The sequence below is a fragment of the Lycium ferocissimum genome, chromosome 10 (assembly GCF_029784015.1).
Source record: "Lycium ferocissimum isolate CSIRO_LF1 chromosome 10, AGI_CSIRO_Lferr_CH_V1, whole genome shotgun sequence".
NCBI lineage: Eukaryota > Viridiplantae > Streptophyta > Magnoliopsida > Solanales > Solanaceae > Lycium > Lycium ferocissimum.
This window is the reverse complement of record NC_081351.1, coordinates 38,893,202-38,965,290: the sequence shown is the minus strand read 5'-3', so window position 1 is coordinate 38,965,290 and position 72,089 is coordinate 38,893,202. Positions and strand designations below refer to the sequence as shown.

Genomic DNA, 72,089 nt, shown 5'->3' with positions numbered 1-72,089 from the left:
CAACACAGAAATGAAACGACCTTGAAAGTGTGCATGTTATAATCATATGAAGATTGATGGGGACTCAACAAAATTTGATTGCAAAGGATGGAAAAAAATAATAACGTTTATTGAGGAGAAGTGAAGAGCGCTAGACAGTTTTTGGAGAAGAAGGTATTTCACTGCTCATTTGGTCAAGTTTTTTTTTTTTTTTTTTTTTTTGGCGAGATTGTCTTCTGTCTTCCATTTGTTCTTCGTAGCATGAGGTGAAACCAAGAAAAGAAACTTAAAGGATGTTTTTAAGTTATATGGAACATTATAAGGATGTAATGAAAACTGAGGTAAAATAAGAAGGATAAATTTGATTGAAAACTCAAACCCAGTCCATCTTCGACTTTCTTATGCTCTTCCACCAAGCAATTTTCGTGAAACACATTCTCTGCAAGCCTGCAACAAATTTGATCGAAAACTCAGACTCAGTCCATCTTCAACTTTCTTATGCTCTTCCACCAAGCAATTTTCATGAAAGACATTCTCCGCAAGCCTGCAACTTTCTAACTTCCTCGCTTTTATCTCCATGCCCAAATCACAATAAGCAAATCGCACAATCAAGTGATTCTGTAGCAGAATAAATTTCGCGTGATTGTTTAGGATCACTTTCTCTTGGATTAGTGAGAACGTAAAAACAAATTTACACTATCAATCATTTCCATAATAGTAAATATAAAAACAGAGAATGCAACTCCAATTACTCTGGGTATAATAAAGTATCTACAGTAAGCAGAGATGTAAGAAATGTCACATCGAGCCACATTCTGAGGCCTGTGTAACCTTAGGAATATAACCAACACATTTCAAACAATTATTTTGCAAAACACAGACTACTATCATATGGTGATATCAATATATCATCAAAACAGGTCAAATAGGAGTCAAGATTAAGGGGTAACACAACAATTTTTTTTTTTTTCATTCACTGGTACCGAAGAGTAAGGAAACGACAGCTAAGCTTTAATAATGTTGAACGTAATGCAACATTTTCAGGACATACATCAAGGACTAGCAAACAATTAAGATGCAATCAATGAACAACAGAGATATACTTTGATCCCAATACTACCTGAAACTTCTGTGAAGTTCTTAAATTGGTCCTTTCTCATGTTTGATGAATTTTCTACAGCAATATATCCCGTTCAACCAAACGTAGTGATTCTATCAGAACAAAGTGAAAACAGCAACCACATTATTTCACACTAAATCTGTCAAGAGAGCTGTTGTTCCACAAAATCTTTTTAAACCTTTTGTAAGCTGTCCCAGCCAAATAAACTATGCCAGAACAATGGAGATATCAGGCGAATAAATAGATAGATCTAATCAAATATTCTTATTATAATCTTAACTTCAAATGGAAAGATTCAATACAATGGAAAAATATGAGGTAAACACACAAGGCATACCTCTTTTCTTCCGGGAAAAGGCCAAGGAGAACCATTTCGCAATCATAGGACCTTAATGCTATTGACGAAGCAAGATAGTAAAACACAGCATTCTAAGGCGAATTATCATAAAAGTCTGGCAAGGAAATCACGATGTGAGTGTACAACACCTCAATTGCACAAAAACCCACTACAAGAAGCTAAGATACCATAATGGGATGCGAGAAGGGTTAGTTCAAAGGAATAGTAATTAATTACATGGAGATCTATGATTGCATAAGAAGTTAACCGAAAACTCAATATAAGGCGACATTTCTTGTATCCTGTAACAGAAAGCTCAACATAGTCGAGACATGGAGAGCTCAGTCCTGGAAGATAATCTGAGAATTGATGGAAGATCTTGGGCAACCTATCAGTTTCTCGGCCAATCGAAATAAACATTCCGACACACAGTTCATCGAACACTTCTTGCACTTCATTCTCTTCGATATGATAACAAACTTCTCCAAAACAGTTGCAGTTTTTACTAGGAATTCTGAAAGTTTGAAAAGATTGTCGAACTTCCATACGAATTGATCCTTCAAACACGCCTCAAAGGAGATGACAATCTTAACTTTCTTGAGGTTGGGAAACTTAAAGCTGGAAATACAACTCTGCAAATCTATATTATCTCCTTCGGCCAAATATCTTAACTCAAAGTGGCAGATGGATTTATATAACTGGAGACAGATAATATAATCAGTACCAAATGAAGGTTATCCTGATGAAATTGCACAAATGTGACTACATGATTTCACAGTGCAAGTGTCTATTATGGAAAAAATTCTGAATCAGCAAATGTTAATGGTATATGGAAAATGATTATGATGGCTTTCCTATCATAAAGATTCATGGCATATGTAAACTAAGTAAAGAGTTATAGCACAAGAATCATTTTTCTTTCGGAGCTCATTAAAGAAAACTACAGCACCAACCATAATAAGGTGAAGCATTACAGTGAGATAAGCAAGGCATCATACTGATAATTAAGGATATATTTGCATTATCCTTCAGCAACTTCCTATATGAGGGGGCGGGGGATTAAAACTTCATAAAATGAACAGATGTAGAAAGAAAAGAGAGAGTTCCAAGAAGTTACAGGAGTAGTTGCCATGTCTCTGTTTAGTATCTCCACATGAGGCGAGACTCGCAAAAGGCCAGCTACTCCATACAAATTAAACCTTTTCAGATGCAGCTCTAGTATTAGATATTTGCATTTCAATTCTGGAAATGGCACCCCTTTGAACTGCAACTCTTCAATTCTGGAAACCTTTTCAGATGCAGCTCTAGCATCCATTTCTTAGTTATTGTGTCTGCAGACTATTTAGAGGGATTAAATTGAAAAAGGCTTATATCGGAAAATTGATTTGACTTTTCTTGACTAATGATTCATGTCTTCGTTAGGCAACAAACTATGCCATGAAAATACAATACCACACTCTTCTAAATCATACGCAAAGCCATCGATTTAAACCATTCAAGAACTTTTACGTATCTAATTCTGCCTTCTATTTTCACCAGATCATTGCCACCGAGTCAAAACAATTCTTCTCTATATTCCATAGATGCTGGAAAGATCGTTGAATGTGTTTGTTGTTGGCGAAAGTGAAGAACGTAACTCACTAGAGGTTACAATTGTCAATTGAGTGTCAAATCCCCTAATAAGGTGTTCCAAAAACTCAAATCCGTCTTGAGGAGTGAAGATTTAATTCAAGCAATAGGATGCAATCAAACTGTCTTCTTCTGAGCATAACTTCAAGTAAAAGCATTCAACACTAACAGCATTCTAAGCCTCAACTACAACAGCTACAAATTATTTGCTTCAACAAACAGTCTGCAGACAAACTTAAGGTGACACCACAAGTTCGAAAACTACATCATGATGCCTAGGTACAACAAACAAAGATCAGAAGCTACAATATAAGGTGACATTTCTAGCATGCCAAAACATTACTGCCTACAGTCTAGTCAGGCAAAAGACTCTTTATAAGTAATCATGAGATTCCTAGATGATCTTGGGCTGTCTAATAATTTCTTATCCAATCGTGATAAATATTGGGACACGCATTTCTCTGAACATTTCCTGCAGCTACTCGTCTCTGATACTATAACAAACTTCTTCAAAGCCATTGTACTCTTTAGTAGAAACTCTGAAAGTTCGAAAAGCTTATCATTGCCCTCTTCAAGCCGCCCCTTCAAACAATTTGTCATGAAGCAGTAAAACTTAACATTCTTGAGATTGAAAAACACAATGTTTGACATCCAACTCTGCAAATTGAGAGTATCTCCTTTGGCCAAATAGCTTTGTTCAATTTGGCAGTTGAAGTCACCAGACTGTAGCAAATAATATAAGCAGGATCAATTGCAGGTCTACAACTTAATGGGATTATTCCACAGAAGACAAATTGGGGGAAAAAGTACATTCCAGTAGTGTATGATATAATACAGTTTCCAGAAGCCATGAATCTTGAACAATCCTCAGCAAATGATTATATGCCAGTAAAATATAGACCGCTTCAGTTATTTTATTTTATTTTATTTTATTTTATTTGGTGTTATATTGGTATGAGGCGAGTTTAAATTGAGCAACATGGTCGTTGAGCAAAGATTTAAGGAAAAAGGCTCAAATATGCCATCGAACTATTAGAAATGACTCATTTATATCACTCGTTAATAGTTGCACTCATTTATGCCATCGCCGTGACCGAAATGGCTCATCCATGCCACTTACCATTAACAACTCAAATTGATGGTTTTAAAATACCATATTTTACACGTGGCCTCCAATCAGAGGTCCACGTCGCCAAATTAAACCACCCAAATTAAATTACAACCAATCCCAAATAAAACTAAAACCCCACCCACCCAGAACCCTTTTTATCCGAATCCCAATTCTTATTACCCTCATCGACATTATACGATCATAACAAAAAAGCCTAACAGAACCTGAACTCATAAATAAAATTCAACTAAAGATTGCTTTAAAATGGTGGGGACGAATCAGCAAACACATTTGAGTTAGGGAAGATCTTCTTCCAACTAAACTATAACACTCAGAATAGTAGAATATTTAAACATGAGGTAGCGTTCTGAGCCTACTGAAGAACTGAGTAGTTGTGTTTGCTGTTTCAAAACCTTGGCTTGACTCTTGGTGTGGTAGTAATGGATTATCCTCACAAACTGATAAGACAAAGTACATTCTATGTTTTGATGATTGTCAAACTACTGAAATAATAGAGAGAGACTTGGTTCGCTATCTGCTCCGTCGCACGACCAACAAAGACCGTAAAGTCGCACTGCCAATTGCACAACCGTGACAAAGCAGTTGTCATGCCCATACTTTAAGTCAAACATGGGATGAGTGGTCTTTATCTCACCCACATGTTCCCCAATATATATACAACTTGTTACAACATATTGTGCATCACTTGAAAAACCTAAACCATCTTTTGCAAATCCTAGCCGCCACAAGTTCTCAAGTGCTCTCAAGAACAAAGCCACTTACAAGCTGAAGAACCTAATCCAGACACCAGATTATGTCTATGTTCTTTAGGTTATTGTGAGTCTTTGTTCATTTGTTATTTAAACTGTAAACCTACTCATCTTTCAAGAAGCTATTGTAGGTAGCTTAAATTCTCAGTAGTTGTTAGGCAGTTTACCTATTCAATCTATTGAGTGGTACCCTAGGCTAGAGTTAGTCAAGTGTATTAGTTGGTTTGGCTAGAGTTAGTCAAACGTGGTTGTGTGCTTGGCTAAGAGTAGTCAAGAGTTGTAGCTTACAATAGGTGTATTGTAAGGGTGAGGGATTTATGTGAGTTAAATTCTTAGATTGCAAGAGGTTGTAATTTGAAGTTGCTTAGTGTAGTGAAGTGAAATCCTACGTGGTAGGTGGTAATTTTTAATCCCTCGAGCAAAAAGTTTTTCACGATAAAATCTTATGTTATTTACCTACTGCACTGTCTGAGAGAACTCGTAGATAACCAGGTCTCTCCATCTACTGTTTGGTGAACGCACTGCTACCAACACAAATCTATTCAGATCAAGACAATAGAGTGATTTCTTGCTGGTGATTCATTTGGCTATAAACTATTGGCTTTCATTACTCTCTAGGATTTTTATCATCAATGTTCACTTGTGTACACACGGTGCAAATCATTAGCCAAGGAATAATGTGTGTATGCTTACGGAAACTCTGAGCTGAATTTTGCGTTATTCCGAATATCAGGCAGTACCCAAAAGGAGCTAGAGAACGAATAGAAATTGAACCAAAATCTGGTTTTGATTTAATTTGGGCTGGTTTTAGTTGGCGACGTGGGCTTCTAATTGGAGGCCATGTATAAAATCTGGTATTTTAAAACCAACCATTTGAGCTGTTAACGGTAAGTAGAACGGATGAGTCATTTTAGTCACAGCGATGGCATAAATGAGACTAACTATTAATGAATGACATAAATGAGCCATTTCGGATAGTTTGATGGCATATTTGAGACTTTCCCCTCTTTTTAAACACCCCGACTTGTCTAGGATTAAAGCGTAGTAATTGTTGATTAAGATTCTCAATGGTAATTAAAGATATATTTGCATCCTCCTTAAGAAAAAAATTCCAGCCACGGGGTTGGGGGAATTAAAACTTCAAAAATCGAATGGATGTAAAAAGAAAGAGCGTCGATTGAGAGAAATTATGACCCAATCACCCATTTCTACGTTCAGTGTCTCCAAAAAACTCGAGGCGCAAAAGGCAAGCTACTCCATAAGGATTATACTTCGTATGCATCTCTAGTGTTAGACATTTTCATCTCAACTCTGGAAGTTGCACTCCTTTGAGTTGCAACATGAACACAACCTGGTCAAATAATCTCAATGCAATCAGTAAAGAATAGAGAAAGAAGCAACAACAAAGAAAAAGTAATCCGCAACAATAAGATAGCGCTATGACAAATCTAACCATTTAACCACTTTCAAGAAACAACAATGTAAAATAAGCCAGTTACTAAAATAATCAATTGCCAGAAAAGAAATATCTAACTTCAGAAAGTAGACAAGAAGATCATAAAAGCTAACATAAGGCAAAGAGAAGATCATCCTTTATGCATTAAAAAAATTCCTTTTAATTATTTGACCAAAACACTTTTTTCGCAGAAACTTTTCTATACAAAACTTCATAACAGTAATAGATTCTGAAGGCTTTATTCTCTTCTCAGTTTTACATCCTGCTATTCTTTGCTAAAATCAAACAGAGAATAAGGTCTTTGACACAAAAACAAACCTTAGCAAACCAACTTCCAATTATTAGCTCAGTTGCATAAGTCAACTTTTGAAGATAGTCCAGAACAAGGTTTCGGAAAACTTGATGAAATTCACGACAATTTTCTTCCTCATCAACAACTTCATCCAAATTGAAACAGCAAACTTTAAAAGTGAGGCTGGCAGTAACCAAAGAGGAGACATTTACTGGCCTACACTCGAGATATCCAAAATCTCCTGTAAGCTCCAAATGTTGAAGATGTGGGGCGAAAATTTCCAAAACACCATGTCCTTCACACGAACAGGTACGCAAATTTAGTCTCTTTAAATTTGAAGAATTGATTTCTAGGCAACGAAAACCCCCGAACATTGACAACTCCAGAGTTTCCAAAGCAGGACAACTTGACAGTAATATCACAATATCCTCATCGTCTAACTCTGTTGAGTACAGCTTTAGACTCTTCAGAGAGTTCCAAGCCATGATCCGTTCTTTATCAAACACCCAATGGCTCAAACGCAACATAATCAGTGACGAACACGTGCACAGAGATCGAGGCAATTCGAAAGTGAGGTCTTTATCATCATGTGAATTTAACAGTAGAACATTTTCCACTTTGTTTTCCGCAGCAAAACTGAGCCATTGGCTGATTTTCGAATCAAATTCCCAGTCTATGTGATGAAAATCGTGTTGGAATTTTTTGATTTTGGAACAAGTCGAATGAGTTAAAACATGGTCCACGAAGGATATAAAGTTTTCTGCAGTCTTGAAAGTTTCAGCAACGAAAAGGAAGTTATAAATTGAAGTCCATAGATAACTCCAGCTCTTTGAAAGTACACATGATGCGACGGCATCTTCGGTCGGCAAAAGAGAGAGAATTTTTACCAGGAGTGCGTCAGGCAATTGACTGATACGATCTAGGGTTTCTTCTTCACCTCCAGTGACTCCATTCTTTTGTCCATTCGACATTGAACATGTCAAAAAGCCACCATTTTTTATGGAATAGCGTGAATCCATATGAGATATCAAGAGAGAAAAGGGTTTTGGAAATTGATGGGATGATTGAAGTACACCACAAGTTTGAACTGATCGATGGAAGAGACCTTGTATTTGAAAGTGAATCTCATTGATAGATAAAGAGGTTCTGTAGTTCTTAGGAGCTAGCAGGTTATGGTGGGGCTGTGTCCAAACCTGTTGTTTCCTTTCATTGCTCTGTATAGTTTACTTGATTAATATTAGAGAAATAAATAACTTGAAGTCCAGAGACCAGCAACTAACAATAATAAGTATTTTGTTATAAATTATTTAGTCTAGTTTTGTTTTGGATGTATTATTAATAATTATACAACTAGAAGTGTAAATTGTAAGACTTGACTTAAAATGATAAATACAACTTATTACCGCCAAAAAAAAAAAAAAAAAGATAAATACAACTTGCACTTGCATCTTGCAAGAGTTGGGGCAACACCAAGAGTTGTGGTTGATACGTTGCTAGCTGATTTGGGGCAGAAACTGATCGATACAGGTGATTGAAGCTGCTAAAAATTCTACGCAGAGTAAGGCCAATTTTGCTGGACAGGGCAGCGATGAACAAGGGAAGCTAACAACTGAGAAATCTACTAATATGCAAGCTGAAAATTCTCGTGGTCTCAAGAAGAAGTTTGCTTCAAAACCCGGTGACTTGAAAGCTGAAAATTCCAGCAATGAAGAAGATAATGTGTCAGGAAATTGGACCGTGATTGCAAACAAAAATCAATTGGAAGTCATATTGTTTCCTCAGCTAGTCGAAGTAATTCTCCAATTGGGGAAAAGCGTGCGACTAGGAATGTTCAGTTGTGCGTCGATCCTAATTTAATTCTACCAACTCAAAATGTTTTTGAACCATTGTCCACTATTGGAAAAATTCAGCTGGATCATTGTATGGAGAAAAATATTGATAATCAAGGGATTGAGTTCTTGAATTCTATAGAAAAACAAGGGGAAATGAGTGCTCCTAGGTGGGCAGATTTAGTTGAGGAAGAGGAGCATATTACTTCACCTCCTAGGAGTAAGTTAAGTCCTCAAGCACCTGCATTTGTGCCTTCAAGTAAGGCAAATTCATCTATGGCAGTAACATGTACTTCTTCTAATTTAAGCGCTACAAAAGTAAGCTTGACTAATAGAGATATCCTTCATGCTCTTGTTTCGCATGATATGGATACATCAATTGCAATTGATAACTCTAATTAAGAAGAGCTTGGTTAGTATCACAAAGGATATGGGAGTATTGACAAAGAGCCATGAGTCAGATGCCGTAGTTTCAGGACGTAGTCCAACTACGACGAATGGTATTGACTTGGGCGATAACATGTTCGATGGAGATGATGAGGATGATATGTTGGACATATGCTTTGCTAAGGTGGCCAAGAATGGAGATTTCTCACCTAGGCAACAAAGAAGTGGAAGCAACAAAAGTAAAAGAGAAGACACATAGAAGGTAGCATAGTGGGGATGGTAAGGTGGTAGGAATTTGTTCCAAGACACATACCGATGCGACTGGAAAAGCAAAATCATCTGACAATGTCAACAACTTTAACAAGATCCAATAAATCCAAGAAGTGATGAACTGTCAAGTGTTGTTGGACAAATTTGAAGAAGAAGAAAAAAAGAAAATACTTCAGCTTACTTTAGACGAGCAAGTTATATATATTTTTTTTGTTCATACGTATATAAAATGAATTTTGAGACTGATAACTCAACTTTATTCTTGACTTTTATATTTTTACATTATTTAAGCATCCTCCTTTGTAATATCATCATAGAGTGTATTATAAATTCTGTGATGATCATAGAATACCTGGTTTTCTCTAGCTCTTATTTTCTTTATGCTTGTTACGTAGTAGAGGTTCGTTACCTAATTAGGATTAGTAAGGTAAGGTCTAGGCCCCCTCAATTGTACTCTTCTATTTGAGGTTCGTTTTGTTATTAATAAAAAAACTAGCCCTAGGCACGTGCCTAGCAGATTCACTTAAAAAAAAAAAAAAAACTTGCATCTTATTTGTATCTTTGTTGTACCAAGTTGTATCCAAGTTAAGCTTGCACAAGTTATAGATCATCACAGAGTTTATAATGGAAGCCTTGTCTTCTCATTTGTAACACCAAGAAAAGTGATAATACAATCTCTCCCTTCTCTCGACAGAGTTACTAGTTTGCTTCTCTTATTTATTTGCGATTATATAGTTTTATAACACGTTGGCACGTGACTGCCATTTCGAGCTTGATTATCACGGTAAGTTGTATTAAATTATTGCATTTAATGGAATCTCTACCTTGGATGCAGTAGCCAGATGAATGGTATTCCTTTGGGGATATTGATTCCTTTCAATATTAGCAAAATATGATTGAAGTGGATATGATTTCAAGATTGGCAAGTTAGTACCTTTATATTTGATACTTTTGTCTTTGCTATGAAAGGTATCAATTTTGGTTATTGAATCTGAGGACCTTAATTGTTTTTTTTTTGGCAGTTCATGTCTTAATATTATTTCTAAAGAACAATATTATGAAAAGGGATGATAATATTGTTTTCATCCATTAATGGGTAATGCTATTTAGTTACTGTTTATTTATTATATTTATAGAATTTATTCTACAACAATCTCATAAATTGGATATCTCACATTGGGGAATATACTTGAACACCTGTAGAGGTAGCAAGCAATATATGGCCACTAATAGTTGTAATTTTTCATAATTAAATTGTGTTAGGACTAAATTATATTTACGCCTATAACCATCAAAAGTGGTAATATTTTCATAAGCGTATTGTGATTACAACTAAAGATATATTAAAGAAATATTTTCTACATTATGTTTATGCCTCGATTTGCTCATGAAGTAGCAATATCCTAAAACAGATCTAAGTTATCATAATTTGATATGCTTAAGGCGCGTTCAGATATGTTCCATCATGAATAGTGAGAACTTTTGATAAATGTTACAAACACAATGCAGGTTAGAAATTCTAATTGAGTATATAACTCAATATCATTCTATAATGAAATAAATGAGAAGAATAAGAATTTTTTTATTAATAATAATCAAAACTCTAATATCTATATTTATACAAGTAAAAATAACATGTAATAATAACTTTATAAATATATTTCAATGCAGGTAATACAAACTAATTAATAAAAATAGAGGTATATTCTATAACAAATTCCCAAAAAGATTATCTATTTATATATGAATCTTAAATTATTATTTAAAAAATATTCCATTAATGACAACCAAAACTCATTTATATATTGACAATATAATAGAGAATAAGAGATAAGTGAAACTTAAACATATATACATACATATATATATATATATATATATATATATATATATATATATATATATATATATATGTATGGCCAAACCCATCGGCGGCCTCCCGTGGTCGTTCAGATTTTTCACTTAGACACCTCAACTAAATGTTGTTTCATTTAGACACCTATCGTAGGGTTATACTGTGTCATTTAGACATTTTTTCTGAGTTGGCAAATTGTGTGATCTTCACACAAAATAGGAGCGTGAAGGACTTAATTTTACAAAAAAAAAAAAAATTGTGTCTTCTTCTTCCTTCTCTTTGCTTCCAACGCTTCCTCCACCATAAAACATCACCTTGCCACCGCAATGCCACCACCGGATAAGTTTTTCGAGCATCATAGTGATAAATAGAGGGGGAGAGGGGGCGTCGTCACTTCAACGGAGAAAGCCGGAGCAATGTCAGAAAACAAACTTTGACCAAACTCACTCGCTAAACTGTCAAGAACATCGGTTTCAGGCCCAACGATAATGAACCAGCTGAAGACTATCATTTCCATTTCAAGCCAAACAATTTCAATTCCAGAGTCAAGCTCTATAACAAATTGTAACAAATTGACAGCAAGAGTTCTGAAATTTGTTTGTACAAATCTTCAAATGAACATTAATGGAGTCTTCTAATTTTCGTATGAACACTCTTCAATCTAAAGTGACAAAACCAGTGTTCTAATCAAGAATTTCGGCACAAATACATGACTACTGTTCATTTCAATTAAAAATTACCCAACAAAATTGAATTCTAAATCTGGGTTTCTACAGCAATCTTCAAAGTGTTTGAATAGTGATAGCCAGCGAGATTCCGACAAAGATAGACTGTTTCTTTCAATTTTTCTTGTTTTGTTCTTTCATATTCTTGTATCGTTTTCCATAATTAGTGTTGTGGTGGGTCTGGTGGATGGTGGTGGAACGTGCTCTAGCCGGAGGTTCTGGGAAGGAAGGTGGAAGGTGGGGTGGGGCAGGTGAGGTTAGGGTTTAGAAAATAGGTATTTTTTTTGTTGCTAAAAAATAGTTTTTTTCCTTTATATTTATTTTAAAATTATTGTTTTGCACTCAAAAGCCACATGTCCTCTTTTAATTAGTCATATGCCACGTCCTAGCAAGTGTATTACACACACTTTATAATTTTAGCTAATTGTCAAAAAAGTGTCTAATTGGAACAAATTTGTTAAAGGCTGAGTGCTCAATTGGTACAAGGTTTAGTTGAGGTATCTAAGTGAGCCATGGTGCTCTCTTTTGTTCGGCAATATCTTTTTATGTTTCCTATTTTACCACACTTGTAACATTTGAGAGTCTTCTTATAGTTATTAGTAGACTCTCCCTCCTTTTCCGGCAAGTTGGAAACACTTTGGCATTGAGAGTATGGCATATCTCTGAATGTTTTTCCTTTGAAGTTCCTCTTGTCGGCTACAAGAGCATTTCCTTCCCTTTCTTTAAAACAGACACTAGCTATCTGTTTGGTTAGTAGGTGATGACAACAAATTCTCAAATTCCTCCAAGGATGGTTGTTGAGCCCATTCTTGAATTGATGTAACAACAGGAATATATTCTGACTTCAAACCACGAATGATAGTTCTTCTCATTCGTGCTTCGGAGATAGCCTCGTCTGGATTTAATAAAGAGATCTCTGAACATAAGTTCTTAATCCTCAAAAAGTACTCGGCAATAGAAAGATTACCTTGAGTGGTGTTCGCTAATTCATTCTCCAATATTTGTAGCCGGGCTTCATGCTTCTTGTTGAACAAACGATCAAGGGTCATCCAAATTTCATGAGCTGATTTGCACCTTACAATATGATCAAACAAGTTGTGCGAGATGGACCTCTTTAGGTTGAACTCCGCCTTCGCATTAATCTGCTTCCACTTCTTTCATGCGCTGCTATATTCCAGTCCGCCAGTAGGAGGACTTGTGTAACTACAATTAACAACATCCCACAAATCCTCTCCCACAAGGTATGACTCCATACATGTCTCCCATACTTTGTAATTTGACTGATTCAACAACTCCATCTCTAGTCTATTATCACAGCCGCTCAAATCCATTTAGAGAAACCAATTGAATCTACCACTAACCTAATCTTGAAATAAAATCCAGAAGCCAACCTGTGGCTATGGCTCTGATACCATATAGAGAAATATAGCAGAAGAAAAGTAAATCGAGGAAACCTTTTGCTAGCCCAAGGTCATTGACTAAGATCGGAAGATTCAACTAAAGAAGAGGAAGCTATGGAAAGGAAGTGTTTACTTGAATTGGCTTGTATTGGAAGTATTAGCTTACAATCAGGGTTGATTACAAATGTACAATACCATCCCTATTTATAGTTGTCTATGGATGATTCTAGATACATCTACAAGAAAATTCTAGCAACCTTTATCTTCTAGTAATATTCTAGAATATCTAGATATTTCTATAAGATAATTATCCAAGATGCTACACTAGACCATTCTAGATATTCTTCTAAATATCTATAATATTTATTCTTCCAAAAAATTAACCTTAAATATTTCACAAGATGTACATTGCCTAATTTTAAATGAAAATGAAAGACCATTTCTGAGGTTTATTACCTTTTATTATTATTATTATTATTTTTTTATTTTTTTTTTTTTTTTTTTGTCTAACTGTTTGAATTTCTAGTAAAGTTGATAGCTTAATTGCATTTAAATAGTTGTAGCAGTAATTACTTTTCGTTTGAACTACTTCAAAATATTACTCATGAAATGGTACACGTTATTGATATATTTAAGTCCTCTTTGAACTTTGTGTATGATCCCTAAGAATGGAAAAAGGACCAATTGTACTACGCAATGCCATTTCTAGACAAAGCCACAAACGACATATAACACAAAAATACTCCACTGACTTTGCCATTTAATGCATATATTTGAACATATTTTGTACTATATATAACCATGCTAAGGGTCTATCAGAGACAGTCTCTCTACCTCCCAAGGTAGGGGTAAGGTCTGCCTACACTCACTGGGTGTGTTGTTGTTGTATATAACCATTTTATACTCATCTATTGAAATAATTAAATGAAGACAATTCATCTAAGCAAAACTTGACATCTTCATAATATTTTAGATTTATAGTATGATACACTGCATTAAACATGTAGCAGTTGCCTCATGTTCAATAATATACTCAACCTGGAAATGTTTCTAAAACTCCACTCCATATTTTATGATTTTATATGTACGGGTATATTTGAATTCATCAGTATAGTCAACAGGTTAGATGAACAAATTAAACCACTATATACTAACTTCTCTTCAAAAAGGGTTTATATTATTATAATCACTGCACAATTTGTTAGTCCCAGAATATATATGTATTTTGCTTCTACTTGTAGATAGTACCTCGTGAGCCAATTTATATGGCAGCTCTCACTAGATGTTTCTCTCTTTTCTATAAAATGTATCCCATTCAAGGGCGGAGCCACCCTATACCAAGGGTGGTCATTCGAACACCCTTCGCCGGGAAATTATATCAAATACATAGGTGAAATTTTATAATATTTGGTTATATAGTGGACAATGAACACCCTTGTACAACTGCGGGCTACAGCTCAGTGGATAAGGGTGTTCAATGATAGCATTGTGCAGCGGGTTCGATTCCAGCTGAAGCAATCGTTTATCTTTTTTAAAATTTTAACAAACTTGTCTCACAAGCACTGCATTTCTTTGTAATAGTACAACTCACAGCAAACTTACGTTGCCAATAGTAGGGGTGGGCGTTCGGTTCTTCGGTTCGGTTTTCTCATACTTCGGTTCAGCTATTTCGGGTTCGGTGTTTTGAAAGTGGACACCAAACACCGAACCAAACTAATTCGGTTCGGTTCTTTCGGTTTCGGTTTTTTGAAGTTTGGTTCGGTTCGGTTTCGGTTTTTTCAATTCGGTGTTTTCAGCGGCAGCTTGTTCTGTTGAGCGGCGTGTAGATGTAGTTGCTCGGTTTCAACAACGACGATTCGGCGGTTCGGCGGCGATTTTCTTTGTTTTCTAATGCGGTAATGTTTGCCATATGGGGCTAAGTATATTAATTATTAACATTCTTTTTATAAGAAGAAATGTCGGTGGATGTGGGTGTCTTTGAAAGCAATAAGAATCATAACTAATTTAGATAAGGTGTCGGCATTTTTTTTAACAAACGGCGAGTTTTCAGTTTGGGGTTGGGTTATTTTCGTTTGATACAAAAGATGAAAAGAATGAAGTGGGCTTGGGTTAGTTTCGTTTGGGCTTAAATTAAATAGGGCATGGGCTTGGACTATTAATAATTTTGGGCTAAGACATAATATTTCGGTTTAAACCGAAAACCCGAAAACCCGAATACTAAACCCCGAACACCGAACCGAATCCCGAATTTTTTGAAAAGTGAAACCGAACCCGAACCGAAAACCCGAACACCGAAAAACTGAATTAATTCGGTTCGGTCCGGTTTTTCGGGTTTCGGTATTTATGCCCAGCCCTAGCCAATAGGCCCTCCCTTTTTTAGTTTCTATTGTTTTAAGTATTCTTTCTAAATGTTTGTCTTATAAAAATAATACTCCCTCCGTTTCAATTTATGTGAACCCATTTGACTGGGCACAATATTTAAGAAAGAGGGAAGACTTTTGAAACTTGTGGTTCAAAATAAGTCTTGAATATTTGTGTAGCTGTAAATCATTTATAAAGTAAATTTGTTTTCAAATTAGGAAAGAGATCATTTATTTTGGCACGGATTAAAAAGAAAATAGGTTCACATAAATTAAAACAGAGGGAGTATATTAAAAAGGTTTCACTCAAACCTTTTAAATATTTTTCTCATATCCCTCCTTTACTTTCTATTGTTTTAAGTAACTTTTCTAAAATTTGTCTTATTTAAATAATAAATCAGAAAGATTTCAATCAAACCTTTTTAATTTATTTCTTATGAGAAAATTTGATAATGAAAATTACAGTTCAATAGAAACTTTAAATCTAAAAAAAAAAAAAAAAAAAAAAAAAAATTATATTTGCTCTATTATATTTAGAAAAATAATATTTTTAGATTTACTAATGTTTTCCACACCGCAAAGCAAAATAAGTTTATTAGTTTTATTTAACAACAGGGTACATTTGGCTTGACTTTTAATTACTCAAGAAGTTTGTTTAAAACCTCGTGTCTGAACTCGTCGGACGCCGTCAAAAGTTGGTTGCATGATTCACCGCTCTCTAATTCTTTTGTTATTCTCTTTTGTTACTTTTAACTTTTTATTTTTATTGGTGCCTGGTCATTATCTTTACTGGATTTCTTGAGTAATTTTCTTTGCTCAACTAAAACTTTAAATGAAAACTCAAAAACACATTTCAAAAATTTTACTGCTCGGATAATACTCTGAGGACAAATTACGAAGGAAATGGCAAAACTAAGAATATTATTTATTTTGATTTAAAAAAATTTGTGCACCCACTCATTGAAAAAAATAAATTACTTTATAGTTTGAACACCTTTAGCCAGATTCCTGGCTCCGCAACTGATCCCATTTTGTTCTGTTCATGGCTTATTTAAGTGCTAAGGTTCATGATATTGGCAGCAATTGTCTTGTGGAACTCATGTAGATATGCGATCGCAAATTACAAGTGCAAGGAAATGTTAAACAAGAAGAGCTATAAATTTGCGTTTGGAAAAAAGAAGCTTGTGGGGTTCATTGGTCAAGGGTCACTTGATTGTGCAATATGCTTATCAGAATTCAACCTCGGAGAAAAGGGGAGAAAGCTGGAAACGCGCCAACATATATTCCATGAAAACTGCTTGGAGAAATGGCTAATGCAGAAGGATAGAAAAGCAACTTGTCCTCTTTGTAGGAGTGTAGTTATATCAGAGAAAATTGAGTGTAGTTATATCAGAGAAAATACACGAACAGTATCGAAAACTAGAAGATGAAGGAAAAAGAGATAATAGCTTTGAGAAAGAGCCAGCTCTTCTCTTGCTATCTTGCTTGAACAGAGGATATTGCCATCATTGTCTTCCAGTTTTTGGCTTTTCCATCCGATGTAGCTTTTCCAACTGATGATGCACAAATAATAGAGCCCATGTCAAACAATTATTTCACAAGAATTTATCAGGTTCATCAAAATTTAGATTCACTTTTACTAGTTTGACCGGTCATAGTATTTTGTGTCATCAAAATAGATCAAATACAAGTTGACATTGAGCGGTAACACGATTTTTCTTTTCACTCACTAGCATTAAAGGGAAGGATTAAAAAACTATAAAGTTTGTAATCTAAGTCAACAGAAGCACACTTTGATTCCAATACCGCCAGCCACTTCTGCAAAATTCACTAGTTTGGTCTTTTATATCAGCAATACACAATCAGAAATGTCAGCAGTATCTTAATGAGCTTATTCAAGTTGCACTCCATTCTTTCATCTTTTTGCTTGATCTTTCCAAATCACCATGAAAATTAAAAAATTGTATTGTTGGTACGTAAATTGTTTCTACGACCTTATTTGGTTATACTATTTCAATTTTGTCATCAAAGTAGAGCAACAAAAGTCAAGATGGAGAGTTAACACTTGAAGACCTTTTCATTATGCGGTACCCCAAAAAAAAAAAAAAAAAAAGTAAAGCAACATCTCAGAGTCTGTATGTCAAGGACTAACAAACTGTAAAAGTTGTATAAAAAATCAGCAGAATACTGACCAATATTGTTTGACACTCACCCAAAATTCAGTATGTTGGTATCATTCCTCACGATTCACAAACAGTGTCCTGTAATATGTCATGTCCAACCAAACTGAGAAAACAGTTATTTCCAAAAAAACAATGGGGATAGAAGATACCAGTAATTCTTTAGCATGGGATTTATCAAGAAAGCAGTTATTCCACAAATTTCTTACAACCCCTAGTAAGCTATTTAAGCCCAACTTGAATCTGCCCGATAAATGAAGATTTCAGGTGAATCAAACAGATGTATCAAAACCAACACTCTTATAATATGAACTTAAGTTCAAAAAATAGCATTCGACCGCATTGCAAGCCTCAACCATATGGCTACGGAATCTTTGAAATAAACAAATAGAACATACCTCTTTCTTCCCAGAAAATGCCTAAAAGGAACTACCTCCCATATCTTGATGCCATCGACAAAGGTTGCAAAACACATCATTTCATGAGCTTAATTATCCTAAAAAGTGCTGCTTGTAGAACGCAAGAAATAAATTAGCTTCAGGAGAAACCAAACAACCATAAAATCTGGTATGCAAAATAAAGGCAAGTTAACAGGAACAATTAGTTAGTATTAGTTACATAAGACAAATTCAAGATTTTCACCAGTAGTAGATCAAAAACTAATTATAAGGTAACATTTCTGGTGTACTGAAAACAGAAAACTACTTGCAAGCTAGTCATGGAAAGCTCCCTCCTGGTAAATAATCACAGAATTGGTCGAGCATTTTGGGCAATTTAACAATTTCTCAGCCAATTGAAATAAATATCGAGAGACACGGTTCATTGAACAGCTATCACACTTTCTTCTCCTTGATATAATTATGAACTTCTCCAAAACCATTGCATTCTCTAGTAGAAATTCTGGAAGTCTGAAAAGCTCATCATAGCCCCATTCAAGATGCTTCTTCACACACATCCCTGAAGAGCTGACAACCTTAACATTCGTGAGGTTGGGAAACCCAAAACTTGACAGGAAATGAATATCATGTCCATTGGCCAAATATCCCAACTCAAATTCGCATCGGGAACGATCCAACTGGAGAAAGAATACAGTTGGAATCAGATGCAGGTTTACAGTCAATGAAAATCGTAATGCATAAAAGTAAAAAACAATGATTTCTAGTAGAGGTGTCTGGTATAGAACAATTTATGAACTGACCAATTTTTAATGGTTCTGGGAAAATGATTACAAAAGCTGTTCCTCTCAGGATGACTCTTAGAATAGGTTGACCAAGCTAAGAATAAAAGCTCTTGAGGTTGTCAACAATTTTTTCCTATCAAAGCCCGTTAACCCCAGTATAAGCAACACCACTAGTCATATTAACATGGAGTTTTCTAGTGAAAAACGTCTCTCGCTGATAATCAAAGATATATTTGCATCCCCTTAAGAAAACCTTTCAGTGTGGTGAAGGGGATGCTAAAACCTCCTAAATGAATGTGCAATAAGAAGAGGTAAAACTCAAGGAAGTTATGGTCATAGTCGCCATAGTTATGTTGAGTGTCTCCACATGAGGAAAGGCTCGCAAAAGGATAGCTGCTCCATTGAAATAAAAACTTGTGAAATCCAAATCTAGAGTTAGATACTTGCATTTCAATTCTGGAAGCTGCTGCCCTCCAAACTGTAACAAGACCTGATGCAGTAATCTCAATGAAACTAGTAAAGGATAGAGAAAGCAAGAACAACCAAAAAGAGAGTAATACACAGCTCATAGATAATGGTATGGAAAACCTGGCCATCTAACGCTTGTGCTGAATGCGTAAAGAAATATCAGACTTTAGAGCATTGGCAGAAAGATTGCAAAAAGTCACAAGGGTTTTATATTTAAAACAGTAGCTTTTTTTAATGTGTGAAAGCTCTCAAATTGTATTACAAACAACAACACAAACCCAGTGTAATCCCACAAGTGGGATCTGGAGAGAGCAGTGTGTATGCAGACTTTAACCCTACTTAGGGAAGGTAGAGAGGCTGTTTAGGCTGTTTCCGAGAGACACTCGGCTCAAAGACAAATGCAATATTCTAAATACTATTCTGTGACTGCTTGCTAAAAATAATGCTAGTATAGAGCAAATAAAGTCATTTTGATTTAATACAAACCTCCGTGAACCATGTTGCGTAACTCAGCTTCTGAAGATAATCTTGGACTAGTTTCCTGATAGCTTGACGATCATCAGGACAAGTGTCATCATCAAAAATATGTTTAGCAACACCAGAACAACAAATTTGGAAAGTAAACCTAGCACTGACCACAGAAAGTGTTGATACATTTAGGCTCAAATCATGTTGAGGCTTCGCCTACACTCAAAGGTGTAATCTAAGACATACTTTTCCTTGCTAATGAGTCTCTCTTGAAGAGGTGATACTAGATAATTGATATTTCACTTTATCGGAATGTTTTTACAGTTTCTTTGTCCGTATATTTGTTATTCATGCTTATTACTTGGACTAAACATACATATACCCGTATTTTTGCACCATTGCGCCTTTTTTTATTAAAGCCCACGCTTTATTTGCGCTTTGCGCTTAAAGCCCCAGCTGACCTTAGAGCTTTTTTGCGCTTTTCGCTTTTGATAACACTGCCACAGAAGATACATTTACTGGCCTACACTTGTAATCATACAGATCTCCAGAGATCTCCAAATGCTGAATGTACGGGGCAACAATTTCCAATGAATGATCACCGGTCTCATTCGGCAACCAATACTCTTTGAACACAAGCTTCTTTAAATGTGAAGAATTAATTTCCAGACGACCGAATCCCTCGACTTTAGAGAATTCGAGAGTTTCCAAAGCAGGACAACCTGAGAGTAAGTTTACAATATCGTCATCATATAATGGAGTTATATATTTCAAGGTTAGTCTCTTTAAAGACTTCCAATCTATGACCAATTCTTTATCAAAATGACAACAGCTCAGATCCAATGTTATCAATGAGGAACAATTGCAGATAGACTGAGGCAACTTCATGGTGTCATACCCATACCATTCTGACCACATAGTCTGATGCAACTTGATGGTGTCATGCTCATACCATTCTGACCACAATACAACATCTTCCACTTTTTTTTCCACAGCAGTACAGAGCCATCGGCTGATTGGGAACAATAATTTCTTTTCAACAGTCTTACAACGATATATGTATGGGGACTCATAATCAGACAGGTAAGTGAAATCCAGTTGGAATTTTTTTTATTTTGGGACAACTGGATTGGGTTAATGCGTAATCCACAAAGGATATAAAGTTTTCCCCATGTCCATTTCTACTGCTGAAATCAAACTTATCAACAGAAGTCCAGAGATACTGCCACCTTTTAGAGAGAATGGAGGTTCGGAATGCTTCCTCTGTGGGTAAAAGAGAAAGAATTTGAGAGAGAAGTGAGTCTGGCAACTGACTGATAGAGTCGTCTAGGGTTTCTTCAACTCCGGTGACTGTCACCTTTTGTTTCTTTGACGCTGGAGTATTACTGGGGGAGCCATCGGAAGCCATAGTTTTTGGTGCAGAAAAGCTAGGGGTGTAATGACCTTACTAAATATAGATATAAATCAACAGCCCAATTCGATAACAAATCAATTAAGCCCAATTGGTTTACAACTCGAGTTCACAGTGTTAACTCAGCAGCACAATCCAATAACCAAAATGAACAGAACTCGAATTCAACTCAACAATAACGGAAACAATTACGAAATTGGAAACTAACTAACTAAGAACAACTCGATCAGATTCCAATTGAGCTAATATCCAACCAACAGCTCGAGTTCATCTCAACATACCTGACATTAAGCGATTATGGATCAGTGACTGAAATCTTGAAGTAACCAGCAATTAGAATAGAAGAAGAGACTTAGAAGAGAAGAGAAATTTAGAGAGAAGGAGAAGAATTCAGATCTGGAAGGAAAAGGGATTTAGGAGAGAAGAGGACACGAGAACATACCAAAATATTTCACACTTTCCTCACCCAAAACATTCTTGTCCTCAAGAATGTGCATTCTTGTCCTCAAGAATGTGCAGCCTGTTGTTGAATGAAATCTGGAAATTGGGCCTTAATAAACGACCAATCCTCCCATGTTGCTTCCCCAGGAGATAAATTCTCCCACTGGATCAACACCTTGACATCCAGAAACATACTTTTTCCTAGAAGCCTGTGAACGCTAAACCTCCAATGGTATAACAGTAAACTCATTGGTTTTTAGCTTTATAAAATGAATTTGTATATCCAATTTTAATGCAATGAGCTAATACTTAATAAGAAATAATTTCAACATTATTAATCCTTGTATTACTAATTATTATATTACCAATTCCACCATTACAAGCAATGAACTAACACTCAACAAGAAGCGATAAAAAACCTTTTCTTCAAAGAACGGATTAGCTAATAATATATATATATATATATGGAAGAGATTTATATTTCTTTCTTAGGAAAAAAAAAAAAACTAATTATGATAAATATTTTTTACTTTCTTAAAGTAAAAGAAAAATCCAAATATATTAAGAAAATCAAGACAAACACCTGGCAGAGGTAACCAATGAATTATGCCATTATAAAACAAATTCATTGATGATCTCACAGAAAGTCTTAACTATGAAAGACAGACCTTTGATTTTATACCCGATCCACTTCCACTGAGATAAACCAAATGAAATTTTAGATCTAGTTTAGCCACATGATGGTACTAGTAACTATTAGCACATGAAAACATTAATACTAACAGTATTCTATACCGGTCATATATAGCATTACTAATTCATGAGCGGGTTCATGATATACTCTTCAAAAAATTTATCTACATAATATTCTTTTAACGGAAAAGGGCCAAAATTACCACGTGCTTTCTGAAATAATTCATATTTACCACTTTATCTTAGCAAGTAATTAAACGTCCCTTCATTTCCCATTAATTAAACCCGATTATACATTTTTCTGAAAAGCAATGGCATCATCCTATAATCATTTCCCCCCAAATAATTATTTACCATTGCATTTAACGCTTCCTATCACATATAATATTTTCACCCAAAATTATCATGACCCAACCATATATCCCTTATTCAAATACCCCTACATTATCGTCTACATTCTCTCTCTCTAAACTACACCGTCTCCGACCTCTCTCCTCACAGTAATCACTGCCGCCGACCTCACAAAACAAAAACATCTACTGAAGGTTTTTCAACAAGTTTTCAAGATATTCACAAAATGCTATGGTGTAGTTGAAATGTGCAGTTTTTTGAAACCAACTATGGATTTCAACTAAACCATAGCATTTCAACACGTTTCAGCAAATCCATAGTTGAAAAAAGCTTGTTTGCTTGATCTACTTAATGACATTTTGTGAGCACCTTGCTTTAGTGTCTTGGTTTATCAACTGTTTGGTTCTGCTTTAGTGTAAATTCTGTTTAGTTATGCTTTAGTGTAAGTTCTTCAGTCAACTGTTTGGTTTTGCCTTAGTGTAAATTCTTGAGTCAACTGTTTGGTTCTGTTTAGTGAGTTTCATCAACTAAGCCACTGGTCTTGCTATGTTAATTCATTTTAGTCTAAGTCAAGTTATAAGAAATATTAAGTGAACCACTGGTCTTGCTATAGTTTCTTCCATTTTGTTAAAGGAGTGTAGTTTAGAGAGAAATTCTGAATAGTTTAGAGAGAGAGAGAGAATGTAGGTCGATAGTGTAAATGATTTCCAAACACACCGAAGGAGTTGACAATCTTAACATTCTTGAGGCTGGGAAACGGGTAAATAATTAATTATTTACCCACCAAATTATTTGGGAGGAAAATGGGGTCCGTCTTGGATGATGCCATCTCAAAGCTGCATTGGTGATTATCCAACTGAAGACAGAATATAGTCGGGATCAAAAGCAGGTCTACAATAGAATGGAACTTTGTTTGGCCCTTTTCCATTCTTTTAATTGTTTGGCCATGTGGTCTTTCCATGTGCTTTATGAATGTAAATACTATTTACCACTTTGTTCGAAGCAAGTAACTAAACGTCCCTTCATTTCCCATTCACACCACTACAAAACCCGACAGATACATTTTTCTGAAAAGAAATGGCAAATGCCATAATACCAAGTGTTGTGACCATTGCAGGTTACGCTTACTATCACAGTTTCCGTATCTCTACTCTCTGCTATAGTTACCCCTTTCTTCCAAGAAAAAAACCTAAAAGGGAACCAATTCACAATCTTAGATCTTGATGCCATTGACATAGCAAGGTAAGCAGAACAGAACATTTCATTAGGCTAATCATCAATAAGAAATGTGGCTTATCTCCTCAGTTTAATATGTCCAAGAAAAAAGGAGTTCCAAGAAATCTAAATGCACATGTAAAACATCTAAAAAGCAAGATACCATAACATTTTGGTATGCCACACAACAGTAAGTCCAAAAGTAAAAGTAGTAGTAATTGGACCAACAAAGTTTCATGATTGCATTAGCATAAAAAATCTAACATAATACAACGCGGCAAAATGTTTTGAGTTTGTCATGAAAGCTCACTCCTCGACGATAATTATCGGGACCCAAAGTTCATTGAACATCTCATGCACTCTCTTGTCTTCGATACGATAACGAACTTCTCCAAAACAGTGGCATTGTTTAACAGAAATTCTGAAAGTTTGAAAAGCTTGTCATAGCCTGATTGAAATGATCCTCCAAACACACCCCGAAGGAGTTGACAATCTTAACATTCTTGAGGCTGGGAAACCCGTAGCTCAACAGAAAATGAGAATCATTTCCTTTCTCAGATGTTGATCTCAGATAGGTGGCATTGGTGGTTATCCAACCGAAACTTAATTAATCGGAATCAAAAGATTCTCCAATCGAACATGGAATTTGTTTTGAACTGGAAAAGCAGGTCTACAGTCGAATGAAACTTGTACTGCACAAAATCACAAACCAATGATTTCATAGCAGAAATGTCTGGTAAAGAACAATTTCTGGACCGACCAATGTTTAATGGTTTCCTCTCTTGAAAAGCTAAGAATGAAAACTGCTGAATTGGTCAGCAGTCTTTTTCTTTTTCTTCCGTTATGAGAAGTTGGTACTGTTGTATTCCTCCAAAGCTAAGCAAGAAAAGGAATAAAAGATATAACTAGTTACAGGGGAATGGACTAGGTAAACCAATGAACCAGCAACTATACAGAATCGGACCCAGTGAAAATAGATAATTAAAAAATATTTGCATCTCCTTCACACGACTGTTCGAAGGGAGGTGGGCATGTAGAATTCATAAGAAGAGCTAAATTGCAGGAAGTTACGTTCATAGTCGCCATAGTTATGTTGAGTGTCTCCACATGAGGTGAGGCTTGCAACAGGATAGCTACTCCATAGGAAGAAAACCTTGTGATATGTACATCAAGAGCTAGACATTTGCATCTCAATTCTGGAAGCGATAGCCCTTCAAACTGCAACAAGACCTGATGCAGTAATCCCAAAGAAACTAGTAAATGATTGTCTGATAGAGAAACCAAGAAGAACCAAAGAGAAAGTAATCCACAATAGACAGATAGTGTTATAAAAAATCTGAACATCTAACACATCCGCTGAATGATAAAGTAAATACCCAACTTTAAAAAGTTTGACAGAAAGATTGTAAAAGTCACAATAGTTTTGTACTTAAGCCCTTAGCCTTTTTAAAAGTTCTCAGTTGTATTATTTTATTCTAAATGATATTCTCTTTAAGAAATTCATATATCTGCAACTGTTTGCTAGAAATAATACTACAGAGCAAATAAGGTTATTTTGACTTAATACAAACCTCCATCACCCAAGTTCCAATTGTTAACTCGGAAGCGTAATTCAACTTTTGAAGATAATCTTGTACGAGTGTCCTAATAACTTGATGCTCATCAGGACAAGTCTCAGAAGAAAAAAATTGAGGGAAACTAGTATAGCAAGTTCGGAAAGGAAGCATAGCACTGACCACGGAGGATACATTTACTAGCTTACACTTTAGCTGAATATACGGGGCAACAATTTACAAAGAATGACCAGTCATTTGACAAGAGATACTCTTTGAACTTAAAGTGTCTTTAAATTTGAAGAATTAATTTCCAGACGACCAAATCCCTTGACTCCAGAGTTTCCAAAGCAGGACACCCTGAGAGTAAGTTAACAATATTGTAATCATATAGTATAAAAGTACATTTCAACTTTAGGCTCTTTAAGGACATCCACAAAAAACACCAGGTCAGATCCAATGTTATCAACGAGGAACAATTATAGGTAGACTCAGGCAAAGCAATGATGTTGGCGTCATCCTCAAACAAATCTGAGGACAATACAACTTTTTTTACCAACAGCAGTAGCAAGCCATCGGCTGATTGGGAACAGTAATTTCTTTTCAACAGTCTTACGACTCATATGGTGACAGGTAAGTGAAATTCCTGTTGCAATTTATTTATACAGCTGAAGAAAAAACTGATCAACTGAATTCCAAAGGTTAGGGTTTCGGATAATTTTCCGGTGGTTTTTCCCCTCTTCTCTTGGATCATGTGAGGAAGCTCGAAGAAGGCGAAACACGTTTTTCAGTGCAACCAAATAGTTGCTTAACTCAAAATACTACTCCCTCGGTCCCAAAGGATGGGGCCGGCACTTTTGTAAAAAAAAAAAAAAAAATTTAAACTAAACTAACCCATTAAAAAAAAATTAAATTAGGCTTCACGCACAGAATTTGTGAGTGAAAGGACCAAACTGTAACTTTTTAAGTTGGGTCCTTTCACGCATAGATTCTGTGCGTGAAAGGGGTATTTTATTTTTTTCTTTTTTTAAGCAATCAAAAATCACATTTTTTTTCATACTTTGAGTAAAGATTAGTTATGTTTCAAAATCCCGAAATATCAATATTTTATATAGAACTTAATATATTTTTTTGCATATAATAACGTCGGCTCATTACATCAAGTATACCTAAACGTTTGGATCGTCATTTTAGGAGTTGTAGAGTGCCCCGAAGTAAGTTTTGTTTGCTTGGAAACTTTGTTCTTTGGAAATCAAACTCAAAATTAAGCTTTTTTCAGTACTTTGACCGAAGATTAGTCACGTTTCAAAACATCGGAATATAAATATTTTATATAAAACTTCATATTTTTTTTAGCGTAAAATAATATCGGCTTATTACATCAAGTATACATATATGTTTGGATCGTCATTTTAGGGATTGTAAAGTGCCTCGAAGTAAGTTTGGAAACTTGTTATCATTAAGTTTTTTTTTCATACTTTGACCGAAGATTAGTCACGTTTCAAAACGTTGGAATATAAATATTTTATATAGACCTTAATATTCTTTTTAGTGTACAATAATATCGGCTCATTACATCAAGTATACATATGCCTCTTCACTCACGTAAATAAAAAATAAGGACCGGAGCATAGGTGGAAAACTGGTTGTAAATTGTTGAAACTTTAAATGGTCATAACTTTGCGCTCGGATGTCCGATTTACGCGATTTTTTTTTTATTCAGGGTATTTTTTCGAGATCTACGCGGACTTAATGGTGATTTTTGATAGCTTAAAAAAAGAAAAAAAATACCCTTTTCACGCACATAATCTGTGCGTGAAAGGACCAAACTTAAAAAGTTACAGTTTGGTCCTTTCTGTGCGTGAAGCCTAGTTTGGTTCTTTTTTTTTTTTTAATGGGTTAGTTTGGTTCCAAATTTTTTTTTTTTTGGGTTACAAAAGTGCGGGGCTCCAAAAGATGTTAGTTTTGCCTTGGCACACAATTTAAAAAATAAAGTAATACTTTTGAAATGTGTGATTCAAAATAAATTTTATGTATTTGTGTGATCGTAAATTATTTTATAAAGTTAAATTATTTTTAAATATAGAAAGACAATCTTTTTAGGACGGAGGGAGTGCTAGTCTTCTAAATACGGAAAATTGGGCCACTTTAAGTCCCAATGTAACAATGAGGGGTCGTTTGGTAGCTAGATAACGGATAAGTTATTCATGTATTAATTTCTATGATAACTTACACAATATTCGGTAGCTAGTAAAGAGATATCTTATTCATGTATTAATTTATGTATACTTATACCGCGTTTGGTAGCTAGTTAGGAAGTAAGTTATTCATGTGTAAAATTAATACGACGTTTGGTTTGCAATTTAGAAACGCGCATAACTAATATATGTATAAGTTATGAGAAAAGTTATGTATTATTTTATGCGGGATAAAGGATGGAATAACTAATACAAGGATAACTAATGCATGAATAAAAAGTTGAAAAGACGATATTACCGTTATCATACCCTACTTAAATACTTTCCTTTTCTAAACCATATTTTTATATCTTTTTTTAATATAATATCTACTGTAATATGAATATTTTAATATTTTTTAAATAAATAATATTTTGATTTTTATTGTAAACAAATATTTTAATTTTAAGAAGTATATAATATTTATTAACTTCTAATAACAAACCAATATCCAAAGAAATAATTTATATATAACGAAACCCTGCATAACTACTACTTGTATTACTAATATCTACATAATCCTAACAGGCTATCAAACGACTCCTAACTGTTTATTACGAGTGGAATTCAACTTATGGTTAAGAGCATTTGGAAAGGCCACTTAGAGTGTGTTCGGTACAGAGGAAAATGTTTTCCAAGAAAATGTGTTCTTGAAAATAAGTTAATTTCTACTTATTTTCTCATGTTCGTTTGCATAATGAAAAATAATTGAATTTCTTACTTACTTTCTCATGTTCATTTGGTTGGTAGAAATTTTTTTCCAAAAAATACTCACCCAAGCTCCACCAACTCCACCCCAACCCCACCCCCCCCCCCCCCCATTTTTTTTTTTTTGAAGTTTTTAATTTCTACACCACACCAAATCTCCTTCCCCCCTCCTGCGTGGACCCATACCACACCAACACACCCACCCCCACAAAAAAAAAAAAATCTTAAAAAAAGTTTTAAAAGTTACTTCTTTTTTTTTTTTTGGATTTTTACAACCACCCCCTCCAACACCCCCAACACCCCCTCCAAAAAATTTAATTTTTAACTACGCAAATTTTCAATTTTTATAACTTTTTAATAAAGATAAAATTAAATAGGAAGTAGAAAATTTGGGAGGGGGTAGGGGGTGCGTGCGGGGGATGGGTGTAGAGAATCAAAAAAGAAAACTTTTCAAAACTTTTTAAAAAATTAATTTTTTTGGAGGGGGTAGTGGGGTGTCGGCAGCGGGGGGGGGGGGGGGGGGGGGTCGTGGGGTGAAAAAATAAAAAAAGAAACATTTAAAACTTTTCTTAAGAAAAAAGCAAAAAAATATTTGGGGCTGGGGAGAGGGGGGGGGGTGGATGTGTTTGTGTAGAAAACCCAGAAGAATTTTTTTTTTTTTAAAAATTATGTGCCGGGGAGGGGGGAAAGGGAGGAGGGGGGAATTGGGGGCTAGGGGTAGGGTGCGAGGTGGTGCATGGATTGCGGGAGTGGTTGGGGGATGGGTGGTGCATGGCTTGCGGGAGTGATTAGGGGTTGGGTTGGGTGGGAAATATGTGGTGCATGGGTTATAGGAGTGGTTGGCGATTTGATGAGTTATGAGTTTTGATGATCGACATATGTATCAGGGACCAAGTCATTGATCAGGTCTCCTGAGCACTGTACAACTGTGACAGCTGTAAAGTCGCAGCAAGTTGTGTAACCGTTCGACTTGCGATCCACGACGGGATAGATGGATCATTGCAATGTCTCTATCTATGTCACATGCTCCTCACACGGCCCCCTATATAAGCAACATGTTGGCATTTATTTGACCTAGAAAATCAAAATATATTATTCTCATTATTGAAAAGAGTAGCCGCCACTGCTTTCTCAGAGCTCTCAAGATCAAGACTAAATAATTCCAAGGATCAAATCCCAATACTGAAGATGTCTTAAGTCCTAGGTTATTTTAGTCTTTATTTTTTGCTCTAAATATTGTAAACCTACACTTCTTTTAAGAAGGGCTTTTGTAGGTGTTTGGTTTATTAAGCTTTTTGTGTTGGCGCCTAATTATAGTTAGTTATGGTGAGTTGAAGTTCAGCTAGAGATAATTGAATCAGTTTGGTTCTTGGCTAGAGTTAGTCAAGTAAGTGCTTGCAATAGAGGTATTGTAAGGCGAGGGATTAGTGAGATAATTTCATGGTTGCAAAAGGCTTGTAATCTGAAAGACGTTGCTCAGTTAGTAAAGTTGAAAATCCTACCAGGGTAGGTCGTGATTTTTAATCCCTTGAGCAAGGAGTTTTCCACGTAAACCTCGTGTCTTGTTTACTTTCTGTTTTAGCTTGAGGGAACAGATAAGGTACCTGGTCCCTTATCTCTGTTTCGGTGAACACTTAGTTTTTATCAGGTTTGGTAGTTGGGAGGTTCCGGGGGGGGGGGGGGGTGGCGCAAAAAAAAAAAAAATCAAAACATTTTTTTTCAAAAAAAAATTAATTTTTTTTGGAGGGGGGTTGTTGGATCGCGGGGTGGGGTGGTTGGGGGTGGGTTAGGTGGTGGTAGGGTGGTTGGTGGAATACACTTGTGGACTTATTTTCCCTACTTTTATTAGGGAAGTCATTTTCCTCATTTTTTTAAAACTTGTTTTCGTAAAGAAAATATTTTTTAAAATTTTTGACTAAACGAACATGAGAAAATTGAAAAATATTTTCCGGAAAAAGTTTTCCTCCATACCGAACACACCCTTAAAAATTGAATTTGCATGCGACTATTATCGATTACTATCAACATCCCGTCACTGCTCCCTTGTCGGACATTTGTTGAAGAAATGGATTGTTATCTCGCCTTGGACAATCCTCACCTAATGAGTTAATTTTTGAAGTATAGTTAGATCCAAAATCAAAATTTGTAGTAATTAATTTTTGAAGTATAGTTAGATCCAAAATCAAAATTTGTAGTAATTTCTTTTATTTTTTCCCTCTCATATATGTGGGAACTTTGATTAACTAATTTTAGCGTACGTGCGTTGCACGTGTGTACCACATCAATCGATATATATGCCAATTGACTCAATATCTATAGCCGCGAGGATTAAGAGATAGCTATTTATCAAGGGTTAAGCGTACTTCACTATACCACTATGTTTTATGTAGGGGAAATGATTTCAAATAAAGATTGTCACTTTTTTTTTTTTTTTGTTGTAAAAAAAAACTAAAGATTCTGAAAGAAAAAATTATTAGAAATGCTTATAAAAAGTATGTACATTTTTAGGTGACTTGCATGAATTGTGATAACTTTCTAAAAATTGTGTTATAATTTTTCCTTTCAAATTTGTCATTATCTATTTACATCCTATCTAGAGAAATTTTTTACTAAAAATCATACTCTATAGAATTCATATGATTCTCAAAAGATATGTTAGTTTCAAATGTATTCATTTAAAAAAAAATTAGAATGTATTTTTTTTTTTAAACTTTGAGTTTATTATATAAAATTGATCAAGTTTGAGATAAAAAAAAATTATAATTATTGTTTCACACGTAAAGTTTTAATTATCTCGAACAATTATGCGGTAAAATTCATTAATAGAAAACCTGATACATGCATGAGATTTTGGATAAATTAACCATAAAAGAAGTAAAATTTACTACATAAAAATCAACCAAACGAAAATTTAACCAAACCGAATAAAAAAATCGACATTTGGTTTGGTTTGATTTGTTTGGTTTTAAATTTGAAAACCGATAATATTTGGTTTGGTTATGGTTATAGTAAAAATAACCGAATAAATGATAATTATATACATAAAATTTATAATTATTTATATGTATAATATTAACTTTTCATAAATAATTAAAGATATTTTATACTTTTTAATTATTAATTTAAGTCTCTCTTATTTATTATGTCTTAAAAGAATATGTCCAAGTCCAACAATCAAGCCCAACTCTAATTGTAAGATAAAAAGTAAAAAATTATATCTTTTTCATTTTTTAAAGTTTTAATTATCTTGTCGTGAGGAAAAAAGACATAAAAATTTGAAGAATGTAGAGAGAGAATATTTGAATTATCATTAGTCATAAATTGAAAAAAACAAACCGAACCAAATACAATAACCACCGGTGAGACTTGGTTTGGTTATAAATTTAAAAACCATAAATTGGTTTGGTTATGGTTTTAAAATAACCGACCCAAACCGAACCATGAACACCCCTACATATACCATAATTAGCCTTTTTATAATTATTAAGTAACTTGTAAAATTTAAACACTGTTTTCCTCTACGTTAGCATTTATGAAATGATTTAATTTTAAAGAGGTATAATGATTCATCAACTTGAAAGAACTATTTCTGTATTTCAATTTCTGATATCGGGGCTTAATTCCCAGTTTCATATTACTATAGAATTCAAGTCATCTTGTCTAAAATAAATAATTATAATTGATTAAATTAAGTTTTAAACTACCTTTGTTTAATATTAATATTGATTAAAAAGTCTAAAATTTAAAAAAAAAGTTTTATATCTTTATTTAAATAAAAAAAATTAATTATAGTCTTTAATAATAAAAATTGAAATCATTTCTTTGCTTAAATAATACTAATAAGATACTATACTTAGCAATAGCCCGAAAAGGAAAAAGAAAAAAATACTTAGAAAGTAGGATTTATGTGGCCAAGCTTTTAATTTGAGAGGTTAAAAGTGTTTATTTTAAAATTTTGAGGTGTTTGACCAAATTTTTGGAAGAGAATAATTGCTTATGTGGAGTAGTAGAAATAGTTTTTTGGTTTCAAAAAGTAGCTTTTCTCCAAAAATACTTTTTTGAAACGAACCAAAAGAAATTACTTAAACTCAAAGCAACATAGTAATTGACTTTAGAACTTCAATATAGTAAATGTGTTAAATATTACTCTTAAATATTATTTGAAATAAAAATTTAATAGATTTTACTTTCTATCTAGCATACAATAAGGAAAGATTTGATGCACAAAATTTAAGTCCATCTCCAAATTCTAACAAATATGAATCCTAATAAATAGGAAAAATAATTAAATGACTATTTTGTCTAATGGTATTATTTTTATAGGGTAAAAAAGTCAAAAGGTTTATACACAAAAGGAAAACACATGTTCTAAAATTATTGATGTGGAGCTCTTACATTCTCCACAAATCTTAAGGTTTTCTTCTTCGTCGGTTCTAACCCACATAATGATCAATAAAAATACGAATATTTATGTATTACTCATATATAATCTTAAAAGCTATTAACTAAAATAAATAAAGCAAGGAAAAAAGGAAGATAACCAGGATGGCAAGAAGACAACTTGAATCAAAACCAAAATAAGAAGACAAATGAAGAAGTAGAAGAAGCCGCATTTACCCTTTAAAAATAGATTTCACATTAGATAATATCATAATTTAATATTTTCAACCCAATTGAGGTGCAAACCACATCTAGCTCCAGCAGGTAAACAAAGTCCAAAAATATTTGACCACTTTCCATTACGAATAATCTAAAGCCGAGCATGACCATGGCGATTTAGGGTAGCCATGGCTGCCACGTCTCCCCACAGCCTCTGGTTGTGGGAAAGCCTCTCCAAAACCCTACAAATAACGCTATTGGCACCAACACAAACCCTATTTATACCTCTAGATTGAATCAAACACAACCAACCATTAATCTAACACAACCAGCCATTAATCTTTCTCAAACTATAATTATGATAAATTAATATGTATCTATGACAGTGTTACATTTAATATTAAATACGGAAGCAAAAAAAATCAGTTGTTAACTGATAAAAGTGCAAAATCTATAAACAAAGAAAGAATAATCTATTGATTCTACTTACTTTTGTCTCCATCATATGACTGCAAAATAAATCAAATATATTAGAATTGAAGAAAAACAGTAATAATTTATTTAACATAAAATAAAAATAAATACCAATATTTTGCTGCATTAATAAATATTTTAGTTGTAGTTTCTACGAATGTAGACTTTATGTAGTGAAGCACTCACGATTATGTATGCTAGAAGATTTACTGAATGATATATAATTTTCTTTTTCTCCTCTGTAATTTTCTTCTCGGAGTCCTGCTTCACCTTCTCGAGCCTTCTGCTGCTCCTAAAAAATTTATCCAAAATCTCATCCACAGCAAATGGTGATGCCAACAAATTCACTGCAAAGTAATATCAAATTACAAAGTGAGAAAACACTCGACTTCATCAAAAGAAGAGGTAAAAACTCAATTGCACATACTATATGAAAAAGATTATGCTACTTGTAATATAATTTTTGCAACAAAAGAAATCAGTTCATTGCTTTTGGAAGTTTTAAAAATAAAAATAAAAAGTAAGAAGAGTAGCGTAAGAACTTCAAAGAAAGAGGGACCAAAAACCTATGAGGACAATAATTTAGTGGAAGTTGGGGACTCCTAAAATATATAATTTTGCTAAATAATAGGGAATAATAGGGTTTAATTGGAGGCCTTCACGTTAAAACAATAGGTTTAGGGGTTGGGTTATATTAGGAAGCTTTAATTTCCATAAGTTTAATTATAGATTTAAACTTATATTTGTCAAAGTGAAAAAGAACTCCAAAAATAAATAATTAAATAATAATTTGAGGAAAATAGTAAATGATAATTTTGTCTATTGTAGAGTCTTTTAATGAAGGGCAAAAAGTTCAATCAACATTTCTAAAGCCCTTCACACTTTTAATATAATATAGATTAAATGATCACAGTGACATTTGGATTTGTACTGTTTCGTTCATTCATTTTTTATTTTTATTTTGTTATCAGCAATACACAATCAGAAACGTCAGCAGTATATTTATGAGCTTATTCAAGTAGTTGTCCATTCTTTCATCTTTTTCCTTGATTTTTCCAAATCACCAAGAAAATTAAAAAATTGTATTGCGCTTTATTTGGCTATAGTGTTTCAATTTTGTCATCAAAATAGAGCAAACAAAAGTCAAGATGGAGGGTAAACACTTGAAAACTTTTTTCATTCTGCGGTACCAAAAAATTAAAAAAAAAAAAAAAAAAAAAGCAAGAATGTAATGCAACATTTCAGAGTCAGTATGTCAAGGAGTAACAAACTGTAAAAGTTCGTAAAAAAAAAAAAAATCAGCAGAATACAGACCAATATTGTTTGACACTCACCCAAAATTCAGTATATTGGTATCATTCCTCATGATTCACAAACAGTGTCCTGTAATACGTCATGTCCAACCAAACTCAAAAAACAGTTATTTCCAAAAACAAGAGGATAGATACCAGTAACTCTTTAGCATGGGATTTATCAAGTCGTTCCAAAATCTTTTACAACCCTGAGTAAGCTATTCAAATCGACTCAAATTTGTGCCTGATAAATGAAAATTCCAGGTGAAGCAGCCAGATGTATCATCATGAAAGTTAAGTAAAAGCATTCAACCGCATTTTAAGCCTCAATCACACTTGGCTACAGATTACTTGAGACAAACAAACAGTACAAATCTCTTCCTTCCAAGAAATGCCTAAAATTAACCATTTCCCAGCAAAATAATACCTTGATGTCATATGGCCAAGGTTGCAAAACAAAACATTTCATGACCCTAATTATCAGAAAAAGTGTCGCTTCTAGATCTGCCCATCTTGACAGACCGGCTGGTTGTTTTTTTTTTGGGGGGGGGGGGGGGGGGGTGTGGGGAGGCAAGGGGGGAGCCAATGAAGAAACTATGAAACACGTGTACAACATCTAGAGTGCAACAGAAAAAAAGTTTCACGATAAACCAAGTATGTCATTAAGGGAAAGATAAGAGGAACACATAGTTAATAGTTACATAGACAAGTTCAAGATTTTCATCAGCAGTAATAAAAAATCTACATAAAAACTAACATTTCTGGTAAACTGAACAGAAATCTACTTGCAAACGTTTTTTGTTGAAGTCTACTTGCAATCTAATCACAGAAAGCTCACTCCTGGAAAACCATAATTACAGAATTAGTAGAGCAGCCCATTGAAATAAATATTTGGGCACGCAAGAGCTCTCCCACTTTGTTCTCTTTGATACGATAACGAACTTCTCTGAAAACTTTGCATTCATTAACAAAAATTCTGAAAGTTTGAAAAGCTTGTCCAAGCCCCATACTGAATGATCCTTTAAGTGTGTCCTTAAGGAGATGACAATCTTAACATTCTTGAGCTTACCTTACTAATCTTAATGAGGTAGCAAAACCTCTACTAACTAACCAGCATGAAGAAAATAAGAGCTAGAGAAAACTAGGTATTCAATGATCATCACAGAGTTTATAATACACTCTATGATGATATTACAAATGAGGATACTTAAGTAATGTAAAAATATAAAAACCAAGAATAAAGTTGAGTTATCAACCTCAAACTTCATTTTATATATGTATGAACTAAAAAAGATAGTTTGCCCATCTAAAGTAACCTGAAGTACTTCTCTCTTGTCTTCTTCTTCAAATTTGTCCAACAAAACTTGATAGTTCATCACTTCTTCTTGGATTTGTTGGATCTTGTTAAAGTTGTTGACACTGTCATATGATTTTGCTTTGCTAGTTGCATAGGTAGGTGCCTTGGAACAAATTCATCTGTCACCTTGCCATCCCAACTATGTTGTCTTCCATGTGTCTTCTTTTTGCTTTTGTTGCTTCCACTTCTTTGTTGCCTAGGTGAGAGATCCCCATCCGTAGCCAATTTATCAAAGCACATGTCTAGCATATCATCCTCATCATCCCCATCGAACATGTCATCGCCCAAGTCAATATCATTAGTTGTATTTGGACTAAATCCTGAAACTACAGCTCCTGGCTTATGACTCTCTGGCAATACTCCCATATCCTTGGTGGTAATGGCTAAGCTCTTTTTAGAGTTATCAATTGCATTCAATGTATCCATATCATGAGACACAAGAGAATGAAGGATATCTCTATCAGCCAATCTTACTTTTGTAGCACTTAAATTAGAATAGGTACCTATCACTGCCATAGATGGATTTGTCTTATTTGAAGGCGCAAATACAGGTGCTTGAGGACTTAACTTACTCCTAGGAGGTGGAGTAATATGCTTCTCTTCCTCAACTAAACCTGCCCACCTAGGAGCACTCGTTTCCCCTTGTTTTTCCTCTTGAGTCGAGGTGTTCATTGTGCCTAAATTAAGCACCGGAATAGGCATCCCCGTTGCATTTAAATTCCCTTTGGATTGATTTGTATCATGATTAGTAAGTAAATTCCTCGGCAGTGTATGGAGGGGGTTCATGTTCTCCAATATTTGAACTCCAATGGATTTGAATTTGAATCCTGCCCTATTAATTTAGCAATTGCGGGTGATAAGGAAGTTACTTGGGCCACATCTTGAACATCTTCGGCAACCACTAGTTGAGGATCATCGACGACCTCCAGTTGCTTTTCATTACCCTGTACCTCTTCACCACAATAATCACCTGCAATAGCTTGAAAAGCATTTTTAATTGACACAACTGGAAGAGAATTCGAGTTAATCCTATTTGCCTTAGCAGCTGAATTATTCTTCGCAGCAGATCCCCTAGCACCAGCCATGCCATCTTTTTTCAAAGCTTCCTTACACACTAATTGTTGCCCAGATTTTTCAACTTGTGCCACAACTTTCACAGCCTTCTTGTTGTCAACTCCCACATTTGTCCGCTGCCTAGAATCACAAGCTTGCATTTCATTGACTAGTTGAAACTCTTTGTTCCTACTAGAAGTAGTTAGAGCAAGTCCAGCACATGTAGCATCAGTTTTCTCAGCTTCTTGATGATTAGAAACAGTAGCAACTTGTGGTGTTGGACGATTTGCTTTACTTGGCGATCCAATCCTAATTCCAGCAAGTTTCTTATACGTCACCACAGTCCAACCATCATTATTTTTTGTCTCCACAACCTTTTCATTATTATTTTCTTTATTGCCTTGAGTGACTGAATTAGTTTTTGTAGCATCAGCCTCTACTAATTCTTTTCTAGTATCTGCAGTAGTAGGTACTGCCAAATCAGTTTTTGAGGCATCCCTAGTCACCAAATCACTTGTGGCCATCCTTTTCTCATTTAACATCTGCCGCAAATCACCTTGATATTTTTCTCCATTGGCTCGCTCCTTATTTTCATATTACTTGCGTATGTTGTAGCACATCATTTTGTTGGTTCTGCAAGCGTAAACGACAAACGGATTCATCATGTCCTTGATGCTTGCAACATGTGCAATATTTTGGAAAATTATCATAGACAATATCTTGATAGTGTTCTATAACTTTTCCAGACTTTTCATCCACGTAGAATAACCTTATTCGCTTTGGATGCTTGTCTAGTAAATCAAGAATGACTTTAACCCTTGCAGTGTTCGGCCTAGACCTTTCTTGCGTAGCTTTATCTACTGCCAACGGCTTCCCAGCAGCAGAAGCCATTGATAACAAGGATTTCTTGGCAAATAAACTTGGCGTCAGCCTGGAAACGAAATCCATACCAACGTCATGGAGGTTTCTTCCTTAGGATTAAAGAAAATAGTCCAACGGAAAACTCTAAATTGATGCACTTCCCCATTAATTTTTTGGGCTTATTTTAAGCACAAAATGGCTTTAAGCTGGCCAGCCAAACACTCAAAAAAGCTGAAAACAGCTTATAGGCAACTTATAAGCCAATCCAAACGGGCTCTAACATTAATATAACCAACAGATTTGGACAAAACTTGCACAAAATCTTCATATAAATCAAACCTGAGAAGCAAGTGCCGAACCTCGAGCTGTCCAATATTGCATCGCCCTTCGATACCAAATTGTTTTGGAATATTCTTGCGAATCTCATGAAAATCTGGTTTGTTATGTGCAAACTTCATAATCACTGCTTGGTGTAAGCCTTCTTCCGTCGAAAAACTATCCAATTCCTCCATTGTGAATTTAATAGTTGGTTCTCCATGAATGTATTCAATTGGTTTCAAGATTGTTTTGGTTAACGGTTGGTGAGATGAATTGTTATGGATTAACGAAGCATACGTAAGGTTTGTTGGTGGTTCTCCCACAGCTTGAAGCTGGGGAGAAGCAGATTCGGCCATGGAGGCCTCAAGTCTCCATGAAGGGAGAGAGAGGAAGCGTTTCCTGGGGTTTAGGTTTCATCTACCTGTGAGCGTCTGAGCAACTTAGATTACGATTTTTTTAACTTTGCAAATCAATAGATTCTCCTTTGGCCAAATATCTTGACTCAAAGGGGCAACGGGTGATATTAAACAGGAGACAGATATAATCAGGGCCAAATGCAGGTCAGCCTAATAAAGTTGCAGAAAACTGTCAAACAATGATTTCACAGTAGGAAGTGTCTGGTATGAAGAAAATTTCGGAATCAACGAATTTTAATAGTACTTGGGAAATGATTTAGATTGCAGTTCCTGTGATATTAATTTATGGCATATGTAAACCCAAGTAAAGAGTGATAGCACAACAATCATTTTCGTTACGGAGCTCTTTTCCACAAAAAACTCGAAACACCAAATAATTCATCTTCCTCTGTAAGCCATCTTCCATCCTTTACTCTTCACCAACAAATGCCCCCTTCGCGCTTCGTTTTCCGGCGACTGGTTCGTCTATTTTTTGGTCCAATGAACACTTTCTCTCATAGACTGCTACGCGAACATACCGCTATCAATAAAGTTAAAACAGATTCTCTTGTGCGTGGATCAAAATGACTGTTTCTTTTTTATCTCTAGAGTTAGACTGTCAGGAATTGGCATAATCCAGACCCCTGCCTCCGGAAAGGTAAAAATATGACTGCTTTTCTTCCTTTGGAACTTGAAAGTACCAGGAACCTCTCAGACTTCTATTAATCCACAAAGTCTAATTGTTGATTTTGTCTGTCAACATGATTTTGATTTAGTAAAGCATATATAGACAACCACAAAAGGCATGTATCAGAAGGTGGAGAGTTTGATTTGGACCTCAAACTCTTGGTTTGCACCTTGAAGCACAACGGAGCTGAACATAGGATTTTTTTTTTTATGAACAAAAACATTGTTCACACAGCAATTTTATATTCTTGGGGGTGAGTGACTTTTACGGGGAAAATGGGAGTGAATCGGGGAGGCCTTCTGACGGGACAGTGGAGAAGAACTACATTCGGTTAAGATTTTCTGAGTTAAAAGACAAAGTAGCCACCATTGTTTGAAGAGATAGTAAGGGGACTTAAGAAAAATTAAAAATTTGGGGGTGGGGGGGGGGGGGGGGTTGGGGGATGCTAACCTACTACTCTTTAGCAAAACCCATTAAATATATATTTGCATTCTCCTTCAGAAACAACTTCTTAGGGAGGGGAGGGGATGTTAAAACTTCATAAAATGAACAGATGTAAAGAGGAGAGGAAGTTACCTCAATAGTAGCAAAGTCTATGATGAGTGTCTTCACATGAGGCACGGCTTGCAAAAGGCCAGCTACTCCAAACAAATTAAGCTTATTCATATGCAACTCCTCTAGCCTTAGATATTTGCATTTCATTTCGGGAATCTGCACTCCTTTGACTTGCAACATGCACATGAGCTGGGTGCAGTTATCCAATGAAACTCGTCAAGAATGGAGGAAGCAACAACAACAATAAGAAAGTACTCCACCGCAGAGAGGCAGTGTTGTGAATAGTGATGAACCAAAAACCATCTAAAGATTTTATTTTCCCACCACTCTGTTTGTTTCTTTTATCAAACAAAAAATAAGCATGTAAATATTTTAAGCTACCTCAATCTACAAAAAGTCTGGTTTCTAGAAATATCTTTTGGAGGTATGATAAAAGAAATAACAGGTTCTAAAAGTTGACAAAAGGGTTGCGAAAAGGTCCACAAGGCCACAAGTTTCCGTGATTGATCTTGTTATGTTTGTCAAATTTATGCAAAGGTTCTCAATTGTATAATGTTTTACACTAAATGTCTACTAATTATTAATACAGCAAAAATAAGGACTTTTGAGTTAGAAACAAACCTCTATAAACCAAGATCCTATAGTTAGCTCAGTTGCACAGCCCAACTTTTGAAGATAATCTTGGACGAGGGTCCCAAAAACATGATGTGAATCACGATAACTGTCTTCTTCAACATCAACAGCTTCCTCAAAAAGAGCTTGCAGGTCTTTGATACATGAGGTGTAGAACGTAAGCTTAGCATTAACCACGGAGGACACATCTACAAGCCTATATTTATGTTGAAGTCTTGACATCTCCAAATATTCAAGATAAGGAGCACGAATCTCCAAGATATGATTACTTTCATCACCAGGAATCGTAAAACCTATCAACTTTAGTTTTAAAGAAGTAATTTCCAGGCGATGAAATCCCCTAGCCATATCAAATTCCATAGTTTCTAAAGAAGGACAGCCTGACAGTAAGTTTACAATGTCGTCATCGGATAACACCACAAATTCCAACTTTATACTCTTTAGAGACTTCCAATCTATAACCACTCCAGAATCAAAGCAATAAAATCTCAAATCTAATGTTACCAACGACGAACAAGTGTAGAAAGATTCAGTCAATGCGCCACCGTCCCTATTAGAACTTGAGCAGTATACAAAATCTTCCACTTTTCTTTCAACAGCAAAACTAAGACATCTGCTAATATGTAATTTGTATGAAAACAGCAAACTGCAGCCGAGCTGAAATTTTTTAATTTTTGAAGAAACAGAATGCGCTAACACATAATCAACGAAAGATACAAAGTCTTCTGTTTCCTCATAACTTGTATCAGTAAAATTGAAGCTATCAACTGAAGCCCAGAGATAGCGTCACCTTTTAGAGAGAATACATGTTCGAAACTCCAAAAATTTCGAACTACTTTTGGAGTGCTAGGAAGAACTGTACACTATTGTCAAATTGCGTATTAAATATGGAAAGAAAAAACAGAGAAGGTAACATGCATAACTGTACAATGGAAGTAGATTAAAATATTGAAACTCAAGGTTTACCCACTTTCATACGATTGATATGGCCTGTATTATCCTCTTTGGCCAGCGATCTCATGAAATGAAATGGCTATTGTCCAAAATCTCCAAATTCTTAATGAGCCATAAGTCTTGCAAAAGCTGCATCCAGAGGAAACATATCTCCACTCTGCTCATCTCAACAGCCATTGTCGTAAAGATGCAATTTAGCAAGCATATCAGCAGCAGTACTGAAATAGAAAGGACAAATGAAGCCCTGAAGAACCATAAACTGTTTTGCCATGATCTTTCAATCTAGGACAATTGCTACCATATTAGCTTCACCTAAGATCACATCTAAATAAACTTTGTTGTACTGTGAGATGTGTTGTAAACTCTTTACATGCTACTATCTTTGTGAAATATCCATCAAAGAAACAAAAAACATCAACAAGCTTCAGAGTTTGTTGACTCCGGGCACCAGCAGCCATAAGAAAACCACAACAAAGAGACACTAACAGTAACTTCACTCAAATATGTCATTCTAAGGTTTCTAGCACATGAAAATGAATACCAGCTTTCATTCGCATCATGTGAGGGAAGTTCTTTTAAAAATTAAATCTAAACAAGGTACAGTCATATGATAGTCAAAAGTCATTTTTAAACCTATTACAGAGATTCTTTTGTCTATTTATAGTAAGAATATCAAGAAAGTTGTGTTCCACCCAAAAAAAAAAAAAAATCCCAACCCCTGGTAAGCAGTTCCAAACACTCAGAATCTGCCTAAGGAATGAAGATTCAGGAAAATCAAGCGATTAGATGTAATTGAATAGTCTTATTATCATCATAACCTCAAGTAAAAGCATTCAACAGCACTGTAAGCCTCAAATAGAGCAGCTACAGATTATCTGCTTAAACAATGGGGAACTCTTTCTTCCAAGTAAAAGCAATCAGAGAGAGAGCGGGAGAGAGAGAGAGAGAGACCATGTCCCTGTCGTAAATGTTGATGCTATCGACAAAGAAAGCAAAATAGAGCATTTCGAGAGCCTAATCTTGACAATTCCAGGAAAACAAAAGTTGCAATATTCAAAGCACATATGCAATGTCTAGAGGGAAACAATCAAAGGCTTCTAAGAAACCAAGAAGCCAAACATTTGGAATGCCACAAGGTCAAAATTACATCTGCAGTAAATCAAAAGCTAAAATATAAGGTAACATTTCTAGTATGCCGAAATAACACAACTTCCAGTCTGGTTATGCTAGGAACTCTTGGTAAATAATCACGGAATTTTTTGATGATCTTGGGGTGTCTAACAATTTCTTAGCCAATTGTGATAAATGTCGGGACACGCAGCTCTCTGAACAATAACAACACTTTCTCCTCTTTGCTACCATAACAAGCTTCTGCAAAGCCACTGCATTCATTAGTAGAAACTTCAAAAGTTCCAAAAGCTTACAAAAGCCCCCTTCAGACCAATCCTTCAAACATTCTCTTGGGCAGCCGATAATCTTAACATTCTTGAGATTGGGAAACACAGTGTTTGGGATCCAACTCGGCAAATTGATGTTATCTACTTCAGCAAAATAGCCTAGCTCAAGCTGGCAGGAGGAGGAATCATTAAACTGGAACAAAGAATATAGTCAGGATCCAACGAAGGTCTACCCTGTCCATTTAATTTTTTGTTCTACAGTAACAAAATATTCTTAATGATATTATATTTGCATTCTCCTTAAGAAACTCCTTTTGAGGGAAGAAGAAGATGGGGGGAGGAGGGCGGTGTTCAAAAATTGAATGGATTATAAATCAAGAGAAAGAACGACCTGAGATTCGATGTGTATGTTGAGTGACTCCAAATGAGGCGATGTGTGCAAAAGACTGGCTATTCCATACAGATTATGCTCCGATACATGCAACTTTAGAGTTAGACATTTGCATCTCAATTCTGGAAGCATCACTCCTCCAAGTTTCATCATGAACACGACCTGGTGAAATAATCTCAAAGAAATAGGTAAAGGATAGAGAAAGAAACAACTACAAAGAAATGTAATCCCCAACATAAAGATATGCTATGACAAATCTAACCATTTTAAGGAACAACAGTGTGCAAAAGGCTAGTTTCTAAAATAATCTATTTCCAATAAAGGAATTCCAACTTCAGAAAGTAGATAGGAAGATGATAAAAGGTCACAAAAGGTGAAGACAAGATCCTTTTGTATACATTAAAAAAAATCCTTTCAATTATTCAATAGCAAAATAAATTCCACTGGGATTCTCATGCCTACAAAATTTCATAATTGTATGATATTCTGATAGATTCACATCCCACAATTCTTTGCTACAAATCAAATAGAGAATAAGGTTTCTTGGAATAGAAACAAACCTCTGCAAACCATCCTCCAATTATTAGCTCAGTCACATAACTCAACTTTTGAAGATGGTCCAAAATAAGGTTTTTGATACCTTGATGATAATCATAACAGCTGTCTTCCTCAATATCATCTTCCTCCCATCCTTCCTCGAGACAACTCAATCTAAAAGTGAGGCTGGCAATGACCAAAGAAGAGACATTTACTAGCCTAATCTCAATAGGTCCAAGATTTCCTGAAATATCCAAATGCTGAAGATTTGGGGCAAAAATTTCCAAATAATCATCTACGTCGACAGAAAGGTTTGTCAACGTTAGTCTCTTTAAATTTGAAGAAGTAATTTCTAGATGACGACAACCTTCACAAAATGAAAGCTCCATAGTTTCCAAAGCAGGGCAACTTGACAGTAATTTCGCAATACTACTGTCTTCTAACTCTGTTAAGTGCAGCGTTAGGCTCTTTAGAGAGCTCCATGCTATGCCCGTTCCTTCATCAAACACCCAACCGCTCAATTTCAGTGTAATCAATGACGAACAAGTGTACATGCATAGAGGCAATTCGTAGGTGAGATTGTCATCAAATGAATGTAACACAACATCTTCCACTTTGTTTTGCACGGCAAAACTGAGCCATAGGCTGATTTTGGAATTAAATTCCCGGTTACTTCGATCAAAATCGAATTGGAATTTTTTTATTTTGGAGCAAGTGGACTGAGTTATAACGTGGTCGACAAAGGATATGAAGTTTTTGACTTTGCTGTAATTTCGATTAATGAAAATGAAGTTATGAATAGAAGTCCAGATACAACGCCACCTCTTTGAGAGAACACATGATGAGACGGCATCTTTCGTCGGCAAAAGAGATAGAATTTGTACGAGGACTTCGTCTGGCAACCAACTGAGACGATCGTCTAGGGTTTCCTCAACTTCAGTGACTTCGTTTTTTTGTTTTTTCGACATTGAATATTTCGAACTACTTGTAACATTTTTGCTGGAATGGCATGAAGCCATATTTCAAGAGGGAAAGGATTTTGTGAATTCAATAGAAATTGGAGCCTGTTTGGATTAGCTTATTTTAGGTGCTTTTCAGGCAAAATACCTTATAAGCACTATTGAAGTATTTGGGTAAAATAAAAAAGTGTTTTTAAGTACTTGTTCTAGCTAAAATAGCAAAAGTAAGCCAAGCTAAAAGTGAGGCCGGCAATAACCAAAGAGGAGACATTTACTAGCCTAATCTCGAGATGTCCCAAGATTTCCTGAAATACTAAATGCTGAAGATATGGGGCAAAAATTTCCAAATAATCATCTCTTTCGAAGGAAAGCTGCAAATGGTTTCTCAACGTAAGTCTCCTTAAATTTGAAGACATAATAAACTTGAAGACATAACTGCTAGACGAGGACAACCCTCGCAAAATGACAGCTCCCTAGTTTCCAAAGTAGGACAACTTGACAGTATTTTAACAATATAGTCATCTTCTAAAGGACAACTTCACAGTATTTTAACAATATAGTCATCTTCTAACGTTGTCGAGTCCAGCTTTACGCTCTTTAGAGAGTTCGAAGCTATGACCATTTCTTCATCAAACACCCAACATCTCAAATTTAATGTAACCAGTGACGAATAAGTGTACATACATAGAGGCAATTCGTAAGTGATATCGTGAGCAAATAGACATGAAGGTAACACAACATCTTCCACTTTGTTTTCCACAGCAAAACTGATCCATTTGCTCATTTCGAATCAAATTTTCAGTCTCTGAGAAAATCGAGTTAGATTTTTTTTATTTTGGAACAAGTGGAATGAATTAAAACGTGGTCCACAAAGGATATGAAATTTTGGACATTGTTGTAATTTCTATCAACGAAAAGGAAGTTATAAATAGTAAGTCCAGACATAACGCCACCTCTTTGAGAGAACATGATGTGACCGCATCTTTGGTGGGCAAAAGAGAGAGAAGAAGGATTTCTTCTTCTTCAACTCCACTGACTCCATTCTTTTGTTTCTTCCACATTATATCTCTCAAATTACTAAGGATTCAGTAGAAATTCGTTATGATTTTTGTAGGGGTATTTCTTGAAATGGCAAACCCACGTCCAAAGAAGAGAAAATTAAGGTCCTTTAATGTACTGAACACATCATCCGATCATATTTTGGAGCTAAATGACGTCTCACATTAAATGGTCCTTAATACTCCCTCCGGATTAAAAAAATATTGCATTTAGTCATTTGACACCCTTTAAGAAAATACTAACTTACAGATAAAAATAAGTAATTTAACTAAACTACTCTTAATTAAATGGCGTTGAGATTTGATCATATAATACTTGCAATAGGCAAATATGAAAAAGCAAGGTTAATTCTTTCTTGATTTGCTAAGTGGACTCTTTTTTTTTTATCCAAAAAAAAAAGGCTAAGTAAACTCTTATTTTTTATCCGGAGGGAGTATATTACTACTTCCTTCGTATTAGTTTGTTTGGCTTAATTCGGAATAAGGAGAATCAAACTAACTAATGTTGGTCCTCGAAATCTAAAAATTTCTTGAGTCAATTGATTATGTAGACTTTTACAAATTTGCTTCTAGTTTTATGTCCTTTTTACATATAAAAAAAAAATCTAAAGATAACACACAAGAAATTTTTGCTGGGTCAGTAAAAATCTAACTGACTTATTTAAAATCTCTTTTGGTACGGATCGAGATAATATATAGGATGTGTTCATTACAAGAGATTTTCAAATTTTATCATTGTCGGTTGGTTAAAATATTTGAAATTTTTTTAAAAAAAAAATAAGTTCCTTAAAATGAGAAAAATGACTTCCCTATTGAAAATAGATAAACCAAATTACACAAGTGATTACCACCTCCGCACCCTCAAACGCACCTCATCTTCAACCCCCACTCTTACGGTCTTACCCGCACACCCCTACCCCGCCACTCCAGCCCTGCATCTCTCATCCTACCCACCTCACCTCCATAGGATAATATTTTTTTGTTTACGTACATACCGAACACAAGAAAATAAGTAAAAATTCAATTATTTTCCTAGAAAACATTTTCCATCATACCGAACGCACCCACTCAAAAAATCAGGGTCAATTGATTTTGTAGTCCTTTACAAATTTACTTTTATAGGCATAATACTTTGAGATCCACCAGCTTTCTATTCAACATACATTTAAACTATTTTTAGTCCTAATTATCCTTATATTTAACTACTTGATAGCTAAGAATATTTTCAAGCATAAGAAGATTTCAGATCCTTTTCGACTGACTTGATGCATCTTCTACTCGAACCACCTCTTTGTGTGGTATGATCCGACTCTTGTGTATGATCCTCATGATTTTACTCCTTCATATGACTTGAGAGCATGGTTTTCACGATCTTTACTCAAAAATTTGGTATCAACATGGAAATCCCTCTTAGCATGAGTGCTAATTCAAAAGTTATCATATTGTTAATAGTATTTCTGATCTGTCCACTGAAAAAAAAAAAGAGGATAGAACTGAAAGAATTTGGTTGAACAAGATTGTGAATTTTTTTTTTTTTTTTTGGGTACACTGAAATAAACTAATTAAAAATATCAAAAAATTTCACAAGCTATATTGCTTATATCAGCCAGCAGTAAAGAAGATTGTCACTACGTACGCTGATAAGGAAACGGTGCTAATCATTTGAAATGTGTGTTAACTGATAGTCCGAACCGTTAAGCACAAATATCCTACTGAACGGCCCATAAGCACCCCTACCAAAAACCTTCATAGCTCGGACCATGCTTGAAAGACAGTTTTAACCATCTTTAATTACAAAAGATGTCCAGAATTGTATCTTGCGGCACATGTCCAAAATTCTAAGACAGGCTGGATTATATGAACTCAGATTTTAGCAAATCGAATCTGAAGCACCAAATTTCACCAGCATTATATAGTATGTACTACACATGAGTTATGAATCTAAAGCACCAAATTTCACCAGCATTATGCCATGTCGGATGAGCAAGATATGCGGAAGATGGGGGCTTGCCTCGCGTTCCTTTTACCTATGCCACGATGCTCGTATGGGCAGCTTATCTCTAATTGAATTTCCTTTTCTAACTGGATTTTATTCCAAAGATGTGATCTTAGAGCTCGCTATAGTATGTACTATACAAAATAGGCGGATCCAAGGCAACTACCATTGAGGGTGTTCACCGAACTTTTTCGTAAAAATTACACCTTGATATATAAGGTATTTTTATATATTTTATGTACATATATAGATTTTGAACACCCTAAACACAAGAGTAGGGGTTGGTTTAGTGGTTTAAGGTGTTCAAAATTCCCCTTGAGGTTCCAAGTTCAAGCCTCGGGCACTATATTTTTATTTTCAAACCCCCTCAGAGAATATACTAGATCCGCCACCGACTATACATTTTAGTCGAACTTAAATCCACAAATTAATTTGGATCATATTCTAAATTCTAAGTGTATTGGTCAAATAAATATTATGGGCTAACATAATCGGATTTATTGCTTAAATCCAACATGTATGGATTTAATTGAAACACCAATTCAATTGGGCTAGTCTATCTTGTCGGACTTCACATGATGAGCCCACTCTATTAGCCCAAGGTCCATGCCACATGTCAAATGACGTGGCGCGCCAAGTCAAGTCAAGGACCAATAAAATCATGCCACGTGCATAAGTGACGCAGCGTGTCAAGTCAATAGAAGAACCAATCAAATGTCGCCAAGTGTTCAAATGACATGGTTCAACCAATCATATACAAACCCTAGCTCTCCCCTGCAACTATAAATAGAGGTCTTCACAAAGCCAAAAGAAGAAAAAGACATAGAGAAGCTCTCAGCCGCAAGTCTTCCGCATACTAAGAAGTCTTCGCTCCAAGTGGTGAGCCGCAAGTTTCCATACCTCTACGTTTGTGATTAAAGCTCGGCTCCGCATTCGTAGTGAAGTCTCAACAACAAGTAATTCGTCCATTCAAGAACAAGCAAAAGCCCTTGATTGACGGCGTATTGTGAGGAGAAGAATCAGAGGATTACATCTTTTTGTTTAAGATTTCATAAAGATTGTAACCCCCGCACAAATTCTTGAAATCAAATATTACTCTTTGTCGCTATTTTTCTTGTCTTGATTATTATTTTCAGGAACGAAAGATTAGTCGTTACAAATTTGGCACGCCCAGTGGGACAATCTTTACCTCTCATCTCTTCTCTCCAACGGTTGAAGTTCAAAAACACTAAGATGGCTTCCTAGAAGGTCAACTCGCAATCCGCATCCGAAAACACTATTGGATCCAAATTCTCCATTTTTGTGGAAAACATCCTAGATTTTACTAAGGGGAGCATCAGACCCGTCAACCAAGCCAAATTGCTAGGAGAACGAGCTCGCAAGCACGGTTCGAATCTCGTCGTCTTTGGTTCTTCTTCAAAAGGCATGAGATCTCCGCAAACACCATAGAAAAAGGCGAGGATGTCGCCAAAATGGTAGAGAGGGTTCTTGCCCAACTTAGTTTATCTAAGTCCAAGAAATCCTTCACGCAAGTCGATGATGATGTCTTAAGCACTGGATCTACTCCGCATAACATGTTCGCATCATATGTTAGCGAAAATCCATGTTCTTCTCCATCACCTACGATGGTGGTGCATGCAATGATGACTAATGCTTCAACCATAGAAGAACAACTTGAAAATTTGACGAAAGCAGTTGAAAGCCTATCGAAGTATGTTAAAGATCAAGATGCTAAAATCACCAAGTTAACAAATAAATTGGAGAGCATGGCCGAAGGAGAATCTACCCAAGCACCTGTGAAGCTTCATGAAACACAAGAGGAAGAAGAGTCCTCTGCAAAACAAGCAACAACGATCAAGAAGGTCCAAGACCCCGCCGAAGGTCTGATTCCGTGGCCGGTTGAAGGACTTCATCATCGAGGCTATCAAGGATAAATTTGAGCCCGCACCCAAATCTTCTCTTACATATGCAAAGCCTTATACGCGAAGGATTGATAAGTTGAAGATGCCGCTGGCTATCAACCTCTAGTTGCGCAATTCGATTTCGGCCAAGGGGAATCCGAAACAACACATAGCACACTTTGTTGAAACTTGCAATAATGCTGGAACATATGGTGATTACCTTGTCAAGCAATTTGTTCGATCCCTCAAAGGGAATGCCTTCGATTGGTACATAGACCTCGAACCTAGTTCCATTGATAGGTGGGAGCAACTAGAGCAAGAATTTCTTAACCGCTTCTATAGCACAAGAAGCGTTGTGAGCATGATAGAGCTTACAAATTCCCGCCAGATAAAGGGTGAGAAAGTTGTTGACTTCATCAATCGTTGGAGGAGCTTGAGCCTTAGCGCAAAGATCGCCTTAGTGAAACTTCGGGATTCGAAATGTGCATCAAGGTATGCATTGGGGTCTTCGTTACATCTTGCAAGGAATAAGGCCCAAAACATTTGAAGAGTTGGAAACTCGTGCGCATGATATGGAATTAAGCATTGATACAAGTGGAGATCAATTGTTGCATGTCCGTGAGCCTCACGAAGATGAAGATATAGAAGACTTCCATAGTGGAGGCAAGTTTGAATCCGAAGATGAAATAGAAGAGTCCATGTATGTTACAGCGCTCCTTAACGCAAGAGCCTAAACTGCAAGTTGAAACGCTCCGTAACGCAAGAGCCTAAACTGCAAGTTGAAACGCTCCGTAACGCAAGAGCCTAAACTCCCAGCTCCTATCAAAGTTGAAATGCTCCTCGATGCAAGAGCCTAAAGTCACACTAAAGTTGAAATGCTCCTTATCAAGAGCCTAAACCAAGTTGAAATGCTCCATGACACAAAGCTTAAATCTTCATATCAAGAAGCTCTAAAATTCGATCAAAATCTACAAAGCTCCTCACACATTCAGTCTGCATGTTTCAAAGCTCATCATATTCAAGTGAAAGCAAGTCATGAAGATTTTTTTAAATTCAAGCTAAATCCACAAGTTGTGACGCTCCTCAAATTCAAGAAAAGTCTTCAAGTTTCAAATTTGAGCTCTTCAAATTCGAGTAAATCTTCAAGTCACGAAGTCCCTCAAATTGGAGCTAAATGTTCAAGTCACTGAGCTTTTCAAATACGAGCCAAATCTTCAAGTTGCGAAGCTCTTCAAATTCAAGCAAAATCTTCAAGTTGCAAAGCTCTTCAAGTACGAGCCAAATCTTCAAGTTGCAAACCTCTTCAAATGCCAAATCTTCAAGTTGCAAAGCTACGCAAATTTGAGCTAAATTCTCAAGTTACAAAGCTCGTCAAAATTGAGCAAAGTCTTAAAGTTACAAAAGCTCCGTCTTTAAGTTGAATACCCGCCCGCGTGAGTTTAAAGCGTAATACGGATCCCCCAAAAAAAAAAAAAAAAAAAAAAAAAAAAAGTCCGCTAGGTTGAAAACCTCGAAAGAGGCGGCCTAGGCAAAATTTAGGACAAATAAAAAAAGTCCTCTAGGTTGAAAACCTCAAAAGGGCGGCCTAGGAAAAGTTAGGACAAAAAAAAAAAAAAAAAAAACTCTTCTTTCCGGAACTACGAAATGACTTGATCCTCTTCACCGAGGTACGTAGGCGCTTAGAGTTTATTCTAAGTTCGGCCGCACAAAAAAAAAAGTTTAATAAAATCTCTTCAAGGTATAGGACATGATGCATGAGTAAAAAAAAAAAAAAAATCATATATGTATACATATGGGGGATCGACATTGATTCTTTCAAAGACAAACATACGGAAAGAAGAAAAAGAAACAAAATTGCATTGTTTTAAAGTGTATCAAGATATTCTTCAAAGAATGATGCCACTAAAAAATCTGATGGATTTTGGTACAAAGCTAGAATGATGACGAAGAAAAAATGGGATGAAACTATATGTACATCATCCTAAGCTGAACTTGGAGAATTTATGGTGAAAGCATTTGGCGTCATTTTTATAAAGATTGAGTTGTGAGTCGTCTTTCCAACAAAATTGAATCTCGTCATTTAACTCACCCCGAGTTATGAATTTTTCCCACCGAAGCGCAAAGCTGAAAAATAGAACAAGGCAACATGAGCTAAATTTGGAGAATTATCTGTACAAATCTAGAAGGAATTTGGCCGTGATTTTATATATATATTGTAGATCAATTAACTCTTTCCATAGAAATTGGACTCACATAGTTGTAGTTCCGAGTTATGAATTTTTCAAAGGATGAAAAGTAGAACAAGGCAGGTGCGAGCTAAATTTGGAGAAATCTCAAATCTAGAAGGAATTCGGCGTGATTTTTATATATAGTTATGAATTTTATGGAACAAGTGATTCCAACACGTACTCGAGTTATGAATTTTCTCCCAAAGAAAGAAAGCGATACGACGGACGCTCGGACCAAATTCAAGAAGTTTCTATAGCTAATCCGGAAGGATTTCGCCACGAAACATCCCTCCAATATCTAAATTTTTAGAGACAAGCATCTTATGATTTCATCGCTCCTACACCAAGAAATATTTGCGGAGATGCGCCATATGCTAGCTCGCAAAGATGGAATACGGTTGATGTGAGATATGTCTCTAATGATGGAATACGGTCGATGTTCCGCCAATGATGGAATACGGTCGATGTGTCTCCAATTATGGAATACGGTTGCTCACTCTCCAAAGATGAAATACGGTCACTCCACGCCTCTTTCTCGCCAAGCCACAAGAGAGGACACGCGAAGTAGTTCCTCGCTAATCGAACGACCATCTGTTGCATCTTCTTGGTATGATATCGAGACATTTTGCACTTTCTCATAAACCGCAAAAGAAAAAAAGGATGATGGAGCCCATGATGCCAATTGCACGAAGCTTCTTGACTCTAAACGAATCGACGCCACGGTGAACTGCACTAAGCTTCTTGGTTCTATGCGAATCGGTGCCATTGGCACGACGCTTCAATTTGGCATGATGGATATGGATTGAAGTACGACAATCTAGTTTGCATGGTGAGCCCCAATATCATGAAGCTTTATCTTGGGGCCAATAGTCCGATCTTGAATATCAATCTCTCTCGTAACTTATGCTTCGTCGTCTTCGGCATGTGCATTGGACTATTGTCAAGAACTCAAGTAGCAAACGTCACCAAATACGAAGGCGGAACACTCCAATTCTTTGAAACATCCTTTGGGATGAGAAGATTCGGTAGACGCGACGTCTCGATGAATTGCGGACTTCAACAGAGGGACGTCCATAACAGTGGCCTTGCCTGAGAAGTTGCTCATGACGTCTTTGGTCTCCTTTTTAGACCATTCAACAAGATGAAGCGTAGAAAGCTCTCCGTCAAGTGAGAAGGCACCGATCACTGGAGGTTGAACCTCCAAGGCAAGGACTTTGGCGTTCGAATTTCGTTCGTCGCTCACTATCTCTAGATGAGGATGCGGCGTATCGCGGTCACGAAAGTGCATCATCTTTGTTCAAAGTTAAAGCCGTACATATGCGCCCAAAGACCTGCAAAAGAAATAAAAAAAGGGACAAGTAAGTTTCAGAGCATTGTCCAAAGCCAAGAAAGCAAAATCAGATTCTGTGGCTGATTAAAAAAAATATACCTGAGCCAATATAGAAGCAATTTGATTGTGGTTTTCGTATATGACGTAGCTCTATGAGTCTTCTTTCCGACGCCACAAACCGTTCGTGATTGCGATGTTCCTAAGTCAAGATATAAGATTTTTCGTCAGACGCACAAAACTAATGAACCAGCGAACCAGAACTGAAGGTCTGATTCTCGATCAATATCTGAGTAAATATATAAGCAATTTGGTCGTGGTTTTCACGTATGACGTAGCTCTACGAGTCTAGTTTCCGAAACATCAAGCGGATCATGATTTCGACGTTCCTACATCGAGATATGGATTTTCTACCACAGACATGTAGAGCTGCGAAGAAAGTGACGAAAATTCATATTGAAGGAAAATTACCTGATAGAGCGACGGGTTCGAACCAACTCGACGATGCTACAAATTGATGCCCAGCCACCATGAGAAGGCAGGATATTTATAGATGTCAAACACAAAGAAATCCTTGTACTAGTTGGAACCAAATTATGGAAAGGTTAAGTTTATACATGGAAAGTTTGAACTTATGGAAATTTCATATGTTCTCCTAAGAAAATAACAAAAATACCATGCAAATATGGAAAGTTTGGAAAGTATGGAAAATATGGGAAGCATGAAAATATGGACGTATTGGCTGCAGAAAAAAAAAAAAATGGGGCTGTTTGAAAAGGAATCATAACTTGAGCTAGTTATGAAAATATGGACGTGTTGGCTACTTGAAAAATGGGTTGTTTGAAAAGAAATCATAACTTGAGCTAGCCTAAACTAGCAAAAGTAAAAAAAAAAAAAAAAAAAAAAAAAAAAAAAGGAAGCTACAGGGATTTATCTTAATACAGATTTTGCCCGTTGTGTAGTTTATGACCCAAAACAAAATTATGATACTTCTTAAGTCTTGATAACATTTGCTGATAAAGAACTTGATTTCTACGGCTATCAAATGGCAAGGAGTACCATACGATATTTCCCATCAGCGGAAACGCCTCAAAGTGCGAAATGAGTTGGCAAATGATCGAAAGTCGAGTGGACCCTCTTGCAAATTAGAGAATGCCACCACCTAAAAACTCCGACGATCAAATTGCGGTGCCATCAAAGAACTTGACCGAGTTATTGTCAAGTCTCAAATATTTTGCAAAAAAGAAATCAACTACATGGAGTAAAAAAAAAAAAAAAAAGTTTGCCGCACGAATGCTTCAAGTCTTGTCTTTAAAGGTTCGACAAGTCATGCACCTCAACAAGCCTTGAAGCAGGGGGCATTTGTAGACACTGAAATTTAGTCGAACTTAAATCCACAAATTAATTTGGATCATATTCTAAATTCTAAGTGTATTGGTCCAAACAAATATTATGGGCTAACATAATCGGATTTATTGCTTAAATCCAACATGTATGGATTTAATTGAAACACCAATTCAATTGGGCTAGTCTATCTTGTCGGACTTCACATGATGAGCCCACTCTATTAGCCCAAGGTCCATGCCACATGTCAAATGACGTGGCGCGCCAAGTCAAGTCAAGGACCAATAAAATCATGCCACGTGCATAAGTGACGCAGCGTGTCAAGTCAATAGAAGAACCAATCAAATGTCGCCAAGTGTTCAAATGACATGGTTCAACCAATCATATACAAACCCTAGCTCTCCCCTGCAACTATAAATAGGGGTCTTCACAAAGCCAAAAGAAAAAAAATATATAGAGAAGCTCTCAGCCGCAAGTCTTCCGCATACTAAGAAGTCTTCGCTCCAAGTGGTGAGCCGCAAGTTTCCATACCTCTACGTTTGTGATTAAAGCTCGGCTCCGCATTCGTAGTGAAGTCTCAACAACAAGTAATTCGTCCATTCAAGAACAAGCAAAGCCCTTGATTGACGGCCGTATTGTGAGGGGAGAAGAATCGAGAGGATTACATCTTTTTGTTTAAGATTTCATAAAGATTGTAACCCCGCACAAATTCTTGAAATCAAATATTACTCTTTGTCGCTATTTTTCTTGTCTTGATTATTATTTTCATTTTGAACGAAAGATTAGTCGTACATTTTAACCCATCCCACCCCTATATAAACCCCTCTCCATTTCCAATTTTAATCCACACCAATTCACTCTTCTCTTTCTCTCAATTATAGCTACTTTGCAACAATTAGCCACTTTAAATTTCTCTCAATTAAATATTATAAAGTTTTATTCTAGTTTTAATTATTAATTTTGCAATTATTAAAAAAATTGTTGGTGGAGTTGGTGATTTTGCAACAATCAAGTAGCTCCAAAGCTTTGGTGGATTTGCAATTCTAAGCATTATCACTTTGGTGGAAATTAGTCCTAAATTTGGTACCTTCATTCCAACGCTATCTTTATTTTCCGCTATTTAATTTATGCAATTTAATTCTAGAAATTTAATTTGTTGCAATTTATTTTCTTGTGATTTATTTGCGTGTGATTTAAATTAATTTTATTTAATAATGTCGAAGAGAGTGAGACGTGGTGATCTGCGTAGTGGTATTGTTAGGGTGGGTTTAATGAGGAAACATTTGTGAACGAAACACCTAATTTAGGTATTAATATTTGGTGGAAATAATCCACTTTTATATCATGAGGTAATGCAACACTATACCGGCACTTTTAATGAAATTTATGATGATGAAACACAAGCCCCCGAAAATCCCATAGGAGATACAGCTCCTGTACAATCACATACAAAAGACAAATAGCCAAGAACTCGTAGGCCAACCGCTAGAATTTGGAAATTTATGACTAAAGATAAGGAAAGACAAGTAGCTACATGTACTTTATGTAAAAAAAAAATGTTTTCAGGCAACAAACTAGTAAGGATGGTGGAACGGGTTCACTAACGGGTTATATGCAAGCTAAACATAGGGATGTTTGGGGAGAGAAAATGTAACACCCCGTATCTTAGAACTCATGCTAGACTCGTATCGTTAGAGTTTTAGCAAAAAATTTAAAAGTTTGTATGTATTACGATAGCGGTTGACCAGCCTATTTCGGGCACCCGTAACTCCTTGATTAGTTGATAATTTGAGAAAACTTAAAACATAAAAATGGTATCCCTTTGGAATAGCTTTCCAACAGTACCTTGTGGAGCTCAAAGTTATTTTCGTGCTAAGGGTTATGCCTATTTTAATAATGGGGTTAGATTAATTTTCGATTTTGGGTTACGTTTTTGCAAATTTCTTTTCCTACTCGAATTGGGACTCCCTATTTTATTATTTTATGAAGCAAAAAATTCCATAGCACTATTATAAACCCTAAGAGACTATTCTTTTTCTCTCTACCTCTATCCCTAAAGAACTTAGACACTTCAATCTTTCAAGAAACTTATTCTTGTAATCAAGAAAAATCAAGAAACCTTCAAGAATTTGGTTTGGCAATCTAGTTTCCTAAGGTTTCCTCCAAGGTAAATATTTTAATCAAGAACATTTGTATTCTACAAGATTTATCATTTATAAAGACTAGAATAAATCCATCCATCCCGTTACCCTATAAAATCAAGAGTTGTAAAAAGTTGGAGAAAACTCTAGTATTTTTCTGTTGAGTTTCATTCCGACCAGCCATTTTAATTTGGTGTTTTCGAATAATCTAACCGTTGGATCGAGCCCAAATTTTAACTAAATGTTCATAACACATAAGTCTAAAATATGAATGGTGGAGATTGGATTTGGTGGTACGTAGCAGTACCCTTTGAGCCACGAACAGTAGCTACAAAAATTAGTGAAAACTCTTCTCAAGGTTTCAAATTCAAAGCTTTTGGAATTCTTCTTCAAAGATTTAGACTTTTCTTCAAGTTTTGGAGCGATTAAGGTATGTAGTGTTACTATCTACGTGTGGGAACATCATTGTTCTTCCCCACGCCTCATAATCCACAAATTATGATTCTTTACGAAAACTTGAGTTTCTATACCATGCTCATGATAACCTTAGGTCCATGTCCATGATTATATTATGTACGAATTGTTATAATTCCATCATTGAGTTATTAATATTTCTTTATGATTATTAGAAATCTGTCTGTAATCTATGAAAAACCCATATATCTCATTCCATGGGTTCATGCATGCTAGTTTATGATATATTATGCTATTTTCAAGAAAATACTATACATGTTTTACAAGTTCATGCAAGCAAGCTATAATTCATGATATCCATGTACAAGCAAGTTATATTCATGAAAATCATGGGCAGCAAGTGCCACTTATTTTAGATGTTCATGTTTTTGGGAGTTGCTTTAACTACTGAAGAAGGCTTCATAGCCTCGAAACTACGTAGCCACCGTAGAAATGACGAGGATCGCTCCACCCATGTCCCGGGACGATCTCTCATAATGATTCGGATCCTTTCATATTTTATTAAATCTCATGTTCCCTAGCAAGGACCGTAGTGTTCGTGCGGGCCCCATGCACCAGACCATATATAAAAATGTTATCGCTTCCCTACTTATGATATTTTTACCATGTTATATATACAGAAAAGGCTCAAATATGCCATCCAACTAACGGAAATAGCTCATTTATTCCACTCGTCAATAGTTTGGCTCATTTATGCCATCGAACTATACGAAATGGCTAATTTATGCCATTCATCAATAGTTTAACTCATTTATGCCGTCGCTCGTTACCAAAATGACTCATCCATGCCATTTTTTATTAACGCCGGTTTTATAATACCAAATATGGCACTTGGCCTCTAATTAGAAGTCTACGTTGTTTAATTAAACCAGCCCAATTTTAAATACCAAATTAATAAAAATCTGACCCATACACCTTACCCACCCACAACGATAATCTACTTAGAGGCCACGTGTCATATATAGTATTGTAAAACAGTTGTTTTTTCTTTTTTAATGAAATATGGATGGATGAGTCATTTTGGTAACGGCGATGGCATAAATGAGTCAAACTATTGATGAATGGCATAAATGAGTCATTTCGTATAGTTCGATGGCATAAATGAGCCAGTTTCTGTAATTTGATGGCATAAATGAACCAAACTATTGACGAATGGCATAAATGAGCCATTTCGAATAGTTGGATGGCATATTTGAGCACGCACGCACACACACACACACACACACACACACACACACACACACATATATATATATATATATATATATATATATATATATATATATGTATGTATTCATGTTCATGACTGTGTTTCATCCCAATTTTATTCACTTTCGCTCTTATCATTATTATTTCATGTCCCATGTTATTTCATTAAGCTTGCTTTACATACCAAGACATTCAAAGTGCCGACGTTCCCTTTCTATTGCCCGTGGGGCAATTGATCGCATTTCACGATCGTTTTGCATTACGGAAGACTGTGACGACGATGTACTCTTAGGATCATCCACGTATCGGCTTTTGGTGAGCCCATCTTTTTTCTGGGTTTAGTTATTATTTACTTTTATGATAGTTATACATTTAAGGTATGCTGGGGGCCTTGTCCCAGTAAGTATGTTTAGCATTTTAGACTCATGTTAGAGGTTTCATAGACTAGCCAGTGTGTCATGTCCGATGCTCAGAGTCATGTATCCATCTTTGGCTCAATTTATGATATTTCCGCATTAATGTTTCCATCTTTGGCTCAATTTATGATATTTCCGCATTAATGTTTTAAACAAGTATTTTATTAAATATTATGACATATCATGTTTTATAAATGCTCATCACATTACATGCTATATTCCACTCATATTTTGCCACATGATGATTCGGCAAGCCATGTAGTTTGCTCGGTCACATGCAGTAAGGCACCAAGTGCCGTGTTTCGCCCAGGCCATGAATGAATGTTATCCATGAATGAATAAAATATATGGCTCATTGAACTTTCTTCTATTTACTTGTGTTCATATTTTACTTATATTAAGTTAGGAATATACCTAAAATATACTAAGAATATACTTATAATATACATCTACTTAGATTAAAAAAATAGAAAGTTATATACTTGGAAAATAACTTAAGTTATAGTCCATATAACTTAAACATATATATATATATATATATATATATATATATATATATATATATATATATATATATATATATATATATATATATATATATATATATATATATTATATAAAGCACTAAGCATATAAGTTAAGTTTTTTCTAAGTTTATAAATTTCTATTTTATAACTTAAGTATATTTATATTATAAGTATATTCTTAGTATATTTTAGGTATATCTAGCATAAATATACTTAGGTTATAAATAGAAAGTTATAACTTAAGCATATAACTTAATATATATATATATACACACACACACACATACATATATATATATATATATATACACACACACACACACATTAGTAAATATATAAACTATAGTTATAAATTTATATAACATATATAAATATACCTACAATATACTAAGAAATACTATGATATACATATACTATACAAAAAACAAAAAAAAAAAGGTTTTTTTTTACGTTTAAAACCGGCCGGTTCCGGTTTCCAACTTTGGAACCGGTTAACCGGTAACCGGTGGCCCGTTCTGGTTTTTTGACAGGAAACCGGATGGTTTTCTAATAGGTTGCCGGTCCGGTTGAAACCGGTTAATAGGCTTAATCTAAAGCACCAAATATCACCAGTATATTTGGACTTGCAACAAAAGTTTTCAGCCATCATTTGGACTCAATGACTGGTATTCGAATGCCAGAAATGAGATAAAGTGTCTTATATGTGATACCATTTGACCATTGCACAAAGGTGCAGATGCCAACTTGACTTTTTGTATAGTAGCAAAAGTGGTGGAAGAATCTTCAGGTAATTCTTAACATGTTTGACAGAGAATATATCAGATTAAATTTAAACTTACCTAATTAGATTAAGCTGCATCACTGAGATATTTGAAAGTTATACAGAACAATAATAATAATGGACTCATATCAAGTCTTGGATATTCCAAATGGGAACAGTCACATATATTAAATGGGGACAGAGGGACTAAAAAATTTTAGGGACTAAAAAATTTTACATTTCATAGATACGAAGCGGAATGGTCTGCTTTCAGCTTGAAATAAAAGGGGTCATTCGCACAAATGCCTTTATTATTAGGGGGTGGTCTTTAATTTTTTCCCTTTCAAATTGCTGGTTAATTTTTGTCCTTCCGCACTTTAAGTGGCCGAAAATACCTCTGAGATTCTGGGTTTGATCCTCAACAGAGTATTAAAAAAAAAATGCAAGGCAGAATTTCATAGCAAATTAGACCTATAAGGGCAAAGTCGGTAGAATCCCAACAGAGTAAAAAAAAAAAAAAAAAAAAAAAAAGTAAGGCACGTTATGCCTTAAGGCGTAATTTCTATATAGAAGTTCGTGTCTGATATAACTTAGAACTACGATTAAAGTTATGTCTTGTAAGTCCTAACTTAGAACTACAGCATAACTAAGTTAGGTCTTAGAAGGCCTAACTTTTGTAAAACCTTGCCTTGTGAATTTTTTTTTTAATTGAGCCAGGATTCGAACCCAGAACGGCGGGTATTTTCGATCACTTTTTTAGGCAAAGGACAAAAATTAAAGACCAGCGCGTTTGAAGGACAATCCACGCAAAGAAATGAAATAAAAGTAAGTCTAGGTTTTATGCTAACCATCGTTGGAGTATATATTGGTGTCATTTCTTAATTTTTAGTTTGTTTGCCCTCCCCAAATCCCACTTGTGAACTACACTGGGTATGTTGTTGTTTTTGCTTCAATTTCTCGTTAAATTCCTTTTTATAGCCTCCAAATAAGTAGTCACATCACTTGGAGCATGTAGACAAAGAAATTAGATTTGTGTGTAATTGAATATAGTTACACAGTTTAATATCTTTGTTTGATAAATAATTACTTGATTAGCATGAAATTAAAAGTACGCAATTACACTCTCCAATTCTCATGAAGTAGTTGAGAATTTGTGATAATTATTTAATTTCGTATAATAAACTCTTTCTCTTAAAATTTAAAAAAAAATTATGTGTAATTACACTCGTTCAGTTAAATATGACGTTGTCAATTTATATCGTAATTACATTATGACAGTTAAATACTTATGTCTTTATACTTGCTATACTGTATAATTAATTACAATGTGATTTTTTGCCACACCCTTAGAGATGTGACTATCCTTGGGCAATTGCGCACTGGAATGGATCAATCCTTTCCTTACGAGCAACGTCTGCTCTCTCGTAGCTCCTATTTAATTTGGGTGTGAAAGTTCAATTGAAGTTGTCTCTAGCAACTTAGGAAGTACAATTCAATTACTACAAGAGTAAGATCCAATCTTGAAAATGATTCCAATCTTATACAAGAGTATAATTTGCCAAACCAATGAACTTTGGCAACAAATCCAAATGAAATTTTTTCATCTTCTTCTTTTTTTCCTTCAAAATCATGTTTTGTTTGTTATTTCCTTGCCCATTGAGCAATATCAACCCTTGTGATGGTTGCCTTCAGCCGAAGAAAATGAGAGAGAGAGAGAGAGAGAGAGAGAGAGAAAGTAATTACACTGATCAAAACAGGGGGAAAACAAAATAAAAATCATTTATAGCTGAATCTCTTCTTGACTATATAACTTGGAAATAATGTTGCAGGACATCCTAAACATATCACGTAGCGATAATTTTGTGCAAAGCTCCTCAGGCCACAGTTTGTTGAAGTTAAGGACAAAATCCCAAATAATGTTTGTTAGTATAGAAACATGTCGCTTGTAGGTTTGTCGATGTTGACAGTTCCAAGGAAACAACACTAGCAAGAAAATTCTAAACACATATGCAACGTCTAGAGTGCAACAAACGAAGATAAATCATGAGAAACCAAGCAACAATATCATTTGTAACGCCACAAGTTCATAATTACATCTGCAGTAAATCAAAAGCTACAATATAAGGTGACATTTATAGTATTGTTAATGAAACAAAATCAGTTCAGTCTAGTCATTCCAAAGCAGACTCTTCGTAAGTAATCCCAAATTTCTTAGATGATCTTGGGCAATCAAACAATTTCTTAGCCAATCGTGATAAATATTGGGACACACAACTCTCTGAACATTTACTGCATATTCTCTTCTCTGATACGATGACAAACTTCTTCAAAGTCAATGCATTCTTTAGTAGAAACTTTGAAAGTTCGAAGAGCTTATCATTGCCCCTTCCAAACCGCTTCAAACATACCCCTACGCAGCCGACAATCTTAACATTCTTGAGATTGGCAAACATAATGTTTGAAAACCAACACTGCAAATCGATATAATTGACATTGGCCAAATAACTTAGCTCAAGTGGGCAACGGAAATCATGAAGCTGTAGCAGATAAAAAAATCAGAATCAAATGCAGGTCCAGAACAGAAATTGGAATATTTCCCCATAAGACCTATATAAAGAAAAAGAAATTACATTGCAGTAGTGTCTAATATAGAATAATTTTCAGAAGCCACCAACCTTGAAAAGTTCTCAGCAAATGATTACAATATAGTATCCCTACAAGATATGCTCAAGCAGCAGATAAAAAGGGAAAAACGAGGTTAAGTTTGTCACAATTCCTTTTCGAGCCCATTTACCAGATAGAAAGCAACAACCCTGACAAATTGTGACAAAAGATTCTTAATGATAATTAAGGATATCTGCATCCTCCTTAATAAAAAATTTAGACTGATGAGGGTGTGTGTGCCGGGGGGCGGGCGGGTGGGGTGTGGAGAAGAATGAATTCTTAAAACTACAAAATCAAAGATGTTAAAAGTAAAGCATAAATTGTGAGAAATTACGGGTCCAACTCTCAAGTGTATGTTGAGTGTCTCCAGAAGAGGCGAGTTCCGCAAAAGGCTAGCTACTCCACACAAATTATACTTTGTCACATACATCTCTAAAGTTAAACAGTTGCATTTCAATTTTGGTAGCGACGCTCCTTTGAGTCGCAACATGAACACGACCTGGTGAAATAGTTCCAAAGAAATTAGTAAAGGATATAGAAAGGAGTAACATGAAAGAAAAACCAATCCACAACAAGAAAAAATAGTGCTATGACAAATCTAACCATCTAACCACTTTGATGAATAGCAATGCAGAAAATGCTAGTTTCTAAAATAATTATCGCGGTAAAATGATATCTAATTTTAGAGAGTAGATAGAAGATCATATATAAAAGGACACAAAAGGCGAAGACAAGATCATTCTATATGGATAAAGAAAATTCAATTATTAATCCAAAAAATATTTTCACTGAAATTTCATGTATACAGAAGTTCATAATTCTATTAGATTTTGAAGGCTTTTCTCTTTCACAAGTTTACACTCAAGCAATTCATTACTTTAAACCGAATAGAGAATAAGGTATTCTGACATGAAAACAAACCTCTGCTAACCACCATCCAATTGTTAGCTCAGCTACATAACTCAGTTTTTGAAGATAGTCCAGAACAAGGTTTCTAAAATCTTGATGATAATCACCACAACCGCCGTGCTGGGCGTTAAGATTAACCTCCACGATATTAGTGATACATGTAATGTTAAAAGTGAGTCTGGCGGTAACCAAAGAGGAGACATTTACTAGCCTACACTTGAGATATTCAAGGTCTCCTAAAATCTCCAAATGCTGAAGATACGGGGCAATAATTTCCAAAGGATCCTCAACTCTGCCATAAAACCACCAGTGGCGCACCAACGTTAGTCTCTTCAAATTTGAAGAAGTGATTTCTAGACGACGAAAACCATCGAAAAAAGACAACTCCAGAGTTTCCAAAGCAGGACAACCTAACAGTATCTTCACGAGATCATCATCATCTATAAAAATATAATCCAACTTTAGGCTCTTCAGAGACTTCCACTCTATGACCGATTCATTATCCAGCACGCAACACCTCCAATCCAATGTAATCAATGAGGAACAATTGCAGATACATATAGGCAATTCAAAAGTGGCATCTTCATCATATGAACACAATACAACATCTTCCACTTCTCTTTCCACAGCAAAATTAATCCATTGGCTGATATTCGAATCAAAGTTCCACTCAGGATTCTCTGGTAAATCGAGTTGGAATTTTTTTATTTTGGAACAACTGCAATGAGTCAAAACGTGATCCACAAGAGATACGAAATTTTCTACTTTATTGTAGTAATTACTACCAGCGAAATGGAAATTATGAATTGAATTCCAAAGATAACGCCACCTGTTTGAGAGAACACATGATGCGACGGCGTCTTTCGTCAGCAAAAGAGAGAGAATTTGTACGAGGAGTGCATCCGGTAATTCACTGATTCGATCATCTAGGGTTTTATCAACTTCACCGACACCGTTCTTTTGCTTCTTCGACATTGAATCTCTCAGATTGCTCCTACTATTAGAGCCGCCATTTTTGCTGGAATGACGCGAATCCATGATTTCAAGAGGAAAAGGGTTTGGGAATTTCCTAAATCTTGTTTATATTTTGGTGTCTCCGGTCTTGAATTTTCTCCACTTCTCCGGTTTAACCCGACATTAGTTTCAAATATAGGACCGGAATATAACTGGTGAAACGGCCTAAATTTTACTTAGCAAATTTGGAATATCATAATAATGACAAATTTTCAAAAATAGATCGAAAAGTAACTAGTAAACACTATTTCTGCCATTTTTAGAAAGGAGTGCATTTTCAACATGGGTCCCTCTGGGCAGAGAGAGGATAATACACGTCCAAAATGCCATTTATTTCCTAGTAAGTAATAGAAAAGAGTTATAAATATCTTTACTACAGGAACGACAAGATAGGTCATTTACTCTTGCACCCTCGTGCAGTATAAATATTGGGGAATGTATTATTCACAAATGCTACTTTAAAATGCCCTACTTCCAGAGGACCTGAGATTCAGCATTTATATCTTGGCCTAGAATTTAAGCAAGTTACGGATGAAGTTAATGATCAAGTTAAATTTCTTAACAGTAGTCGTGCGCTTACTGCACCTTACTACTCTAATTATCAAGTTATTACATAGTACAACAAGAAGAGAATGAGCACAAATGTCACTAGAAGTGAACTTAGTAGTTCCTAGTAGCCCAAGCTGATCAACTTTAAGCCAACAATGCATACTTTGATAGTGTTAGTTACTAAGTTCATAAATGTCTCAGGTATGAGGATGTTGAGATATGTTTGGATCCTTAATTATTTTTCCCCTTTATTTCCTTTTCGGGGTGAGCAGACTGTCCAACAGAAAATATAACTTTTCCCAAGGCCCCGGCGACGCCGAAGTCCCTAATATTGTCGTGAATGCCACGTCTTGGTTCAGAAATTTTAACTCAATTCTCTTTCAAAGTACTTATAAGCACTCAATTTATCGAGGTTCCCTGACCCTTAGGATCGACTAACCCATGTGCAAGTATCGTTCACATGAAACCTTTTTTCCAAAATTCTCACTTGAATATGGAAGAAATTATATCAACGAAGCTGAGAGATATTTTCCGAGGAAAAAAAGTGACAAACACCAAATACTAAAATTAGCTTATATTGCAAAGAAATATACAGTGAAAGTGGAATTTTCTTAGTTATTTCCTTATTAAAGTTTTAATTCATCGTCATTCAAAAAATTAATGTAGTTAGCGACACTGTTTTAGCATTGTCTCTTTATATAAAAAGAACATTAATTAGTTCATGTAAAAAGGTGAAAACTATAGTATAAGTCCCTTTAATATCATAGAGAAAAAATACATGAAATTATGGCCATATGGGAAATAAGAAAATTTCCATGTGTTGGTTAAAAAAAAGTTTCCATAAGTTTTGTATCAGTGGGAGAAACTAAATTTGGGGAGTTACACATGGCTGCTCGGCTAAAATATTTACAATCGCTAGCCAATATACATATATTATACATTGACGATACATATACTATACATCAGCAGGATATTCTTTTGGATGGATGGATATTTAAATTAATTTCCCATTAACACTAAATTAACCAACGAAGTCTTACTTGTTACTGAGTTAATTTACTAACACGGACTAAAGCTGGATTAAGTTATTTTTTGAATTACCACACAAGAAAATAGAACAATATTATTGTGTTTAATTAATTCTTGTTGATGACAAAAGTTTCCATATCAAAAGTTCTCATATATGCTTAGTTATAGAAAAACGTTTCCAAATATGATTCTTTTTTTTTTTTTGGGGCGGAATACCCTTCAAAGGCACTGGTCTTTAATTTTTGTCCCTCAAATTGTTAGTCTTTAATTTTCTTCCCTTCGCCTAAAAATACATGAGTTCCGGCCGCTCAGTCAAAAATTTTAAAAAAAATTCGTAAGTCAGAGTTTTGCATGCCTCAGGCAAAATTTTGAAAGCAAAACTGACTAACTTTTGCCCGAATAAGCCTAACTTGCTACAAACTCTGTCTTGCGATTTTTTTTTAACTGAGTCAGGATTCAAACACCAAACTTCATCGTAGGGACAAATATTAAAGACCACCAATTTAACGGGCAAAAATTAAGACCGCCCCAAAATAAGGGCATTCCTGCGAATTGCCCATAAAGTTTCCGTGAGTATTGCTTTGGGCTTAATTTCCTAATCCTGACAGTAGCGTAAAGGAAAGTTTTCTGTTTTCATTGTTATTCGGGCATGGAGAATTTTAAAGAGGGTTTCCTTTTTCGACCCACAGATGCAGAAGGACTTACTTTCTTGTTGAGATTGATTGCTGGACAAGAGATGAATGATTCTGGATTCATCACAACTAACGATGTGTACGGCAAATTAGATGTTCTTGAGTTGCATCAATGGGACAAAAAGGACTGGAATCCACCAGGACATGAGCCATTATTAGCAGCTGACGCCTCTTACACCACCATGCTCAATTTTCTGCCAGAATATGTGCTTGGCTTGGATCCATTGGAGATACTCCTAGACTCGGATGCCTTAAGTCAGAAGTGCATGAACCCAACGATACCAATATACGAGAGCAGCAAGGCGTTATTGAGAAAAATAATAATACCCACAAACGGTTTTACACAATTATTTGAGAAATCTATTTAGCTGGAAATAAAAAATTTCCCAATTACTAATATCTGCAGCACTTCTATTCTCTTATGAAGATGTAGCTAAAATCATGTCATGATTTTTGGAGAGAGATTCAAGTAAAAGGTAGAAAATATGAGAGCAGTAGACTCCTCCAACAGCAAAAGTATTAGACATTTACTAAAATCAAAAAGCTGAATATTATACTAAATCAACTATTAGAATTCTCCTAGAACTAAACAACTAATTATCCTAGAAAACTGTAGCAGTAACAGATGCAAACTCCAACACTCTTACTTGCTTCTGTTGCTGCAATCTAGAATAATTGCTCCTCCTTAGTTTTGACTCTAGCAATTTGTGCTTGTGGATTTTTTTTATTTTTTTTTTACTATTTTTGAACTTGCACACATCGGTAATATGAGTCTTTCTTCTTCTTCTTCTTCTTCTTCTTGAACTCAATTTTCTTGAATTTTTTCGTCGCATGCTTCAAGTATTTCTCCGTGAGAATTTTTCTACTCCATCGATTGAAAATAATTGTGTAACTTTTATTTTCAAACGGAAGAGAATTATTCTTACACATTGTAAAATTGCTTAACTTGATCTTCACAGACCAAATATGATAGATTTCATCAGTGAAGTTTTGTGAGAGTGAGTGAAACATTCAAAAAGAGACTATTGCTTATCATGTTGAAAAAATAAGGTTAAACAAGTAGTATGGATTGAAAAATGGTATTGGTTAAAAATAGCCCTGAGCATTAAAAATAAGCACGGGTTAAAATTAGTTGAAAATATCCCCGATCGTTAAAAGTTGGGATAAAAACACAAATAGCCAAGCCAGTATAAAGATTACTTTTAGTTGGCCTTACAAACTTTAGCCATAAATTATATAAGCCAGCAAGTAAAGAAAATGGAAAAATAAAACACTACCCCTAAGATTGTACCTATAACTAGGGAGGTTTCCTACTTTATCTCCAAGAAAATTAATTCCTAAAATTTCTTCAACAATAAGTTAATTCATATCTACGAAAGATTTGTTCCCAACATTGAAAAAACATAGGGTGATTGAAGGAAGTTTTTTTTTACCACATGTTCACTAAAAATTCAAAAAAATTATGTGCATGATAAATGCATAAATCAATGTATAATTAATATACAATGTATAAAAATGTATAATTAATATACAATGTATAAAACAATGTACAATCAATACATAATGTATACACACTAATTATATACATATTATACAATGATTATATATGAATTACATAACGTATAAATGACTTCAACAATTACGTATATAAATCACTGTATAATCAGTATATAATGTATATAGACACTAACTACACACACACACACTGATTATACACGAGTCACACAATGCATAAATGACTTATTTTCTCCATCTCTTATCTTGTATTAGAATATATATTTTATACAGTGATTGTATAACGAACGACAGTGAAGAAAAAACAAATCTTGAAGGACAAAATCACCAATCTTCCATTTTTTTTTCTTCATCTTCGTACAATTAAAATCAGTAGGGCAGACAATATGAAAACACGATTGGAGGTTAGCCATAGTGACACAAATTATCAAAGAGAAAGAGAGATTGTAGGGAACGGGTGACGTGAGAAGTGTGATTTAATAGAAGAGAGAAAATATGGTATATGCTTAATGGAAAACAAATCCCTAGCTTAAAGGATGGAAGATTGTTTGAGTGATAGAGAAAACTTAGGTTTATTTTTGGCAAAGAAAAGTTATTCAAGTACTTAGAAAAGTTAAAGTTGGTTGGTTTCTAAAAGGCACAATACATAAACAAGCCTTTTAACTTGGGGCGAGTTGGGATTATGACCTTAAACTTTACTAGTGCACAAGTAGACACTTAAACTTGCCAAAAGTTGAACATCTAAACACAAGTGCTGACGTGGTGCTGATGTGGCAGTGACATAACACTGAACAAAATTATGTGCCATGTCAGCGCCACATCAGCATTTGTGTTTACATGTTCGACTTTTAGCAAGTTTAAGTGCCTACTGGTGCACTAGCAAAGTTTAAGGTCATAGTTACCAGCTCGTGCCAAGTTAAAGGGCTTGTTTATGTGTTTTGCCTTTCTAAAAAGTAGAGTTATTTTGAGTTTATTTTTAATATGGACTGTCAATTAGTTAATTATCAGCATGGCTTAAAATATATTGAAAATAGGTATGGGTTAAAAGTGGTTGAAAGTATTCTTTTTCATAGCCCCATTAAGATCAATGAAGACGCTGATATAATCCTTTATATAGGCACATAAATAGAGTAGTAGACTCCTCCTACTATTAGACTTTTACTAAAACTAAAAAGCTGAATATTATACTAAATCAACTATTAGACTTCTCCTACAACTAAACAATTAATTATCCTAGAAAACTGTAGCAGTAACAGATGTAAAATCCAACAAATCCCAGATGTGAAATAACATATCCTGTTGAGCACTACAGGAAGCAAAATAACATATCCTGTTGAGCACTACAGGAAGCAAAAACAGAAGTCACAGAAGATTTATGAATGAGAGGAAAACGAAAAAGAAACTAGGAGACAGGGCGATGAAGCTTTCATGGATGACAGAAATGTAATTTCTGATTGCTCCAAAGTGTGACACAGTGTCATCGACTGTAACTCGATCAATAACGAGTTATATTTGCAATTGTACAAGTACACCAGCTCAATCATGTGTTAAAAGTACAGATTTTCCACCGATCACCTCGTAAACACCGATTGAATGAGTAAAATAAACGAAACAAGATTTGAAATGGAAAGATTCACTAACGCATCTACAACGATGGACTTCAAGGTTACCTCAGAGACTACACTGCGGTATGAGTTACTTTTCTAGGTTTGAAATGGCATTATTTTCACTGGGAAGCAATCTGTAGGCTAGTAGAACCAATTGGGTACTCTCTGACACCTGATAAAGCTTCTGGTTCCAACTCTAGACTAAGTGTAGCAAAGGTGAGGGTTGAAATTGATCTTGATAAGCCAACGTTGAAGGAGATCAAGATCCTGGTCAACAATCTTGTTACGAGTGAAGTGGAAGAGGTCATGCAACCTGTAGAATACGCGGGAGGTCTGCCAGATTATTGCTTTCATTGTAAATCCAAGGGAAACCATACTTGGAGGGTTATCTACCTCCAAATATGCTGGATTAATGGGCATTGTCTCTCCAAGGAGGATTTCAAAGGTTCTATGGACTTCTGGCCAACTTTACCTCCCTAATGATTTATTTGCATTGGTTTATAGGTCATATCCCCTGGAATTGATGCTATTATAACCTATGCTATTGAAAAATTCAAGAATCACTGAGGAAGAAATTGGATGGTGGTAATAGTGTATCTTATTTATGGTACACTTTCGATGTGCTTGCTAAATTCTAGAAAGATAAAACAAAAAGCACCTTGCCTGTTCCTGGTGAAGAGAAACAAAGTTAAACCTATTATAGAAATTCTTTTGTCCATTCATAGCAAGAATGCTGTTCCGAACAAAAATTTGCAACCCCTAAGTATGCAGTCCTAGACAATGGGGATCTGTCTGAGGAATGAAGATTCAGGGAAATCAAGCAATTAGATGCAATCAAACAATCTTCTTATGAGCATAACCTCAAGTAAAAGCATTAAACAGCACTGTAAGCCTCAAATACAATAGCTACAGATTAGTGGCTTAAACAAAACAGTGGGACCTCTTTCTTGCAAGTAAAAGCAATCTAAGAGAGAGAAAACCATCATAGAATCTTGATGCTATAGACAAAGGAAGCAAAATACAGCATATCAAGAGCCTAATTATCATGAGAAAACATGTGTTGCCAATCTTGACAGTTCCACGAAGACAAAAATTGCAAGAAAATTCCAAGCACATATGCAATGGCCAGAGTGCAACAAAGGTACCGAGCAGCCATCATGACATTTGCAATGCATAGATCTGCAGTAAACGAAAAGCTAAAATATGAGGTATTTCTATTATGCCGAAACATAAAGACTTCCAGCCTGGTCATGCTACGCAAACTCTTGGTAAATAATCACAAAATTTGTTGATGACCTTGGTCTGTCTAACAACTTCTTAGCCAACCATGATAAAGTCCGGGGGACACAGTTCTCTGGACAAGTGCGGCGGTGTCTTCTCTTTGCTATGATAACAAGCTTTTGCAAAGCCACTGCATTCTTCAGTAGAAACTTCAAAAGTCACAGAAGCCCTATTTAGATAACACCTTCAAACATTCTGTTATGCAGCCGACAATCTTAACACTCTTGAGATTGGAGAACACAGTATTTGGAATCCAACTCGCCAAATGGATGTTATCTACTTTGGCAAAATAGCTTTGCTCAACCTGGCAGGGGGGATCGTTAATCTGGAACAAAGAATTTTAATAGGATCCAAAGCAGGTCAACAGCCTGATGGGAAAATTCCACAGAAGACAAAATAAAATTATCTCACGGTAGAACAATTCTCAAAACCCAATGACCTACCTCATGGTTTACAACACCACTGTGACCTCTCTTATTTTAGTCTTTTTTGTAACAATTATTTTTACTTATCATTCTTAATTTAAAAAATTATAATAAGACTAATTTGCCCTTTCTAAT

The 72,089-nt window shown here is 35.3% G+C and overlaps 3 protein-coding genes across 4 annotated transcripts; all 3 read right to left on the bottom strand.

Moving 5' to 3' along the window:
- Positions 1-3,422: 3,422 nt before the first annotated feature.
- On the bottom strand, positions 3,423-7,665 carry LOC132034886 (putative F-box/FBD/LRR-repeat protein At4g13965). Its single transcript, XM_059425224.1, has 4 exons — positions 6,721-7,665; positions 6,608-6,677; positions 6,218-6,297; positions 3,423-3,788 (listed from the first exon to the last, which is right to left on the bottom strand). The coding sequence occupies exons 1-4, from the start codon at positions 7,663-7,665 to the stop codon at positions 3,423-3,425; spliced, it is 1,461 nt and encodes a 486-aa protein (XP_059281207.1).
- A 10,588-nt stretch (positions 7,666-18,253) lies between these two features.
- LOC132033784 (F-box/LRR-repeat protein At3g03360-like) lies at positions 18,254-65,101 on the bottom strand. 2 transcript variants are annotated; one of them, XM_059423866.1, is made up of 4 exons: positions 63,855-65,101; positions 63,393-63,432; positions 24,999-25,123; positions 18,254-18,775 (listed from the first exon to the last, which is right to left on the bottom strand). In XM_059423866.1, exons 1-4 carry the CDS (start codon positions 64,878-64,880, stop codon positions 18,413-18,415), a joined length of 1,554 nt encoding a protein of 517 aa, XP_059279849.1. In that variant the 5' UTR covers positions 64,881-65,101; the 3' UTR covers positions 18,254-18,412. The 2 variants fall into 2 exon arrangements, with proteins under 2 accessions (XP_059279849.1, XP_059279848.1); XM_059423865.1 differs by lacking the exons at positions 18,254-18,775; positions 24,999-25,123 and adding an exon at positions 62,233-62,806 and having other exon boundaries at positions 63,268-63,432; positions 63,855-65,080.
- LOC132033785 (F-box protein At5g03100-like) lies at positions 42,609-46,052 on the bottom strand. Its single transcript, XM_059423867.1, has 3 exons — positions 43,953-46,052; positions 43,393-43,554; positions 42,609-43,194 (listed from the first exon to the last, which is right to left on the bottom strand). The coding sequence occupies exons 1-3, from the start codon at positions 44,946-44,948 to the stop codon at positions 42,826-42,828; spliced, it is 1,527 nt and encodes a 508-aa protein (XP_059279850.1). The 5' UTR covers positions 44,949-46,052; the 3' UTR covers positions 42,609-42,825.
- Positions 65,102-72,089: the final 6,988 nt, after the last annotated feature.

What these genes read in the sequence shown, in the direction of transcription:
- LOC132033785 (XM_059423867.1), bottom strand. Translation starts at nt 44,948, where the DNA reads ATGGCTTCATGCCATTCCAGCAAAAATGTTACAAGTAGTTCGAAATAT. An exon ending in TTGGAGGATGGTTTGCAGAG is followed by an intron (nt 43,555 to 43,952) that starts GTTTGTTTCTAT and finishes TTATTTCACCAG; the next exon opens with GTCGTGTTCATGATGAAACT. An exon ending in ACATACACATCGAATCTCAG is followed by an intron (nt 43,195 to 43,392) that starts GTCGTTCTTTCT and finishes TCTTTGTTCCAG; the next exon opens with TTTAATGATTCCTCCTCCTG.
- LOC132033784 (XM_059423865.1), bottom strand. Translation starts at nt 64,880, where the DNA reads ATGGATTCGCGTCATTCCAGCAAAAATGGCGGCTCTAATAGTAGGAGC. An exon ending in TTGGATGGTGGTTAGCAGAG is followed by an intron (nt 63,433 to 63,854) that starts GTTTGTTTTCAT and finishes CTATTTCACCAG; the next exon opens with GTCGTGTTCATGTTGCGACT. An exon ending in TACACTTGAGAGTTGGACCC is followed by an intron (nt 62,807 to 63,267) that starts GTAATTTCTCAC and finishes TATCTGCTACAG; the next exon opens with CTTCATGATTTCCGTTGCCC.
- LOC132034886 (XM_059425224.1), bottom strand. Translation starts at nt 7,665, where the DNA reads ATGTCGAATGGACAAAAGAATGGAGTCACTGGAGGTGAAGAAGAAACC. An exon ending in TTGGAAGTTGGTTTGCTAAG is followed by an intron (nt 6,678 to 6,720) that starts GTTTGTTTTTGT and finishes GTTTGATTTTAG; the next exon opens with CAAAGAATAGCAGGATGTAA. An exon ending in TATTACTGTTATGAAGTTTT is followed by an intron (nt 6,298 to 6,607) that starts GTATAGAAAAGT and finishes TTATTTGACCAG; the next exon opens with GTTGTGTTCATGTTGCAACT.